This window comes from Phymastichus coffea, unplaced genomic scaffold, assembly GCF_024137745.1.
Source record: "Phymastichus coffea isolate CEN01 unplaced genomic scaffold, Cenicafe_Pcof_1.1 PCOF00044, whole genome shotgun sequence".
NCBI lineage: Eukaryota > Metazoa > Arthropoda > Insecta > Hymenoptera > Eulophidae > Phymastichus > Phymastichus coffea.
The window spans coordinates 1637033-1704068 of record NW_026706855.1 but is presented as its reverse complement, the minus strand read 5'-3'; the positions used below and the strand labels follow the sequence as shown (position 1 = coordinate 1704068).

The following is a 67036-nucleotide window of genomic DNA, read 5'->3' as shown; positions in this document are numbered from 1 at the left end:
ACTCTTGCTACTCCAACCCAACTCCCGAGCTCTTGCTCTCTCTATCCCAACACCCGAACTCTATCTCTATCGACCCTAACTCTCGAAATCTTACTCCCACAAACCTAACTCTTGAACTCTTGCTCTTTACATCCCCTCTCCTGAACTCTTTCTCTCTCATTCTCAACTCTCGAAATCTTTCCCCCTCAATTCCAACGTCCGAACTCTGTATCTCTCAATCCCAACTCTCGATCCTTTGACCTCCCAATCCCAACCTAAGAACTCTGTCAATTTCAATCCTAACTCTCGAACTCTTGCTTCTCCAACACTACTCCCGAGATCTTGCCCCCTCAATCCTAACGTCCGAACTCTTTATCTCTCATACCCAACTCTCGAATTATTGACCTCTCAATCCCAACCTAAGAACTCAAGCTCTCTCCACACCAACTCTTGACCTCTTGCCCACCCAATCCCAACCTAAGAACTCTGTCGATTTCAATCCTATCTCTCGAACTCTTGATACTCCAAGTCAACTCCCGAGCTCTTGCTCTCTCTATCCCAACACCCGAACTCTATCTCTCTCGACTCTAACTCTCGAACTCTTACTCTCACAATACTAACTCTCGAACTCTTGACCTATAAAACCCAACTTTCGATCTCTTGACCTCTAAATCCCAACTCTCGAACTCTTACTCTCTCAATCCTAACTCTTGAACTCTTGCTCTTTCCATCCCATCTCCTGAACTCTTGCTCTCTCATTCTCAACTCTCGAAATCTTGCCCCCGCAAACCAAACGTCCAAACTCTTTCAATCCTAACTCTTGAACTCTCTCAATTTCAATCCTAACTCTCGAACTCTTGCTCCTCCAACACTACTTCCGAGATCTTGCCCCTCAATCCCAACGTCCGAACTCTTTATCTCTCATACCCAACTCTCTAATAATTGACCTCTCAATCCCAACCTAAGAACTCAAGCTCTCTCAATACCAACTCTCGACCTCTTGCCCACCCAATCCCAACCTAAGAACTCTGTCAATTTCAATCCTAACTCTCGAACTCTTGCTACTCCAACCCAACTGCCGAGCTCTTGCTCTCTCTATCCCAATACCCGAACTCTATCTCTCTCGACTCCAACTCTCGAACTCTTACTCCCACAATACTAACTCTCGAACACTTGACCTATAAAACCCAACTTTCGATCTCTTGACCTCTAAATAGCAACTCTCGAACTCTTACTCTCTCAATCCTAACTCTTGAACTCTTGCTCTTTCCATCCCATCTCCTGAACTCTTGCTCTCTCATTCTCAACTCTCGAAATCTAGCCCCCGCAATCCCAACTTCCAAACTCTTTATCTCTCAATCCCAACTCTCGATCCTTTGACCTCCCAATCCCAACCTAAGGACTCTGTCAATTTCAATCCTAACTCTCGAACTCTTGCTTCTCCAACACTACTCCCGAGATCTTGCCCCCTCAATCCCAACGTCCGAACTCTTTATCTCTCAATCCCAACTCTCGAATTATTGACCTCTCAATCCCAACCTAAGAACTCTAGCTCTCTCAATACCAACTCTCGACCTCTTGCCCACCCAATCCCAACCTAAGAACTCTGTCAATTTCAATCCTAACTCTCGAACTCTTGCTACTCCAACCCAACTCCCGAGCTCTTGCTCTCTCTATCCCAACACCCGAACTCTATCTCTCTCGACTCTAACTCTCGAAATCTTACTCCCACAATACTAACTCGCAAACTCTTGACCTATAAAACCCAACTTTCGATCTCTTGACCTCTAAATCCCAACTCTCGAACTCTTACTCTCTCAATCCTAACTCTTGAACTCTTGCTCTTTCCATCCCATCTCCTGAACTCTTGCTCTCTCATTCTCAACTCTCGAAATCTTGCCCCCGCAAACCAAACGTCCAAACTCTTTATCTCTCAATCCCAACTCTCGATCCTTTGACCTCCCAATCCCAACCTAAGAACTCTGTCAATTTCAATCCTGACTCTCGAACTCTTGTTCCTCCAACACTACTCCCGAGATCTTGCCCCCTCAATCCCAACGTCCGAACTCTTTATCTCTCATACCCAACTCTCTAATTATTGACCTCTCAATCCCAACCTAAGAACTCAAGCTCTCTCAATACCAACTCTCGACCTCTTGCCCACCTAATCCGAACCTAAGAACTCTGTCGATTTCAATCCTATCTCTCGAACTCTTGCTACTCCAACCCAACTCCCGAGCTTTTGCTCTCTCTATCCCAACACCCGAACTCTATCTCTCTCGACTCTAACTCTCGAACTCTTATTCCCACAATACTAACTTTCGAACTCTTGCTCCTCCAACACTAATCCCGAGATCTTGCCCCCTTAATCCCAACGTCCGAAATCTTTATCTCTCATACCCAGCTCTCGAATTATTGACCTCTCAATCCCAAACTAAGAACTCAAGCTCTCTCAATACCAACTCTCGACCTCTTGCCCACCTAATCCGAACCTAAGAACTCTGTCAATTTCAATCCTAACTCTCGAACTCTTGCTTCTCCAACACTACTCCCGAGATCTTGCCCCCTCAATCCCAACGTCCGAACTCTTTATCTCTCAATCCCAACTCTCGAATTATTGACCTCTCAATCCCAACCTAAGAACTCAAGCTCTCTCCACACCAACTCTTGACCTCTTGCCCACCCAATCCCAACCTAAGAACTCTGTCGATTTCAATCCTATCTCTCGAACTCTTGATACTCCAAGTCAACTCCCGAGCTCTTGCTCTCTCTATCCCAACACCCGAACTCTATCTCTCTCGACTCTAACTCTCGAACTCTTACTCTCACAATACTAACTCTCGAACTCTTGACCTATAAAACCCAACTTTCGATCTCTTGACCTCTAAATCCCAACTCTCGAACTCTTACTCTCTCAATCCTAACTCTTGAACTCTTGCTCTTTCCATCCCATCTCCTGAACTCTTGCTCTCTCATTCTCAACTCTCGAAATCTTGCCCCCGCAAACCAAACGTCCAAACTCTTTCAATCCTAACTCTTGAACTCTCTCAATTTCAATCCTAACTCTCGAACTCTTGCTCCTCCAACACTACTTCCGAGATCTTGCCCCTCAATCCCAACGTCCGAACTCTTTATCTCTCATACCCAACTCTCTAATAATTGACCTCTCAATCCCAACCTAAGAACTCAAGCTCTCTCAATACCAACTCTCGACCTCTTGCCCACCCAATCCCAACCTAAGAACTCTGTCAATTTCAATCCTAACTCTCGAACTCTTGCTACTCCAACCCAACTGCCGAGCTCTTGCTCTCTCTATCCCAATACCCGAACTCTATCTCTCTCGACTCCAACTCTCGAACTCTTACTCCCACAATACTAACTCTCGAACACTTGACCTATAAAACCCAACTTTCGATCTCTTGACCTCTAAATAGCAACTCTCGAACTCTTACTCTCTCAATCCTAACTCTTGAACTCTTGCTCTTTCCATCCCATCTCCTGAACTCTTGCTCTCTCATTCTCAACTCTCGAAATCTAGCCCCCGCAATCCCAACTTCCAAACTCTTTATCTCTCAATCCCAACTCTCGATCCTTTGACCTCCCAATCCCAACCTAAGGACTCTGTCAATTTCAATCCTAACTCTCGAACTCTTGCTTCTCCAACACTACTCCCGAGATCTTGCCCCCTCAATCCCAACGTCCGAACTCTTTATCTCTCAATCCCAACTCTCGAATTATTGACCTCTCAATCCCAACCTAAGAACTCTAGCTCTCTCAATACCAACTCTCGACCTCTTGCCCACCCAATCCCAACCTAAGAACTCTGTCAATTTCAATCCTAACTCTCGAACTCTTGCTACTCCAACCCAACTCCCGAGCTCTTGCTCTCTCTATCCCAACACCCGAACTCTATCTCTCTCGACTCTAACTCTCGAAATCTTACTCCCACAATACTAACTCGCAAACTCTTGACCTATAAAACCCAACTTTCGATCTCTTGACCTCTAAATCCCAACTCTCGAACTCTTACTCTCTCAATCCTAACTCTTGAACTCTTGCTCTTTCCATCCCATCTCCTGAACTCTTGCTCTCTCATTCTCAACTCTCGAAATCTTGCCCCCGCAAACCAAACGTCCAAACTCTTTATCTCTCAATCCCAACTCTCGATCCTTTGACCTCCCAATCCCAACCTAAGAACTCTGTCAATTTCAATCCTGACTCTCGAACTCTTGTTCCTCCAACACTACTCCCGAGATCTTGCCCCCTCAATCCCAACGTCCGAACTCTTTATCTCTCATACCCAACTCTCTAATTATTGACCTCTCAATCCCAACCTAAGAACTCAAGCTCTCTCAATACCAACTCTCGACCTCTTGCCCACCTAATCCGAACCTAAGAACTCTGTCGATTTCAATCCTATCTCTCGAACTCTTGCTACTCCAACCCAACTCCCGAGATTTTGCTCTCTCTATCCCAACACCCGAACTCTATCTCTCTCGACTCTAACTCTCGAACTCTTATTCCCACAATACTAACTTTCGAACTCTTGCTCCTCCAACACTAATCCCGAGATCTTGCCCCCTCAATCCCAACGTCCGAAATCTTTATCTCTCATACCCAGCTCTCGAATTATTGACCTCTCAATCCCAAACTAAGAACTCTAGCTCTCTCAATACCAACTCTCGACCTCTTGCCCACCTAATCCGAACCTAAGAACTCTGTCAATTTCAATCCTAACTCTCGAACTCTTGCTTCTCCAACACTACTCCCGAGATCTTGCCCCCTCAATCCCAACGTCCGAACTCTTTATCTCTCAATCCCAACTCTCGAATTATTGACCTCTCAATCCCAACCTAAGAACTCTAGCTCTCTCAATACCAACTCTCGACCTCTTGCCCACCTAATCCGAACCTAAGAACTCTGTCGATTTCAATCCTATCTCTCGAACTCTTGTTATTCCAACCCAACTCCCGAGCTTTTGCTCTCTCTATCCCAACACCCGAACTCTATCTCTCTCGACTCCAACTCTCGAACTCTTACTCCCACAATACTAACTCTCGAACACTTGACCTATAAAACCCAACTTTCGATCTCTTGACCTCTAAATAGCAACTCTCGAACTCTTACTCTCTCAATCCTAACTCTTGAACTCTTGCTCTTTCCATCCCATCTCCTGAACTCTTGCTCTCTCATTCTCAACTCTCGAAATCTAGCCCCCGCAATCCCAACTTCCAAACTCTTTATCTCTCAATCCCAACTCTCGATCCTTTGACCTCCCAATCCCAACCTAAGGACTCTGTCAATTTCAATCCTAACTCTCGAACTCTTGCTTCTCCAACACTACTCCCGAGATCTTGCCCCCTCAATCCCAACGTCCGAACTCTTTATCTCTCAATCCCATCTCTCGAATTATTGACCTCTCAATCCCAACCTAAGAACTCAAGCTCTCCCAATGCCAACTCTCGACCTCTTGCCTACCCAATCCCAACCTAAGAACTCTGTCGATTTCAATCCTATATCTCGAACTTTTGCTCCTCCAACACAACTACCGAGATCTTGCCCCCTCAATCCCAACGTCCGAACTCTTGATCTCTCATACCCAACTCTCGAATTATTGATCTCTAAATCCCAACTCTCGATCTCTTGAAATCTAAATGCCAATTCTCGAACTCTTTCTATCGCAATGCAACACTAAGAATTCTCGATTTCTCAATCTTAACTCTCGAACTCTTTCTCTCTCAATCCCAACTCCTGAACTCTTCACCTCTCCATCCGAATTACTGAACTCTATCTCTCCCAATCCCAACTATCGAGCTCATTCTCTCTCATTCCCAACTCTCGAAATCTTAACCTCTAAATCCCAACTCTCGATCTCTTGAAATCTAAATGCCAATTCTCGAACTCTTTCTATCTCAATGCAAACCTAAGAATACTTGCTTTTTCAATCCCAACTCTCGAAATCTTGCCCCCTCAATCCCAACTCTCGAACTCTTACTCTCAATCCTAACTCTTGAACTCTTGCTCTTTACATCCCATCTGCTGAACTCTTCTTCTCTCATTCTCAACTCTCGAAATCTTTCCCCCGCAATCCCAACGTCCAAACTCTTTATCTCTCAATCCCAACTCTCGAATTATTGACCTCTCAATCCCAACCTAAGAACTCTAGCTCTCTCAATACCAACTCTCGACCTCTTGCCCACCTAATCCGAACCTAAGAACTCTGTCGATTTCAATCCTATCTCTCGAACTCTTGTTATTCCAACCCAACTCCCGAGCTTTTGCTCTCTCTATCCCAACACCCGAACTCTATCTCTCTCGACCCTAACTCACGAACTCTTACTCCCACAATACTAACACTCGAACTCTTGACCTCTAAAACCCAACTTTCGATCTCTTGACCTCTAAATCCCAACTCTGGAACTCCTACTCTCTCAATCCTAACTCTTGAACTCTTGCTCTTTCCATCCCATCTCCTGAACTCTTTCTCTCTCATTCCCAATTCTAGAACTCTTGCCCTCAGATCCCAGCCTAAAAAACTCTGTCAATTTCAATCCTAACTCTCGAACTGTTGCTCGTCCAACCCAACTCCCGAGATCTTAATCTCTCTATCCCAACATCCGAACTCTATCTCTCTCGAACTCTTACTCCCACGATCCTAACTCTCGATCTCTTGACCTCTAAAACCCAACTCTCGATCTCTTTACCTCTAAATCACAACTCTCGAACTCTTAGTATTTCAATCCCAACATACGAACTCTTTTGCTGTCAATCATAACTTCAAAACTCTTTCTCATTCAATCCCAACTATCAAACTCTTTCTCTCTCAATCCCAACTCTCGAACTCTTTCTCCATCAATCCCAACTCTCGAACTCTTTCTCTCTCAATCCCGACTCTCGAACTCTAGACTTATCGATCCTAACTATCGAACTCTTTTGACAGCAAAAGAATTCGTAGTTTGGGATTGAAATACTAAGAGTTCGAGTGTTGGGATTGAGAGAGAAAGAGTTCGAGAGTTGGGATTGAGAGAGAAAGAGTTTGATAGTTGGGATTGATAGCAAAAGAGTTCGATAGTTAGGATTTATAAGTTTAGAGTTCGGGAGTTGGGATTGAGACAGAAAGAGTTCGGGAGTTGGGATTGTAATACAAAGAGTTCGAGAGTTGGGATTGATGGAGAAAGAGTTCGAGAGTTGGGATTGAGAGAGAAAGAGTTTGATAGTTGGGATTGAATGAGAAAGAGTTTTGAAGTTATGATTGACAGCAAAAGAGTTCGGGAGTTGGGATTGAAATAAAAAGAGTTTGATAGTTGGGATTGAATGAGAAAGAGTTTGGAAGTTGGGATTGATAGCAAAAGAGTTCGATAGTTAGGATTGATAAGTCTAGAGTTCGGGAGTTGGGATTGAAATAAAAAGAGTTCGGGAGTTGGGATTGAGACAGAAAGAGTTCGGGAGTTGGGATTGAAATACAAAGAGTTCGAGAGTTGGGATTGAGACAGAAAGAGTTCGGGTGTCGGGATTGAAATAAAAAGAGTTTGATAGTTGGGATTGAAATAAAAAGAGTTCGGGAGTTGGGATTGAAATAAAAAGAGTTCGGGAGTTGGGATTGAGAGAGAAAGAGTTCGAGAGTTGGGATTGATGGAGAAAGAGTTCGAGAGTTGGGATTGATGGAGAAAGAGTTCGAGAGTTGGGATTGAGAGAGAAAGAGTTTGATAATTGGGATTGGATGAGAAAGAGTTTAGAAGTTGGGATTGACAGCAAAAGAGTTCGATAGTTAGGATTGATAAGTCTAGAGTTCGGGAGTTGGGATTGAAATAAAGAGTTCGGGAGTTGGGATTAAGACAGAAAGAGTTCGGGAGTTGGGATTGAAATACAAAGAGTTCGAGAGTTGGGATTGAGAGAGAAAGAGTTTGATAGTTGGGATTGAATGAGAAAGAGTTTTGAAGTTGGGATTGACAGCAAAAGAGTTCGTAGGTTGGGATTGTAATATAAGAGTTACTTGTACGTATAATACACTCGTACGTATAATACAAATGCAGGTATAATACACATTCATGTATAATACGCTTAAACGTATATTACTTAAATTATAGTATATTACTTGTACGTATAATACACTCTTACGTATAATACACATTCAGGTCTAATACACATCCATGTATAATACGCTTATACGTATATTACTTATATTATAGTATATTACTTGTACGTACAATACACTCTTACGTATAATACACATTCAGGTCTAATACACAACCATGTATAATACGCTTATACGTATATTACTTATATTATAGTATATTACTTGTACGTATAATACAATCGTACGTATAATACACATGTAGGTATAATACACTCTTACGTATAATACACATGCAGGTATAATACACTTTCATGTATAATACGCTTATACGTATATTACTTATAGTTTATTACTTGTACGTATAATACACTCGTACATATAATACACTTATACATATCATACATTTGTACGTATAATATACATGCATCTATAATACACTTGTACGTATAATACACATGTACCTATAAAACATATATATGTATAACACATATTTATGTATAATACAATTGTACGTATAATACCGAGAGCAGTATAATACTTTTGAATGTATAATACACATGTACGTATATTACAAGTGTACGTATAATATACTTGTATGTATAATACATATGTACGTATAATACCCTCGTACGTATAATACACATGCAGGTATAATACACTTTCATGTATAATACGCTTATACGTATATTACTTATAGTTTATTACTTGTACGTATAATACACTCGTACGTATAATACACTTATACATATCATACATTTGTACGTATAATATACATGCATCTATAATACACTTGTACGTATAATACACATGTACCTATAAAACATATATATGTATAACACATATTTATGTATAATACAATTGTACGTATAATACCGAGAGCAGTATAATACTTTTGAATGTATAATACACATGTACGTATATTACATATGTACGTATAATATACTTGTATGTATAATACATATGTACGTATAATACACATATTTATGTATAATACTTATGTATGTATGTAATGTATGTATGTAGTTATCACATACATATTTATTTATTTATTTAGTTATTTACTTAGTACAATTATTACAATAGTTATTTAGTATTACAAATGCTAACGTGCATAAGCGGAGATTTCAAAAAGCCGTTTATAACAATGATACTTATATATTAACTTTCTCCCGTGTATCATACGTGTTTATCCGTTTGAAGCTAGTAAGACTTTTTACAGCAGCTGATCTGTAAGCAGCTTATCTCAAAATACGCGCCAGAAGCGCGAACTTATGAACTAACGAATAGTGTACAATTCTCGTCTGCTAAAGATGGTGGGAAATCAGGAAATCAAATTACCTCATGGTAGAAATGGCCGAACCAGTAGGTGAAAAATTGTCAAAAAAGTGAGTAATCATCGTGGTGCTTTCACGTTAGAACTTGACTATCTAAAGATAACCTACAGCACACTGTATGTTCAAGAATATTTCCTTTCTGTACTACAGTATTTTTCGATCTTTGTTTAACACTTAACTGCTATGTGGGGTAGATTTACCCCAGACAATTTTTAACAATAAATAAAATTTTTTTTTTTTTTTTTCAACAATTTTTTTCAGTATGTGTAACATTAAAAATTGTTAACCTGAATATTTTTTTTTTGTAGTAAAAGGTTTGAAATATACTATAAAAACTTTTCATAGCAAAATATCTAAAATTCTCTGATTTATTCGATGTTTTTCGAGCTGGGGTAGATTTACCCCACCGAGCAGTTACGTGGTTAAAATGAGATGTGCAAGTTAATAAGTGTTAATAAATTAACGGTTTTTGTATCACCTTGTCGGTGGTGCTATAATTGCGATAATTGTGCTGTAAGCAACGAACGATGTTGGGCATTATCGAAAGAAGCTTGCTAAGAAGTCAAGCTGCTCTGCCGGCTAGCCTACTATACTTATGTGATGAAACACGTTACAACTTGCGTCATATTTCCATCTGCCAACCTTTGTGTAAACCGTGCGTAAATTTGTTTTTTAAAAACGGCACATTCATATCGATCGCTTACAACCAAGGAGAAGATGTAAAAGTTCAAGTGATGGCCGATGCAAAATTTTATTATGATGAAAGCAAATTTGAGCCAGATAACTCTAAAATTGGTAGAGGTGATATTATTGGTATTGATGATTTTCCTTGTAAAAGTAAGAAAGGAGAATTGTCAATTATGTCTAAAAGTATAAAACTTCTGAACCCTTGTTTGCACATGCTTCCTCATTTACATTGTGGATTGAAAGATAAAGTAAAATTTTAGTAAAAGATTATTAATAATTAATGTAGACAAAAAAAGGTTAAACAAGGTTCCGTCAACGTTATTTAGATCTGATCATTAACAATCACGTCAGATAAAAGTTTTACATTAGAGCGCAAATAATTTCTTACATACGTAAATTTTTGGATGAACTGGGTTTCTTGGAAATTGAAACACCAATGATTAACATGATTGCTGGTGGGACAACAGCAAAACCTTTTATCACACATCACAACGATCTTAAACTGGATGTATACATGAGGATTACACCAGAACTTTACAACAAAGTAAACATAATAGTTTCAAAACTATATACATTTTCTAATATAACTAAAGATAGTTATATTAATTTAATCTTTAATTATCTTAATTTTAAATTTATTTTATTTAAACTCAACTTTTTTTACAGAAGTTAGTGCTAGGAGGAATTGACAGAGTTTACGAAATCGGAAGATAGTTCAGGAATGAAGGTATCGACATGACTCACAATCCTGAATTCAACACTTGTGAATTTTACATGGTCTATGCGGATTACAATGATTTGATAGCTATGATTTCGGGCATGGTTAAGTTAACACATAGTACTTATAAAGTAATCTATCATCCAAACGGCTAAGAAGGTGAAGCGGTAGAAATAGATTTTATTCCGCCATTTAAGCGAATATCAATGTTGAAAAGTCTTGAGGAACTTCTGAACGTTAATTTTCCTAAGGCTTCCGAATTAAATACTCCAAAGGCTAATAAATTCCTCAGCGATCTTTGTATAAAGCACGAGGTTGAATGTCCAGCACCAAGGACCACTGCTAGATTACTAGATAAAGTATGTGAATATTAATAGCTTAAAAATTGAATTTATAAACAGATAGTTATTAATTAGTTACTAATAATAATTTATAACTTTAGCTGGTCGGCGAGTTCATTGAAGAAAAGTGTATAAATCCAACATTCATTTTAGATCATCCACAAATTATGTCTCCGCTTGTAAAATACCACCGTTCTGCGGAGGGTCTCACGGAACGATTTGAACTTTTTGTCATGAAGAAAGAAATTTGTAATGCATATACGGAGTTGAATGATCCGTTTGTACAAAGGGAAAGGTACGTAATATTTTTGCGAATTGCACAATTGAGTAATTCTCATTTTTTGAAAAAGAAAATTTTTATTTTACTAAAAATGTATATTTCTAGATTTGAGCAACGAGTTGACGATAATTTCTGTACATCTTTAGAATATGGTTTGCCGCCTACCGCAGGTTGGGGTCTTGGAATTGATCGTCTAACTATGTTCCTCACTGACTCTAATAATATTAAAGTTAGTTTAAATTATAATGATATTTATAATTCATAAATATCTGTAAACTAAAACTTATTTAAATTTACTCACAGGAGGTACTGTTCTTCCCGGCTATAAAGCCTGATGATCCAAACAGAAATACGAGAAGAGATTATAGAAGCTGTTAATAATACAGCCAAATAAATTTTGGAAAAAGAATTTTCGTTAAACGTTTATTATTAAACATAATTTATCGTAACATTGTTTTATATTCTTCTACCTAGATAAACATAGACTTGAATGTATTTATAATTTAATTACATATATAAATTAAAATATATCTTATATAAATTATTTTCCATGATTCATGTACATTTGACATTTTATAAAATTTTTTAACGTTGTTGATGTATAATAAATCTTTAACACGACAAAATTTACTCTAAAATGATCTTCTTATAACATAAAGCATAATAAAACACAATCCTTTACAACTTTAGCAATCACAAAAAAATTTGAACAATTTCAACTGTGTAATAAGCTAACTATAATTTATTTTAATTTGAATCAATTTAACAGTTAGATCAGCTGTCTTCTAAATTTGCTATATATTTTGTTACAGAATTATAATGTGCTCCAAGTTGGTACATATGCCGATGATATGTTAGAATAAGTTTTCTTGTCTGTTCATATTCTTCACCTACTATGTAAGGAACACCACTAGCTTGAATAACTTCAATAGGACATTTGAGAATATTTGCTAGTACCTGCAGCTGTAACAAGAAAATTTTATTAAACATAAAATACTAATATACCGTTGCATGTTGAATAAATATTCTCACTTCAACTGTTCCACCCCAAGCACTCGTTTCTCCAACTGAATCACAGTATTTTTCATACTGTTCAATTGACATAAGATCATCAGAATCTGGATTATCTATAAATGACAGAAAATTATCACTATGCTCTCTTAGATATTTGGCAGTTTGTTTCCTAAGATCAATAAAGTTCAGGGAAGGTATGTTTCCTATTAATTTCAATTGATGTGCAACAGCATTGTATAGGTTAAAAAAAAAATATTCATTAACATTGATGCTTAATTAAATATTCTTTGATATGGATATGGATATGGATATGAAAATGGATATGGATATGGATATGGATATGGATATGGAAATGGATATGAATATGGATATAGTATGGATATGGATAAAGTATAGATATGAATATGGATATGGATCAAGTACGGATATTGATATGGATATAGGATATGGGATACGGGATATGGAATATGGATAAAGCATGGATATGGATATGGATATGGATGTGGATATGGCTGTGGTATGGATATGAATATGGATATGATTATGGATAAAGTATAGATATGATTTGGATATGGATATGGGATATGGATAACGTATTGATATGGGATATGGCTATAGCATGTATATGTAGTATGGATATGGATAGGGATATGGATTAAAGTATGGAAATGGATATGAATATCATATATAGATAAAGTATGAATATCATATATAGATAAAGTATGTATATGGATATTGGATATATATATATATATATATATATATATATATATATATATATGTATATATATATATCCATATATATATATATATATATATATGGATATCACAATCCAACCTAAGAACTCTTGCTCTCTAAAACCACACTCTCGAACTCTTACTGTCACAATCCCAACTCTCGAACTCTTGCTCTCACAATCCTAACCCCAACCTACGAACTCTTGCTCTCTCAATCCTAACTCTCGAACTCTTAATCTCTCAATTCCAACCTACGAACTCTTGATCTCTCAATCCCAACCACCGAACTCTTGCTCTCTGAATCACAACTCTCGAACTCTTGCTCTCACAATCCCAACTATCAAACTCTTGGTCTCACAATTCCAACTATCGAACTCTTGCTCTCTCAAACTCAACTCTCGAACTCTTAATGTCACAATCCCAACTCTCGAACTCTTGCTCTCACATTCCTAAACTACGAACTATGCTCTCACAATCCCAACCTACGAACTCTTGCTCTCTCAATCCCAACCATCGAACTCTTGATCTCTCAATCACAACTCTCGAACTCTTGCTATCACATTCCCAAACTACGAACTATGCTCTCACAATTCCAACCTACGAACTCTTGATCTCTCAATCCTAACTCTCGAACTCTTGACCTCTCAATCATAACCTAAGAACTCTTGAAAAATTTCATGTTTTTTCACTATTTTTGTGATTTTATCGATATAGTTAATTTTAGATAAATACGTCAAGGTTATCTTCTTTTTGGAAAAAGATTTTAATATCTTCTATAATAAATGATTTAATATTTTTTTCTTCCGAGCACTTTCTACTGCATCAAGAACTCATAAAATACGAACTTAAGATGTACATAACTCCAACACTGGGAGATCTTTGAAATGTAAACACATAATATAATCCTCCATCATAGACAATTAATATATATATTTACAAATTACTACCTGCAGACTGAGTTTTCCATGAAACAAACAAAGCTTTACTGTTGTTCACTCCTGCAGTTATCACATTAGGAGTGCCTTTTTGTACTCATCCTTGATGAACGTCTCTTACAGAACACCTTTTGTCATGAAAAACTTATTTAATATAAATATAGATCTATCTTGATGATGAACTAATGTCTTACCTGATTAATTGAAATAAATTTCTTCAAATATATACTGATCTTAGAAAACAGTAGGCATCAGTTTTTATCATTTTTATTTCAGTCTACCTGTAAAATAAAATTCTAAACAAAGTATCTGATCAACCATCTGATGTGATTAAATAAAATTGAATAAAAAAAGATACATATCTGATTGTAAAAGAGGTTATAGTTACTAAACCAACTACAGCTTTTCCATTTTCCAATGATTTAATAAATAATCTTACTACTTTCAACTACACTTTGATAATTTAAAAAATTGTTCAAAATTTATTTAAGCTTCAAGCAAAGTATTCAGTGCGTAGCGAAGGCTTGGCTTGAAAATGTAAACACTAAGGGGGACGTAGAATTAAGCGTGGAACTAAATCAAACGACGGTCACGGATACAAAAAAAAAATCCAAATCAAATCCAATACAAAGAAAAAGAAACGCCACGACTATCCTTTTATAAGTTTGCCTTTGCGAGAAAATGATAGGATTCTCAGCACTGGCTCGGTCCCAAGTTCCTAACTCACGATCTGATTCGAGCTCTAGAATTTTCCAAGCTTTCGGCGAGCTTTCAAGCATTAGTCCTATATTTGCACCCACCAGTCTATGAACTTCTATTACTTGTACTCGATTTGTTAACCTTGTTAATTACTCAAGTATTCCAATTATCGTCGGTACGGAAATGAAAGATTTTTAAATTTGTTATTATACTTCAATACGTAGCATTGAATATAAGAAATTTTGATTATGTTTGTTCCATTTAAATGTGGCGCTAGCGTCGTGTTTACGCGCCATTTTCTATTGCTATATTATTGCTGTTGACAGTGTATAATGTCACCGTTGTACCTGAGTTTACTATGCGTGTTATGTTTACATGCTCATGACACAATTTTTAAGATATAATTTGAATCTTTGTAAAACTTTAACGATAATGAAGTTGACAGCACGAGCTCGACAGCAAAATGAGAGTGGCGAACAACAAGAAATAAGCGATTCCATTTTATGCGAAAGAGAAGAACTTGATTTAGGAATAACATTGAAAGGGGGTCAAAGTTTCCGGTAAGAAATTATTATTTTTGATAATTTTTTATTTGACTTCTCAATTTCTAAATCATAAATGCATATTTTTTATGATTGCTAAAATTCTCTGTTAATATTTAATTTGATAATTTTTAACAGCATTGTTTTTGAATTGCAGATGGACAGCTTGTGATAGTGATGGAAAATTTAGAGGAGTTTTTGGAAGTACTGTTTGGACATTGTCACAAAATGATAATAAAATAATTTACACAATGCATCAATCACTCCAGAAGGGTTTTAAATGTGAAGAAGTTTTATCTAATTATTTTCGATTAGATGTTTCATTGAAAGAAAATATAAAAACATGGGCCAATTCTGATTCTCATTTTAAGAGTGTTTATGATAAGATAGGAGCTGTTAGAATATTAGATCAAGATGTTGTTGAAAATATTTTCTCATTTATTTGTAGTTCAAACAATAACATACAAAGGTAAAAAGAAACAACATAATTACCATTGCAATATTTTTCAATATATTAATTTTCAGAATATCAGGCATGGTAGAAAAATTGAGTAGAATATTTGGTGAAAAGATTGGTATTATAGATGGTAAAGAGTATTATGATTTCCCTACGATAGAAGCACTTTCTAAACCAAATGTCGAGTTGATTCTCAGACAAGAAGGTTTTGGATACAGAGCTGGCTATATAGCAAAAAGTGCTCAGAAACTTTTAACTCTTGGAGGCAGACAGTGGCTGCAAGATTTGAAAAAGGAGAGTGGTACAACTTATGAACATGCAAGAGAAAGTCTCATGTCTCTTCCAGGTATTGGTCCTAAAGTTGCAGATTGTGTTTGTCTTATGTCACTTGGGCATTTAGAAGCTATTCCAGTGGATACTCATATATTTCAAATAGCATGTGCAAATTACATTCCACATCTAAGCAAACAAAAATCTGTAACTCCAAAAATTCACCAAGAAGTTAATAATTACTTGCGTGAACTTTGGGGACCTCTTGCTGGTTGGGCACAAGCTATTGTGTTCTGTGTAAAAATTAATTCCACAGATAGATATAAAAGTAAAAGCAACAAACGCACTAATAGTGATGAAAAACAAAAATCTGTTAAAGTGAATAAATCTAAGAAAAGTAAGTAAGTGTAATTAAATTGGGACTATGAAATAGTTCATGTTTGCAGTTTGTAATCAAACGTTTTATTTTTTTAAAATACATAAAGTATTTTTTAAATGCATATATTGAGCTTTTAATTAGTTCAGACAATAATCTGCAATTTTTACAATTTAATATTTTAATAGAACTGATAATAATTACAGTTGTAAAATATTCTAATACAACCAATACTACAATTATTAATAAATCTTGTATAGTTCATATTAAAAGTTTATAAATTAAAAACTTTCGTTCATAATTTACTTTGAAATTCTTATTAAATAAATAATTATGTACATTAAATCCTGAAATTAGGATAGTCTCAAAAGTTTGACACATTGCTTTTCTAAAAAGTTTATCTATGCACGTAATACTAAATATTGTTTAAAGATGTAAATATTTTACCATTAAATTTTGGTGAAAAAATGTCGAGTCTGTACCTTATGATCTATGTTTTAAAATTACAGAAAAGGTCCTTACATGCAAATTATCAAAAAATTAAATTTTACAATAATTATTGTAAATTGAGTGCTGATAGGTAGAATGTTACCTTCATAAAACGCATTAAAAAGTCGGAACTTTTCACAGCTGTAGACCAATCATGCAAAGAGTAGAAGTCTTTAGATCATCTTGGCACAGACATTTAACTTTTGTTTGACTCTAAAATTTTTCAACACTGATCAGACTCACTGGAAAATAGTTTCATTCGATTTAAACACTATAGCTTTTACACTTTGATGTGGAAGTTCAGGTATATAATTTGAGTTAAGACATCGCTTTTTTTTTAGTTTTTTACAACCAACCAGAGCAAAGTCAAAGTCATCTAATATCAAACTTTCACCAAGATTTTCATAATCATCCTCAAGATTATCTTCATCTGAAGTAATTAAAAAAATATTTCAGCTTAATAATTTTTAGCAAGTTATTGTATTTACAAAAAATTGTAAAAATTACCTTTATATTTTTGAAGTATTTCTGCAAATACACTTTGGAATAGATAATTGAGTCCAGGGAATGCTGCATTCAAATAAGCTTTATGTAAAGGCCTTAATAATGATAAACATTCCATTTGTAGAGAAGCTGGTGTTGAACAACTGTATGTTATTCTCATTTTACTTTTTGCTGCTGTTGAACAAACCATGGGATAGAGTTCTAATCCTCTAAGACCAGAGAAAGCAATACCTAAAATATACCATTTTATTTTATATATCGCTTACTTAATTAATGTATATTTCAGACTAGGAACATATTTCTGATGTTGTAAGTTACCTAATGGTTTCCTATTTAAGAAAAATTGAAGGGTTCCTTTCCATGTGTCCAAATGAACTCCAACTAAACTACCTTGTTTGAAACATGCTGTATATTCTTTAAATTCACCACTGTGTTGTATAAATCCTCTATACGAATAACCCCAAGACTCACTGTCTCTACCCAAAAGAGAGCAAAAAGAATCCATTGTACTAGTTAGATCTGCTTTTATCGTGCCCACTCCAACCATCTAGAGAAGAACATAAGCCAATGGATTGAACATATTGTTTAGAAATTAAGCCACAGATAAAATAAAATGTTGCGATACTTACCACATCTGTTCCATAAACTGGTGTAATCATTTTGACCTCCCAATAGTGATGTCTCCCCTTTGACATCATTTTGTTACCTCTGATAGCTGCTGTACCTACACTATATCCAGGATGGAACTTGACTTCTAAATTTGAGTCGTCCAGTTGCAGTCTCGGTGTTTCAAAAGATGCGTCCCATGACCACTCGTACGCTGAAATCACAACAAGCAATAAGTTTTCTCAAACTGTTTACAAATACAAACAATAAACAAACAACGCGGTATGGTTGATTGTTGTCAACAATTGTAAGCCGTTTATCAGGTACGTGATAGTGAAAGTGAAAAAAAATGAGAGAAATGACCAAAATGAGAGGATCGATCTGTTAAAAAGGTTAACGATCAGTGTAATATTCTCGACAATAGTAACCGTAAAAAAACTTACTTCCACTCTCCACAGGTTGACTGCAGTTTGTTTCAGAGTATTGGCAAAGATTGGCTAATTCATGAAGAAATCTTGCGGGATGGTACTCGAGACTCATGATGATAAAATTAAAAAATTCAATGTCTTCTCTTCTTTAATCTCTATGAAGCGATAAGGTACTTCTGCACATCTATATATTTAAACAAAACACTAGCGCCAGTGTGCATGATCTCCCTTATATAACTTCGGTGTTGCCGTTCGAGAAAGCTCTCGAAATTTTCATACCGACGGAGCATAGTTTCAATATATTTCCTGATGACATATATATAACATATAGATATATAAAACGAGGTTTTCCGTTCATTAAGCTTCAGTGAAGACTATCGATGAGCAATAAAAAAATCTTATTTTCCAAAATTATGACGGATTTATGTTTATTTTACAACCATGGCCTTCGTTTGTAAGCTGTTACTTGAATTTCATATTCGACTTGAATGTTTTTATTTGGAAGTAAGGTTAAAATTCACTGCCATGGAGATTGTTTACTACTACATTTTCACTACTTTAACATGTTAAAGTTTATTTGACGGTCAGTTCTTATAATTACTGCAATGAAATTGGAAAATATATTTGACAAATGAAAAATTTGAAGTCTTGGAAATGGAGCAAAATAAATTTAGATAAGTATCATGAACAAATTCAATGAAAATTGTTGTAACCAACCATTTCTCTCTATGAAACTGCTACTTTGTGCAAATATTTTGTCATTTCAGGTAAAAATAAGTATCTTTCATTGTTATTCTCATTCAGCTAGCTTTTCTAATAAATTATTTGAAAACTAATTGAGATACAATTACGCTAAGGGCTTGATAACCAGAATTAATTTGGTAAGGCATTTTATTTATTTATTATTATTTCAATGGTTGTTGTTTAATTGATTTTGTTAACTTGTTAGCTAAATCAACATTTTTTTCATTTCTTGATTGTTCTTGTTATTTCTGGTTCTTATACTGCATTATTACAGGTATTTTAGCTGGGTGTTTTATGAAAATTTTCCTTGTGAAACGTCTCAACTTTTAAAATACTTCTAAAGAGAATACTGATGTTTATGATAAGTTTTATTCTCAAGTGTTTTTAGATTGCAACAAATATAAATTTGTTTGTAATAGCTATGGATTGATAATTAATTTTTCATTATGATAGTTAACATGACTCCAGATCAACTCTATATAGAACCAGTGTTGTATAAATAATAAATATATTATTGTAGTAAAATAATAATATATAATTTGTATATAACAAATATTCTATTGATTATTGTAGAATAACTGATTAGATCCATACCAAAAATAACAAATCATCCATAACAAATCATTAAAGAAAGAACTCATTTGCGATTAGTGTTTTATTAAAGTATTTTCTTGCCTATACTTACTCAATTAGATGAATCTAAATCAATGAAATAAATAAATAAATAAATCAATGAAAAATTGATACTAGAACTACTAAAGATATTTACAAAATTGTTTCCATCTACATTGTTCCATGTGCTTGGTCTATGGTTCATTTGAATGAAAAACCGAGGTATAATAACATTATATATACTTATATGGATGTGGTTACATTTGTTCTCGATATACCTGCTTATTACATATGTTCACTTTGCAAATAAAAAAATATTCACCAAATCATTCCTACAAACTTACGTAAGTTCTTATGGTATTTCTTGTGCAAATTCTTGCACAAGTTCTTTCATAAGAACTTGCCATCCATTTACAGGAGGGCTTATTTCTGTTTTAATTGTTCGAGTCATATATTGCAAAGTCTTCGTAATACCCTTCAGACATTTTACAGGTAAAAATATTCTTTAATCTTATATTAATTCCAATAACTCTTCTTGATTACTAATAGTACATGGAAACTTTTATTACCAATGCACAAAAGAGCTGATTCAAGGTTTATTTAGAATTCATATATTTACTTCAAGATCTTGTAGAAAGACCCAACCACTTTACAAACTCAGTCTTCACATTATTTAGGAATATATTCCTAATAATAATTTAATAATAAATAATCATTTTTTCTAAAAAATTACTTATATGTTTATTTATGAACAAACAGGTTTTTCATAATTCAAGTCAGTGAAAAATATAATGTACTCCATATCAAAGGAACAGTTGTGATTTTACTGAAAATAATTATAATAAATTTCAACAAGATTTCACACATGCAAAATCAATGATCAAAACTCTCAATACTATTATTTTGGCAATAAAATTTTCATTAAAAAAACAAATCCAAGTTGCAGCTTATTTCAATTTGTAAAACATTTGATATAGTACACGTGTATGATCTTTGAGAGTCTATTATGAAAAACAAATATTAGTCAATTTAGTAAAAATCAAGAAAACTTAATAGTAAAATAGTAAAATCCTCTTTCATCATAGAGCAACTCGCTTTACTACACTCGTTTTTTCTCATTGATACGTCACGTATCGACGTGACAATCGAATAAATATAAAACTGCATTATAATTCATCCAGTCATCTACGACTATTCATTTTAATAATTATAGTTAGTTAATTTATCCAAATTACAATATAATGAATAGTTTTTATATACGAGAGATGACAAACGGACCTTAGTTATTCATCGGTCACAAATATATAGTCTGAAGTGAATCGCACGCCACTCTTATTTAGCTGCAAATGTGTCGAGAAACTGAAATACGCCGCTGGCCACTTTATCTTAGTTCGGTTCAGCCCCAGGTTCAACCATGCAGATCTAGCATTTTTTGGGTTAGAAAATAATGAGTAATAAATATAAGTGTTTATAGATTAATAAACTACATTAAAAGATTCATAAAATTTTTAAATATTTTACGCAATCACCGTGAAGCAATAAAATTGTTTTCCCTCAAAAACCCAATTAATTCCATAGGTAAGTACATGAACTTCAAGTATTTAATTTTTAACTTAAATGCATTGTACAACTAACGTAATATTAAAATTATTTTACTCATTTATTTTAGATAATGACAATTATTTGCAAAATCTACAATCGGTTAAGTCCACTCAAAACTTTTCTCCAACCAAAGTATGTACTTTATTATTACATTATTTTTACTGATTAATTTATTCATTTAGATTTTGATTTTACAGAATAGAAAATATTATCGTGTCAGCTAGAGGGTCTCAGATCAAATCAAAGTTAACATGGCCAAGAAAACGATTTCCTCCATGGTTTATTAAACAAACACGAGTAGTAAGTATATCATTTAGTAAAACAAGTTTTAAGTAACTTCAAAGAGTACATAATCAACGTTGCCACTTCTATGTCTATAGCAACATAGAGAAGACTTAACAAAAGAAAATAGAGAATTCATCCAGCAAGTCATAAAAGACAAATATCCTGCACCGGATATAGGATTTGGTAGTTTTTCTCCACTAAAATTACCAACAATTGAACCAAATACAGAATGGAATCCAGCATACAGACGAGTTGGAGTTATTGCTAAAAAATTAGGTGTTGTACCTATGTATATGAAGGATGGTACCAAAGTTTCCTCTACTTTGTTTCAAGTATAACACAATTTGAAAGTAACTTTATCTCCAATAAATGAATTGCTACTTTAAGATAAATCTCCTCAATTCCAGGTTGTTGATAATCATGTAATTAAATATACACCACCAGAAGAATATGAGGCTAAAATAACCAAAAAGAAAAATCCTTTTCCTGCAAAGACAGGATGTATTCTTGTTGGAGCTGAAAGTAAAGACCCACAATTGGTATATTATTATAAATTTTTTCATATACAAATATTAGAGTAACCTTTATTCATTGTTTGTCAAATAATACTTATACTTCTTTCAGTTTACAAAAGAATATTGTGGGTTATTCGCTGAAGCAGGGGTTATGCCTAAGCGTTTAATAGCAAGGTTTTTTGTATCTCCAGAAGCAGCTTTACAACCTGGTATTCCATTGTTTGCAACTCATTTTAAAGTTGGTCAATATGTCGATGTTCGAGGCAAAACGTAAGTATTTTTTTGATGAAATTAGAGCATCATTGCACATGTCTAATGTTATTGAATTTATTGCTCAAGCATTAATGCTTGATGGAAAGAAGAATAAATGTTATAAATTTTTTGTAGTTTAATCAAAAATAAATTTCAACATTTTATATAATAAGTATATATTTATTGAGAATATAAAAAAATATTAATCAAAGTATAGAAAAATAATTATATTATAATGACATTCTTGCTTAGCTAAAATTGCATTTTTTATTAATTGTTACAATGTTATAATGCAAATACATTTTTTAATGGACTCTTTCAGTATAACTATTGAACGAAATAAAAACTTGGTTTTGTAATAAAATGAAAACCATTCAAAAGATGAAAATTAAAACATTTTTTTAAATTATATTACGTATTCATTGTTCGAAGTACTCAATTACTTATATTTTTTTTTTTATTTATTATTTGTATATTTAAAATATTTATTGCAATTTATTTTTTTATTAATAATGTAGCAAAATATTATATTTGAAAATCAATTAATTACTGAAATAATTTATTTTGTGGAAATAAATTATTTCATTAATGAATGCTTAGTACTTTATTCACTTTTTTATCTAGGAATAATTGATTTTTGTTTAAACGTGTAAGCGGTGATATATTATGTTGAAGACAATTTATCAATCGAGGGACTGATAACTTGCGATAATTATTAATAAAGTTTAAATTCATTTATAATGTTACGCGTAAAGTTCCTTGTAAACATAATTTTTAACAAAATTTACTGTGTAATAATCAAAGTCTGATCTTGGGCCTTATTGATGATCATTTTCAATGCCAATGTGATTGGAAATTACTTAAATTTGAAAGGATGTTCATTTTCGTAATACAATGACACACGATTTTTAAATATTATTTCACTTAATTTATCGCCTGTTAATATTTTGCATTTTAATGGTTGAAATTCAATATAAGTTTCCATTATACAGTACTTCATAAACACTTATATATTTGACCAACATTACAATGCAATTTTTGTTCAAACGTAATTCATATGGATAGAAATTTGGTCGGCAAATTGAATTTAGATATTTATTTTAATCTACATTTTCGGATCTATCTGTATTATCAATTCCATAATATATTTGTTCTGTATTTTGATCTAATAACTTTTTTTCTAATATAATCGAAAATCTAATCTAAGACCTAATCTAAAATCTAATAAATAATTTTTTTTTTTTAATCGACGATATCTCGAAATTAGATTATTTTTAATTTTCGTATCATCGTATTCCTTGTCGTTTTTTACATAAAAAACCTACGTGGAAATAGAGTGCCCGCAATTAGGATTACCACAGCATTGAAATATAGCGAACCGCGCGCTAATCCCTCGGCCGCCCTCTACTCGTACGTTTCCAACGCTACATACGCAAATACCTTTACAAATAAATAATTTCTTATTCTATCACTCTACATATATTTCTTTAAATAAATTAAATAAGTAATATAAATGAACTAATTTTTTGTACGATCTGATATAATATTGAATAAACATTTGGTCGGATTTGCGGGCAACGCAATTTCAAAAATTATTAAATGGCTTCTAAAGTTCTTTAAAAATCTTTAATATTTCCTAAGAAACAGAATTTGTACTAAAAGCGAGGCTTATAGTTTGTTAATAAATTTGGTGTGCATGATTACGTATCGAAATGTCAAAGTGATTTCGTAAAAACAATTATGAATTTACAGGATAATGAACTTGTAATGATGAATTTTGCTGAAAATTACGTATTCTAATTTCAAGATGAAATTCAATTCGTGTATTATACTAAAGATCAAAGAATTATACATCTTTTTTCAGTTTACAAATAATTAACAGTAAAATCGATCAAAAGAGTAGATGTTATATCTGAAAGTATAAAACATAATCAATATACAGTTTTATTGTATCAAAGAAAATTGATTGAATTGATCAAAAATAACTTTCATAACACTGTAAAAAAATTATTTATGTTAGCGATGGTGCCGGAAGTCAATACAAAAATAGAATAACTTTTCTAAATTTATCTCGTCAATACAAAATTTATTCTATTAGCGCAGAGTGGCATTTTTTTTACGAATTGTTATAGGAAAAGTCCATATGATGGTATCGGCGAAAGTATAACAAGATTTGCCTTTATGTTTTAAAATTATCATCACGATTCGTTAATTCTATAGCCACCTGTGGTACTGAAATGAATATTGTCGTATGAAAATTTGATAGAAAAAAAAAGAAAAGCAATAGAATAAAATAGAAGAGAATATATTTTTATCTTTTGTACATTGTAAATTAAAACATATGCGAGCTAAGGAAACTAATTATCAGAATATTATACCCGTTAAATTTGAACAATATTCATTGGTATTTTCATAGAGGCAACAAAAAGCACATGTTAAATGTTTTACTCATATTAATATACGATTGGAGCCATAATTACTACTATTGAGTATGTAAAGTTTAGCTTTATATAATAGTACAATAGCTTTATCGATCGTAGGTTTAATAAATCTTTTGGGTAATTTATCTTGAAATAAGTAAAAGTTCATCGGTTTTTGTGAAATGGGTGAAAGTTCTATTTTTATTCATTAATAAATATTGATGTATGTAATCTATTTTAAGAACGTGTGAAGCACGTTAAAATAACACTAACCTACAGTAAAAAATTTTGGATCAAGCAATGAGAATTCATAGATAACTGATGATGTCTTTTTTATATGATATATATAAAAAATGAAATTAGCACTATTGAAATTTATAAAACTTCATTACTTTTAATTTATAATTAGATTACTTACATTGTTTGAAAACCAGGTTTTAATTTATGAATTATATCATTCTTAGTTAACATATTCATCATGCATAACAATATTTCTGTATAATTGAAGAAAATATTTTGAAAAATTCACTAAGAGCTCCTTTTATTATTTTTATAAACCGCAACACTATTAGTAAACAAAAGCCATAGCACGCTACCAGCAATTGCGTAACGCAAATACTTCAGACACATTTCTTTAAGGGGGAATTGATAGGGGAAAAACTTGAATTAAAATTGTTAGCTTTGTGCAACTAAAAATTAACATTTTTTAATTATAGCATCGATAGAGGATTCCAAGGTGTAATGAAAAGATGGGGCTTTCATGGTATGCCTGCTACTCACGGTGTTACGAAAACACACAGAAGACCTGGTAATATTGGTTCTGGTGGTAAAAAAGCTCGTGTAATGCCAGGAACGAAATTGCCTGGACACATGGGAAATAGATATCGTACATTAAGAGGACAGAGGGTCAGTTTCTTTTCTATGTAATCGTTTAGAGGTTCGTAAAAATAACTACATTAACTTGTTTGCTTACTTTCAGATTCTTCGGATAAACACAAAGTATAATGTTATATGGCTTTTGGGACAAAATACAGCTGGCGAGGTTGGTGCATTAGTGACAATGTTTGACACATTACTACCTCTAAAAAGTTTAAAAGCTACACAAGTAACGCCATATTTTCCAACATATTTCCCAAATATTCATGAAGAATTACCAGAGGAACTTTTTGTAGATGATTTACATAATTACGAAGATCCAACGATCATGTTCAAAGAAGAATAATGTTTATTAGTTTGTTACCGATGTTCTTTAATAAAATTTCATTAAAAAAATCGTTTCTGAAAACATTTTGGATTCTAATTGGTGAATGGTTAATCATGAAATGACGTCAACAGGTGTAAATTTGATGTCAATGTATTTGAAGAAAAAATATACATTGTTAATTTCAGATAGAATAAGAAATTTGATCGTGACAGCTACGGTATCTAATGTAAGCTACATTTTAATGTTGCTGCTCATGCACTTTTTTACAGAACGCCCGTAGTTATTAGTTACGCTAATAAAAAGTAATTGTACAATACTCTTATAAATCGATGCCTATTGCAAATTTATCATGCCTAAAATATACACAAATGGATCATAAACATTATGAACCAAGATTCGGTGGCCTTTACAAAATAAAAAAATTAACGTTACGAGAAAAAACAACTGCAGATTCTTCGTTGTTTTCTATTAAACAAAATTTAATAATCACGCGTGTTCTGTATACGTTACAATGATTAATTTCTTCATTAAAAAAGCTCGGAAGAGAAGCATTGCTAATAATTCTCCAAACCAAATCAGCATCTTAATTAGACTTGTTTAACGATGTAAATGTTACAAATAATAAGACAATTATTGTAAAAAGAATGAAGAACGAAAAAACACAGTCGATTTATAGTTGTCGTTGACTTATTCCCCAGGTCTTTTCGCTCGCACGTATAATCGAAATTCAAATAGCCAACTTTTTTCGTTTCTATAACAGCCTGTGAAAAAGGCCTGTATTTCAATTTTCTGTTTGGGCCCATCATTTCTTTTTTTTTCTCTTATTTTTTTTTATTTGAATAAAATTTTATGAATCAGTACCAGCGCATTATTCGTCGCGTTTAGGTGCGTGCCGACCGGAGCAATAAGATGGCGTAGAAAAAAGATAGAAGGGAAAGCAGAATAGCTCCAGGAGGGAGTTTGTCGGGGGACGGCACAATCGGGTAGGGAACATGTAGGACCACTCAGAATTTAAATCCTTCATTCGGGATGCTTGCCGATTGATCGAATTCGAAGCTTGTATCATTAATCGGCGGTGCTAAGTTTACATCTTCAGCCTGAAGAAAAAAATGTTTAATTAGTGATGTACCTACAAGTGTTGCGTAAACGGCGATGAGCAATTACAGAATTGCGCAAACTTACCTCATCTGAGAAGTATTGCTCAATGATATCATAAGCTAATTTATAAATATCTACATTCTCGTGACCCTGAAGTGATTCAATTTTATCCAAGCCACTACATTCTTCGATCATGCTGGCGACAACGTCTACTTGCTGTCCAGCCAATTTGAGCATATTCTGGATTCCGTCAAGGACAACTTGCACGACTTGAGTATCTTTGCACAGCAGCAAGTCGCAGAAAGGTGGAATCACTCCCTCTTGTATCAGTTGTGCAACTTGTTCCTTGTTTCCGCTTATTGTTAAATTACTAATAGCCCATGCGGCTTCTTTCTGAGTTTGGAATTCTCCCTGAAAACGAAAGTTTATACATGTTTTTGTTATCAGATAAAAGCCATGTGCAAAACAGATTTTATATAAATATATAAATAAGTACCTTAGCTAAATTACGAATAATTAGAGGTAATAGTTTCGCATCAATGACTGCTTGAACTTGTTGTTGATTGCCAGCTGTGATATTCGAAAGAAACCATACTGCTTCTTTACAGATTTTCTCTTTCGGATGTGTCAATAAATTAGAGAAATGCGATAACGCGTCACAGTTTAAGACAGTCTGTGTCTGTTCATCTGTGCCGGTAACAATATTACCAACAGCTCGGAGAGCAGCGGTTTGAACTTTCACCTCTTTGTGTGAGAGAAGTGGGATTAAACGCGGCACCACACCACTGTCGATTACCATTTGAATCTGATCATTACCACCATCTGTTAAATAACTTAATGCCCATACCGTATCCACTAAGATCTGAAAAATATAAGAAAAACAATTGACTTTTCGTTCAACAATTATAAATTCTTGAGCATTTATTGAAACTTACATTAATATCAGTGTGATGGATGAGAATATTAAGCGCGGGTAACATTTCCTGAATGGTTTGGATTGGTGGTGGTGGATCCTTGTTTCGGCACAAGTTTACAATCACCCACGTTACGTTACGCAGAAATGTAAGAGGTATATCTGGTTTAATAAACTGTAGTAGAGGTTGCACCACTCCAAGTTGAATAACGTAATCTCTGAGTGTTGGTCCATCACCAATTATATTTCCTGAAAACAAATCATCACGTTGAATGCACATTCTTACTGTAGTGGTAGTAAGGAAGATGATTTAAATGACTTTACCTAACGCCCAGACAGCCTGTTCACAAACACGCTGCTCGCTTGAAAGCAGCAAGTGGAGGAAAAGTGGCACAGCTCCTGCTTGAACAACTGCATTAGTCTGAGCTGATGTACCACTGGCAATGTTCGTTAATGCCCATGCTGCTTCAAATTGTAGAGATGGACTAAAAGTACGATTTTTTTAGCACAAGTTACAGAAAGATGAATGAATCATAATAAGAAAATATAAAAATGATAACATACTTATCATGCTGTTCCAAACACTTGACCAAAATAGGAAGGATACCACTCTCAATCAGAGGATCAATGGGTGGGTTACGATCTGAAGAAAGCAACTTTCTAGCAGACTGGACAGCTTGCAATTGTTCTGCTGGATCCTGACTTGCAGCTTTTAAGACCAACTCCTGCAAATTAGTTTTTGCCAACTGTCTGTCAATATCATCCTCATCTGAAATAGAAACATATATGTTAGATAAAAATTTGACAGTGCTATAGTAAAAAAGATCAACCTCAATGTTATTACCAGGAGAGTCAGTAATAGGTACATTTCTTTTCTTCTGAAGAGTTTCTTCCCTCTTGTTTTTCCTCAATTCCACCGTCACTTCATTTCTTCTCCTTCTCATTTCCTAAAATGTAAAAACATTTTGTAAATATTATTGTATTTATTTCATTTTACAACCATAAATTATTTTTATCGTGTTAAGTAATAAATTTCATATGCTTTTAATATTAAGAAAAGAAATAAATAAAAGTGTATAGTCGAATAAATTCTTTAAAAATAAGTAAATTAGTTTTAGTATGTGCATTGGAACCACAAAATTAAAAGTAATATTAGAATGAGTCATTTTTCAATGATCAGGGGACTTTTTTTCACATTTAACTACCATAATATTTGGTAATTCATTGGTTCACTAAATGAAAAGAAGTCTATGAAAAACCTATTAAGAGAAATATTAAATAATTTTGGATTATCTTCTCAGAAAAACTAATTTTACAAATTTACAATAATATTTTCCTTATTATTGATAATTTTGTATTGGATTGTCAATAGTGAAAAAGTCCTCTGGATATATTAGAAGATTTAGATATAGTATGTATAATATAATAGAATAAAAATCTTACACATGGTTGAAGGTTTCATGAATCATAACATTTTGTATCAAGTTAACCCATTAAACTCAGTACACGTCTTAAACCCCTTGGGTGTGTGGGAGCAAAATTAGCTAAGTTGGCTGAAAATGAGTAGAAAATACTGTTCAATGGAGGCTTGTTGTCAAGGCATTTATGCATATCCACATGTTCAAGCTCACTTGCTCATGACGATGCACGCCAACCACACGCAAGGAGTTAAAGACACTCAACCATAATTCATAAAAGATTCAACCCGTATACAGAAATACACTCAGCAAGAAGAGAAAAAAAACAAAAAAAAAATTGGTATCAGATACAGGCCTATCATGTGTAACAAAAAGAATCATCCCCTCAAATATAGTGCGTCCACAGCTCACACTTCAGGTACAATCGTCAATAAAAATAAGAATCAGTCTCGCATGACTCTCAGCACACTGCAAGAAATATACGTTAAAGAAAGGTGCATCATTGCCTCGAAAACCCAGAATCCATAGGATTAGCATTTATTACAGAGCAAAAAAGATGGAATAGAAATTAAGTACAAATAGTAGCAGCTTTTAGTGGCGGAAAATGCGTGTTGTAACGAATATTCGTGCTCAAATCTTCCTTCTCTCTTTCTCTTATGCTCTCATACAAGACTTCCACCTGCTCGCTCTCTTTCTCTTTTTCTCTCTCTCGCACTACACCATCTGCTCCCTTGCGCGTGCTCACGCGTTCGTTCTCTCTTTCTCTCGCTCTCGCTCGCTCGCTCTCTCTCTCTCTCTCTCTCTCTCTCTCTCTCTCTTTCGTGCAGTACGCCTTGGAAACTGTCGCCCATGCCCCTTTGCCAACGACCAAGCATCACAGCATATATATCATATATCACGAGTCAATCTATACGGTCTTCAAAAAATATGCATTCTTGCGATACTTACATCCTGGTCTTTGCCCTTATTCTTGAAAACCATCATGCGGTTCTTGTTGTTCATCTCCGGTGCCATTTTCGTCGCGTGTGCGTATATCTGTGTCGGGGACCGCGCTCTCAACGTATTTTATAGAACAAGAGAAATTGCGATAGATCGTGTAAGTCCTTGAACGAGAAAGGTCGACTGCGTAATTATTAACGCGATCAATCAGGACGAAAATAGCTTTCTTTCGTGTATGCTGTTATTGAACTGTGCCCTTTTTAATTCTTCGCCAGCAGCAGCAGCATTCCTGACGTATATGCGTGTGTCCGTTTGTCACTCACGCGCGCTCAAGGCTCGATATGCAATTTTATATGTGCAATACGTTCACTCGCTAGTCGGGCGTCTGGATTGATTATTTTTTTCGCCAGCACTCGTACACGACAAAAAGAAACTTATTCTTAAATAACTGGACGCGAGAGACGAGAGGATATACGTTTCTGACTGCCTGCTTGCACACGGGCACTTGGTTTTCAGGGCTCCGCTCTGCTGCTCAGTTACGCCCGTAGGTGTCTCTGATTACTCTCCAATTTTGACTCATGCACACATGGCTTATTTTTTTGCAACTCTACTATTCAGACTTTGACACATGTGACAGTTAAGCACGATGAAAAAGCTGACGACAAATTTTCGAGCTCGGCAACTGTTGTTTTATAGGAGTTTGGAGTCAAGGAAACTGTTTAGAAATAAGGTTAATTTCGTCAAGGGCGCCTGGAGAGTTCGAGCGCGAGAGAGATGTAAGATATCGTGGTTCTTAACAGCGTCACGTGCGCATGCGTCATGTAAATTATTAGCATCTGCAATTTTTCCGCTGAACATTATCCTATTTCGTTGTTAAAGCTCAACAAATTTAGCAATTAGTTGTAAAATATCATATAAGAGAAGATTTATAAATCCACATAAATGCTATTCTCAATTTAATAAGAGCGTATTTTCGGAAAATATTATTACACGTAGATGTCGCTACCGTCCAATAATAGCAGAGGTTGCGAGTGATGATTGTTGAAACGCGGAATATATAAATGTTAATTGGTAATCTACAACTTTTATTTTCGAGTGCAATAAATTTTGAGCATTGAAAAATTTTAAAACTATTCGTTTTATGAAATATCGTGCAAAATTTTTTGCTTTTTAATAATTGTAAAAAGATTTCTCAACACAATAAATATAATCAAATTTATAGTTTGGCGCTTGTGAAAAAAATTTCAAATTTGTTGTGTGCGAGTTTTCGAATATTTATCGAAAATGAAGATTTCTTAACGTATTATTTCAGTTGTAATATTTTTGAGTAAACTAAGAACTATTTTAGTATTTAAATAACATGCACATTTTTAATACCTGTTTAATGAATATATAATAGTATTAATATTATAACAGTATTAATTGACAAAACGTAAGTATATTATAACAAAACAATTTGATCTGCTTCTTCTCCCAGTATGTGAAATTTAAATAACACTGTACTCGATATTTTCCAGAATATAAATAAAAAAATATTGTTTTTATAAAAACAAAGTAAATAGAGTATCATGGATAGCTCTGTAGTTAACAAGCGTATAAATACAAATCCCATAAATTCTGAGACTCCATGCAAAGTTAAAAAAATTGATGATCAGAATGTGCAAACACCAGATTTACAACAAATGCAACAATCTCATCACGGTCTTTCTTCATTAAGTTTATCACAATCAATAGATAACAAAATGAGTAATATAGCTAAATTGAGACAACAATTTGTAGAAGAAGTAAAAAGTATTGAATTATCCCAAAAGGTTTGTTTATCACCTTGACAAATTTTATACTATTAATAATTTTTTTTAAAATAATATTCTGTTTTTAGGAGTCAATCAAGAGTTTGAAACAAAAAATTATTGATGCCAATCAAAAAGTAAAAATTTTTACTACAAAACTCAAAGAAGCAAATGAATATCTATGTAATCAAAGTGAGATTATTTACAAGAAAGAAGAAGAAAATAAAGTCTTAAGAGACAAGTAAACAAATTCAAATATTTATTTCAATTACTATAGTTTTCAATGAAAATACATATTTGTTAGAGTGGCAGAATTATTTGGATATCAAAAAATACTTTATGAGAACATGGAAGCTATTACAAACATCCTTTCTACCCATGAAGGTCTTTCCAATGACTTAGCAAACGAATATGATCATGTCATGATAATACAAGACAATGATACTACAACTTTAGAAGAAAATCTCAGAAAATTAATTCCTGATGAAAAACGTAACTTATTTTCTTATATAATGTTACTTACTTCAGTGTTGTAGTTGTAAAATCATGCAACATCTACTTTTTTTAGTTTTAACAGAATTAGATGAATTAAACTTAAAAATTAATGAATTGGAAAGAGAAATTATTGAATATGAAACTAAAGGTTCTCAATTAGAATCTATACTACAAGAAATTAGAATTGAAAAAGAAAATGAACAAAAGCATATTGACGAACTTGATAGAAAGTAAAAGTTGTTTTTAATATTGTTCCGATTATTGCTATGAAGAGTATTTAATTTTTTACTTTTCTATTACAGAATCAGTGAACTTGAAGCAAAAAATAATACCATCAAAGAAAATGCTTCTCATGAGAAAAGTAAACTACTCAATGATGTACAGAAGCTAGATCAAGTAAACTTGTGTAAATTATTATAAATTATAAATCTCTAAAATATTTAAAAATTATATCACATGTGTTTCATTAGGAAATCAATGAACAGGTGTTAAAAAAACAAGAATTCCAAACACAAAACAGCGAACTAAAACAAAAAATTGAAATAAATAAGTAAATTGCTTTATAATATAACTTAGTTTTTACAAAATTAATAATTTTTGTTTATTGTGAATCAACAATTTTAGATGCAAAGAACAAAAAATTATGAAACAAATAGCAGAAGCAAATACAGAACTGAATGTACTTGTATTAGAGGTACTTGAAATATTTTTGTGCATAACATTTTTGAAAACAATGTACTGTACAATTTTTATTATTCCCTTATAGACTGCAAATTTGAATATAGCCAAGAGCAAAAATGAACAAAAAAATAAAGACAAAGTAGATAAATTAAAAAAAGAATTGAATGCTAAACAAACTGATTTGGTAATAACTAAAAATAGTCATATGCAAGCTATTAATATTTTACAGAAGAAAATTTCTGAATTACAACAAAAATGTAAATGTTACGATGGCGTCGAATTTAAATTACAAAAAGTCGAGACGGAAATTTCTAAGGAAGAAGAGTTACATTTAAATACAATAAAATCCCATGATGAGCATAAAAAACAGCTTGCAGATAAAATTAAATGTGTAACTGAGAAAATGAATGATAGTAAATTGAAGTTAAGTAGAACAGAACGAGATATTTCTGAAGCTGAGGGAAAAATACGTTTATTAGAGAAGGAAATAAGAGAAATTAATGAAAAATATGAAACTAGATTAAAATTATCTGAAGCAAGTACAGAAAAATTATTGTTATCTCAGAGTTTTAAACAATATGAATTGCCAAACCTTTTTATGTCAGAGGTATAAAGTATTAATACAATTATTTGAGTTTGGAATTTTTATATTTTTTAATACGGTTTTAGGCATTAGGTCAAACAGACAAACAAAAGTACAGGAAAAAACTTTTTACTCCTACTTTGGCAGACAATGATTTAGTATGTATTTCTAATGATGGATTAATTTATATTTACAATATCAAAAAGATTTCATTTTTATTATAGGACATTGACTCATTAACACTTGAAGAACAAGTTACACATTTGACTCAGGTACCCGCTTCTTCTCCAGTAAGAATTGCTTGATCAATTGCTTTTTTATCATGCTAATCAACTTTTTTTATTAAAGTAATCTGTTTTTCATATTTGTAGGAGAAAACTCGAAAATTTTTTAAACATGTAGCTTCTTCCCAACCAAAAGCTAAAAAAGAAAATACTCCAAAAGGCAGAGGAAGAGGTAAGAAGCTCTAAAAGTATTCCATATTTAACATTATACAGATCATTATACGCAAACAAAATTTATGGAATATCTAAGACAAGTTTTATTTTTGGTTTATGAAGGGTTTAGTCAGTAAACGTGTAACTCATTATTTTATTGTTATCTTTGACAAAATCTTGCTATGCTAAAGTTTCCACTACTTTATGTATCAATGCCAGTAATACTAATTGAAGATACAATAAATTTCCTTGCAAAATATAACTCATAATTTAATTATCCAAAATACCTATTTAGTTTGAAAAATATAAATTTATTTACAGTTGGATCCAAAAATGTAAACATTTATAAAGATATGTATATTTTTTAATAGCTTACATATTTTGTGTGCCTAAAAATACAGAAAAGATAGAACAATAATTTTTTGTATTTAATAAACATAAAGCAATTTTTCTATAACAATTTATATAAATTTATAAGTGTCATAGTCACAGTATTAATCTTTGATTTCTTACAGGTATTATGATTTTTATTGTTTTGTGTAATTATAGCCATACTTTTTGATCAAAACTTTTCTTGCTACATTCTGTTTTGCATCTTTTTTATTTCCTGCAGCTGTGAAATAAAAAAATGATTCATAAGAATCAAAGATATATTGAAAAAATAACTTCAGCTTGACAGTTAAACTTACATTCACCCACATACTCTATATCATCCAGAGTTATAGAAAAAGTAAAAGGAGGTTTATTGCTATTTACTTTCATGTCAACAAATTTTAAATCTGTTCCTAATAATGCATTCAATATAACACAGGGATTAGAGTCTGCAGGTGGTATTTTCTTCTCTATTTTCAAATCACGAGTAATTTTTATTTTAGAAATTTCATTTTTAAGGGAACTCTGACTAGGTGGTTTTTTAGGTGGACAATTTGGAATATCCTTTTTATGAGTCTTTTCAGACATATAAAACAGAAGCCATTCCTCTAAAAGTTTGAACATGGCTAAACTTCCTAATAGTTTCCAAGAATTGGTATTGTACTAAAAAATTATTAGATATACAAATTATTTCTTCAACTTTTATCAATAAAATTACTATTTGTTATATTACCACAGAATCAGTGTCATCACTATCAGTCATAGTAGCAAATATCATATCAAAGAACAAATCTCTCAAAGCAGCTTCTGCTGCAGACTGCTTTGCTGTAAGATCTGATTTCCCATTTCCATAATAAATTTTGCTATCAACCTGTCCATGAATCATTCATTTATAATATTTTGAAGGACATTTTTTTCAATAAAATTATAATTCATCCATGATATTCTTACCTCAACAGATCCAATTATATCATTCACAGAATGTACAAGTGTATAGGTGAGCCCAGGCTTTAATTCATTCAATATATTTACAGCATCTCTTGGAATATAGGTATCAAGATCATTGATATCATTTTTATTATTCATTATATTGTTTTTATCATCTTGATCTGAGAATGAGAGGTAACAAAGATAACAATTATCATGAAGGTATGAATGAAGATGTAGCATTCTACTGATTTTGAATACAATTTACGAATGATGGATGAAGTATATATATTTCAGAGTAATTATAGCAAGAGAAATGGCTGAATATCGTTGATGAGAACAAACCATGTTTTCAAAACAAATATACTAACTTGCGCTTTGTTTACTAGACGAAGTTGCAAATTTTGGATAGAACGCCATTTTTCCTTGCCTGTAGTATTCCAGATTCATTGAGGCGATATGCAATATTTATTTTTATCAACGATGGATGTAACTGGACAGGAGAAAAATTAAACTGCAACTTGTATGTAAACAAACACTTCTCTGGAACTCAATGCGCGCACTCGATCCGCTTAGTAGTCTATTCTAAAATGTGTTTTTATATTATACATATATATGTGATAAGAAATTTTATATTTTACATGTTGACATTTGGCACAGTAATAAAAAGAAAATTATACTTTAAATTGTCTTACTGTGGTTATGTGAAATGCACAATGAAAGTTTTCAGAAAAACAGTCGAATGAATGAACACATAACTGTAAACAAAGAAGTGAATCATACCTTATATATGTATAGTACTATGTATGTATATGTAAGTATAGTACATTTCGATACTAGTGCGAGATTAATACATTATGATACAAGTGCGGGAAGTACTAAATCTCCCATCAGTATCGTAATATACGTGGATACCTTACACAACTCACAACCACTATAAATGTCGATACAAAATGCTTACCTATGCAGATATTTTCATAAAATTCATATAATTTTGCATAAAAAAATGCTTATTTTGTAAAATTACTTATATTTATATAAAATTATATTTAAAAACTATAGTTTAGTTTCAAATATATTTGGATGTGGTAGATTTAACAAAACAAACAATAATATTAAAACGATGTTAAATGTATTCCAAAGAATAACAATATACAGAAAAATGCCTTTAACTTAAATACAACTGTTTCGTAAAATTTTGTACAATTGCAATAGAATTCATCTGAAAGCTTTGTTTTTTTTTTTCAATTCTGGTTCTTCTTTGATAGGAACTGCTATTTTTAACCTTATAGTTGTGCGAAATGTTGCACATAGTAATTGTTCAGCTTGAGCTGCAACATTCTTGATGCGCTCTCCAGATTGGCCAATAACTAATCTAGCGATTCTCGCCGAAGGACAATCAACATTTGTTACAACATTTATACTACCATCTTCACAGGATTCTATGTGTTCAACACAAACATTTATTTGGTATGGCATTTCTTGAGGAAGATTGTCTAATAATTTTGCTTTAACTATTTGCCTGACAATGGTGTCAGGTGATTGGTCCGAAAATGTTTTCTTATTATAATCCCAATCTCTTTGCAATGCAGAATCAACAAAGTAATTCTAAAAACAACATTTTAATTATTTTATGTTTTAAGTAATGTAGTTTATTTTTAGATAAAATATTAAGATAACTCACCTTTAAATCATCAACTCCATCTCCAGTCAGAGCAGAAATCATAAATACATCTGAAAAATAAGGCCAAACATCCTTGTGAGTCAGATTTCTTACAATCTCCAGTAACAATTTTTTATTTCTTAATGTATCAATTTTATTTAAAATGAGTATTGATTTGGTATTGGTTTTAGAAAGTAATTTGATCAATTTTTCATTAATCGATTCTCTAGCCGTGACACGGGTCATATCCTGTATAACACCAATAACATCTACTTGTTGTATAGATTTTTCAGCATCTTTCTTAAAACTTTCTTCCAATTTGTATTTTTTCAAATCACCTCTACCAACTAAACCAGGTGTGTCGATAAATATCAGTTGTGTGTTATCTACGTAACATACTGCTGCAGCCTTGTTCCTTGTTGTATGTATTTTTGATGACGTTGCACATACCTAACAAATAAATTACAAATTTAAGCAAGTATAACACAGTTTTTTAACATTATCCATTACATACAAATATGTATTTTTGATGATGTATATATCTAACAAATGAATTACAAACTTAGGCAAGTGTTACAGTTATCTAACATTATCCGTATCAAGTAGTATTACTCACCGGCCTGCCAACAAGATGATTAATAAGAGTACTTTTGCCTGCATTAGGTAGGCCTAATATAGCGATTTTCAAAGACCGTACATTATTTTTGTTGTCCTGATCATTGATGAATCTTTTCTTAGCCTCGATGAGACTTTCCCCAAGATCGTCGGCAAAGTTTGAGGCTTGTCTGATTATTTGAGCGCCTGCTCGCGCCGCTTTCTTACTAATGCAAATCCACATAGTGGTAATCTAATAATGATCACTCGCACTACCGTAAAAATTGCAAGATTCTCGATGTCAACGCAAAATCATACTGTCCTCGGCGGGTTAACCACTGAAGGTTATAATCTGTCAGCATGCACTCCTTACGTAACGACTACGCCTGATGCTTATAGAAATGAAAAATGAGATGTACTTTTATAAAATTCAATTCTGCAACAGTGTCAATAAGAAATATGTGAAAATGACCAACGTGATAGTCACAACGCACGACTTTATCGCGTGACGATGCGTTCCAAAGGTCCAGAGTGCCTGCAGATTTCGTCTGCAGCTATAGCTAGAGTGCGCGCGTGTCATATCGTCCACAGCGATTGCGTGAATCCGAACGTGTATGCGTGAAACTGTGTTTACAATAAACACATGCACAGCTACTGCTCTGTTCTATCTGCATTTGCGAATAATCACAGATGTGGTGATGTGCGCGCGCAAGAGCAAACCCTGGACCTAGGCCACGGCACTGGACCAAATAGGTAGCTCAAGTGCACTGCTAACACATCGCACGAACGACACGATATCGTATTATCTCTAGCGCGTGTGATGTACGTACATACGTACTTTTTCTCGTGATCGCGCTTGCATTTGGCCGTGTAAATACTTCAACCGTGATTTTGCTCATGCACTTTCTCTCGCTCACGTGCGCCGGAAAATAAATAAATAGTAAACGCTGCATTACGGAACCCAAAGATACAATTGCAATTGTAAGCTTTTTCATTATTATCGACTTCTCTCTCTCTCTCTCTCTTCTCTCTCTCTGTCTCTGTCTCTCCCTCTCTCTCCCTCTTTCTCTTTCTCGCGACGTAGCAATAACAAACTAGCTATATAAAAAAGTTTCACTTTTTTCCCCCTTATTTTCCGTACGATTTGCTTGCTTGTAATTTCTTTTTCACACTCGTACAAATCATCGACACGGTTTTTAGTGCGGTAATATATTTGCAATACAGTACGTTCATTTACAAAATGGAAACAATTACAACAGTGCTTTCATTTCAAGCACCAAATCATTATGTCAATATGCAAGGTATTACTTTCGTTATCTTTCTCGACACGGCTTTTTGCCTTTTATAAGCTTCGATGCCTTCTTTTTTGACGATAAAACACGACGTAATATTTTTTCCGCTTTCCAGATAGTTCTTCTATGTTAATTCCTCTTCATTAAGCAAACGACAAATGTCACCACATCAGCAACTTATCTGCATTAGACTACGGTCAATGAAATAGTTTATTTTGGAGAGTTCAAATCAATTATTGACTCACAACTACTGGAACAATGCATTTCTGGATCGATAAACCTGCAGGAAGATACTATGGATTTAGTGGTCGACGTTACCCTGCTATGTCTTTTCCAAAGACGCATTTTAGTAAGTAAATGAATTATCCAATCATCTAGTGTATAGTAAGAGAAAACACAATTATTCTCTTTGTGTAGCAGGCAACCATCGAAGATGTGGTAATGCATTAGATGCACACAGACTGCACATGGTTACTCCAGTTCATCGATTTCAGACTGTCAACAGTAGTGCAAACTCTGCTGGACCTAGTGCTTCCAACTCCAGCAGATGCTCTAGACAAGGTACAAATAATAGCAATAGAAACCTTTCCAATAATTCTGGATTATCACCTGGACAAGAGAATAGCAAGTAAGCATACCAGAGCTCTTGAATTCTTCTTATCAATGTTGTAATATCAATCAGAGATTTAATTCTTTAATAAACACTGATAATTAATCATTTTTCTTCCAGTAATAATGTAAATAACTCAAATAACAATCAGCAAGCACTGCCTCAGTCAACAAGTGCTACAAACAGAGGTCTTCTTAATTTTTCTGAGTTTAGTGATGCTGAAATGGCAGGTTATCGTTTACGTTGCAGTGTGTGGATTATTTTTATATTAGCTACTGGTTTTGTAGCTGCAGCTAGATTTTATTTTGATCACCAGGTAATGTCATGGTTTCTTTTCAATAATTGCTCTTTACAGATGAGTAAAACATTAGGCAAATGAATTGTACATAAACAAATAACTTAATTATAAAAGTAATTTTTAGCTTAAAAAAACAAACATAAAATTTCTCATGTATCATTGTAAAAAGTCATTAATTTTTTTACTTAATGCGCAAAATTTAATATTAAGTTATCAACACAGGTAAAGTTGTAATTTGATACATGTCAAGTACATAATTTTCTTGGAAATTCAAATTATTTTCAGTTTTTTTTTCTTTGAAAGCTTAAATATAGATATGGAAAGTTATGCTTAATTGTTTTCTCAAAATTTGCCTCTAGAAAATATTTTATGCTATTCGTTTAAAGTGAAAGAATAAATATTTTTATTTCTCTTTTTATAAGTTTTCAGTCGTAAATAGATCCACTTTAAGAAAGTTAGTGCTTCACATGGTGTTCTTATATTCCCATTAAACCTCATCAATGTATATTTCTTGTAAAACTCTTTCGAGAAATACATTTCCTTTTAGCTAGATTTAATTAAAAATAAATTTGTTTTGCATAATTAGCAGGGTGCTGGTTTGGAAGTACTTGTGTTCTGTGGACTTTTAGCAACTCTTCTGATGTCTGGATGCTTCTACTCGGTGACATGCCGACGCGCCCAAAACAGCCATCATCAAGAAGTCCAAGCTGAACCTATCGCGACTGTTACCGTTGCCAACCCAAACTCTAATGAAAGTAATAGGCAAGTCCTAATGCCTATCAGACAAAACCCACCCCCTCCATATCATATAGCAATTCTCATTCCTCCTCCAATATCACCAGAAGAAACACCCCCGCCTGCATACGACAAAATCATGCAATAAAATCACCTTTCGTTCTAGTCATTTGTATACACTGTTCATATGTAAACACACATGAATTATTAGATTATCAAAGTCTTCGATATAGTTACACTAATTTTTAGTATAGTCATGCAAACATGAAACTGATTGCATTTATATATAGATTTTTGTAATGTGATATTATATTGGCCAAAGAGAGAAAAAAAGAAATTTCAACAAAGAAACATTTTATTGATAATAACTGATGAAAAAGTGCAGCGTAATTTTGTATCTTCTAATAACTATAGAAGGAAAAAGGATATTAAGACGAATTAAAAAGTTATAAGTTTTGAACTTTTGATTTTCTATGGCGAAATATATACTTTATTACGTTAATTATCATTCATTATACGATGAAAAAGCTGACAAGTTTTAGGCATGTGCACAAATATCAAGTATTTGACTTATTTTTTCAGTAATCCATACATTTAAAAATGTTTCGGTGATCACTCAAAGCATAATTGAGGCCAAATTTTCAAAACTCTCATGTACTCGAGTTTTATTTTATCATTTACAATACTATACAACACTTAATTAAGAATATTTTAAGACCAATAGGTTGATAAACAAAACCTAATTTTGTTATAATTGCATTGAATATGTATTAGTTATTTAAACTTGACAAAAAGATATGAATATTATATTGAATACATAGTTACTAAAAGTTTTTCTTCAATAAACTGTTAGCCTTATTATATAAATTAATATATAATTTGCAGTACTGCCAACATATATTATGTATTTTAATAAGTTTCATATGTGTGCCTAATAGTAAATATAAAAGTATTTTTTTTTATTAAATTTTGGATAAATGAATGTATTTTTAAACTTAATATCTTTTGAACAGTTTGTACTTGTCATGCTGAACATTTTAATCTTGTACATAGTTATCTTTGTGAAATGAAACATTTTTTGTTATAAATGTTTATTCATTATGAGCTAGAGTACTATGAACTCTCTGTGTACGTTTCTCCAGAAGATTTAATTTACCATATAAGTCAATCTATATGACGCTATTAATAAATTTTATATAAAAAAATTCTTTAAATATACATAGTTAATCATTTTCTCAATTCTTGATTTTGCCAAATCTTTCATGTGTAATATGTATTATCGCGTGAGCTGTGACAATGAATTGAAAATAAAGACTTTTTCTAAGTATAGTACTTTTTCGTTTTCTTTAACTGTTATATAAAGAGTATTTACATGTAAATATAAGTATAAACTTGTAATGATGGTAATGAGTTAATGAAACTAAGTAAATTCATAAATATATTTCAAATAGTTGTGGAATTTTTTGTTAAATTTTATTTTCTCAGTGTTCCAGTCGTTGATTGATAAAAATTATTAATTACTACATGAGAGCTTTTCTAAATTTATATTGTTGAACAGCATACATTTCTCATTATTTAAAAAAAGTCCCCTTTATTCAAGGACTCAGTATTTAATTGATGAAAACAGGGTCCGAAATTCATTCATTGTACAACAGCTCAAATATTTAAAATATTAGCTTAGTAAATGTTTTACATAGAATAAACACCTTTTTACACGCATACAACGTTCATAAACTAAAAAGTAAATCGTTATACTAAAACAAATATACAAACTTTAAACTCTTTGAATTTCAAAGAGTTTTACATCTGTATCGTACCAAATAGGAGGTTCAATATTACGTAAATAGATAACACCCCACATGTATGTTCTGAACCACGCAGTTGTACCAGCATTCGCTTGGTATCGGCGTATAAGAATCGGATGTGGTACAGGTAATAATCCAACAAGTGTTCCATGTTGTAGAAACTTTAAAATTTCACTTTCGTCTGTTAAGCCTCTGTAAAAAGATTATTTCATTTAAAACATTACGGTGATTTTCGAGATATAATTATAAATGTTTTACATACTTATCAATACAGATTTTCTCAACTTGAGGTACTAAAACTTGTAATAATCGCATAATCGTTTGTAACGGCAGTTTACTTTTCCATTGATAGACCCATTCAGCTGTTGGTATCCATTGATTCACACTGTTTATAGAATTGGATTGTTCGGTAACGCGTATTCCTCCTTTCTAAATTCAGTAAAGAATAGTAAAATATGATAAGTTTGTCAATTGTCAATGTGTACCGAAATCATAAGACTGATACTAACAGTCACAATAGATTCATTTTTTGCTCCTATAGCTTGATTACTTGGTGCATCTGCACTTGCAGTACTTGGTTTATTAACATCTACATCAGACGTGGGACTTAGTGGATGAGCTGATTCTTTTTCGGTCATTTTTTCAATTCCAGGTGTTTCTAATAAAGTTGCTTTGAGGGTTCCAGGCTCGGCAGGTTGCGCGGGATGTGAACCCTCCATGGCAGCTTCATTTACATTTTCTGTAGATGTGGTTGATGGCATATGCTTTCTTTGCCTTTTACTAAGAGATTTTGCAATTGTGTTGCAGTCACTTGGCAAATTAGCTAATGCATGAAAAACTTGCCTTTTTCTTATTATTGTATAAACTAAATTACTGTTTCCATCAAATTGATACTGAAATTGATATACAAAAATTGTAATAAAAGGTGTTAAAAAATTCCATAGTTTTTAAAAACATAAAAACTTACCTGAATAATGTTATTAAATATTTCCAGTAAAAAAAATACCAAATGATGATTAGTTGGAGCAGAAAATAAAAACCATGGAGTACTAAAAGCTTCCAATAAATGCAGAAGTTTTGTACTAGCAACCATTGATAATGTTTTTAGATAAGGTGAAACATTGACTAAAATAGTTAACAGACAATCAAACAAAGGCTGCAGTCTTTGATGGCCTGTTGTGATTATTTTGTGAAATACTGTAACCAGTAGATCAGCATGAGTCCCTGTAAAAATGTCCGATAAATGTTGTATCTAGATAATTATCTATGTGATTCTTAGCAATATAAGTACCTGTAAAGACTGGAATATCCATAGGGACAGTGGCAGTATATGGTTTATTTAATCGTACACCAAAATTACGTTCTCCACTCAATAAAAGTAGAATAAATACGCCAATATGCATTAAACCCACCCTTGCTATCAGTTCAATAAAAAATTAAATTAATACCTTTACCATACATTTTATTACACAAATATATATTCTTTTACTTACATTGATCAGCTCTGGAGTCGTTTAGATGATAAAGTATGGGGACCAATACTTCAAGTACATCTGAACTTTTCAGTACATAATATAAAAACTTTTTATTATAATCGCATAATTTCCAAAAGAATACAAGTTGTTCTTGATGAAAATGTACTTTCTTGGTAGAATTGGGCAAGTAAGTCTGTGTTAATGGATTATTTAACAATCTTGTGATGCCTTTCAAGACAAACTGAAAATCTTCATCTCTATGTATTCGGCTTAAATAATTAATGAATAAGTTATCCACAACAGCACCCTCCTCAACAGTTGCTCCACAACTTGTGTCATGGTCAAGAGTAACTATCAGAATTTGTAGTGCAACTTCTACTAAAGGTTCTAATGAGTCAGTGAACAATAAGTGATTGTAAGGGACTCCAAAACCCACTGGGTCATAAGCACATACTGTATTTAGTAGAGATGTGAACATTGGTAGAGCATGTCTGCAAAAATTTGATTTATTATTGAAAAACTATTTGCATATCTGTAAATAAAATAATTGTTAAACTTATAGTCTACCTATTTTCAGAGCTAGTTAAATATTGTATCCATTTATTTGGAGCTACTGATATATCGATCGGAGGATTATACATTGTCTCACTGAAGCATGTTAACAATACTTTCAATAATTCAGTCCTATTAGAATCTAACACTGGGTTCCTTGGTTGAGATTGAGCGAAACCAACACCAGCTTCCCATATATATTCACAACTATCAATTGATTGTAATTCTTCTGCTTTCTCCTTAAAGCATACATTTGTTTGGATAAATTTATTAAAACATCGAATATAACTATCTTAAAATACAATACTTACTGGTCCAGATTTTCTATTTGCAACAACAGTGAAGTCAGGACAAAATAGCAAATCCTAAAATATAAAATAAATAAATTAATAAAATTTTATATTCATCAATGTACTATAAATATTAAATTACATACACATATTGCATTAAGTAAGGAATGTGCTAATGGTACACTTTCATCATTTTCTTTTCCAGGCAAACTGGACCAGAAAAATCCTTTCCACTCAGAATCTTCAAAAATATAAGGCAATAACCTTGTCAACAGTCGACAACAATTTAAAACAGTTTGTTGTTCACTTTGAGTCCTACAACTACTATCAACAGCCTTCACTAATTTCTCTACAGCTTTGTAGCATAGCATTGCTAAATTCGAGGGACAATCTTGTCGAAGAGTACGAATTTCTAAAGCTGGTATCAAAGTAAATACATCCTGCACACTAGATACGTTCTCTGACCAAAATTGATCCCAAAATACATCATCAGATGCATCAATTACCTGAAAAATAAAAATCAAATAATAAGTTGTTGCAGCAAAAGCGTTGACCTACTTTTAAAATATTTTTTCTATATGAACCATAATAATAACGATTTATTAACATTTATTAATGTGACTGTATCACATTTTCCACATTAAGTTGAACAAATAAACTAGATGTTAGTATGACATATTGATTGAAATTAATATATGAGAAGGAAGGTTACTTGTAAACAATAAGTCGTCACAACTCACTTGTGTTTTAGACATCAGCTGTACAACAGCTTTCCGAAAGTTCATCTTTGTATCTGCATTTCCCATCTTTTTCTCGAGTAATGCACGAAGCTCGCTGATTCAACTAAAAACTATAAAATCGTGCCGTTTGGCATTCTCACAACGTGTTAATACACAATACGTCTTAATACATAATAGACAGTACGTCTAGAACATCGAGACGACCCTGGCAGAAAAATGATTGATTTAAAAAAAAAAAAAATATACCATTAGCTTCGTCTTAATTTGTACCACTCGAAAATTGCTTTTTTGGAATTTGTACCCCCCAAAATGTTAAAAAAAAGCGAAAAAAACGATATTTCGGAAAACTCATACTCCTGGCAGAAAAATGATAAATATCTTAAAAGAAAAAAATACCACTAGTTTCCTTTTAATTTGTACCATCAAAAAAATGCTTTTTTGGAATTTGTACCCTCTCTAAAAATAGAGAAAAAAAAGATTTTCGTACGGTAGATTAGCAATTCAAATTAACGTATTACTGCGCATGCGCGGCGGAAAATCTATCTTCCTGCAGAAAAATATGCGATTTTGAAACAAAAAAATATGAATGCCTTCTTCTTAATTTGTACCGTCTAAAAAATACATAAAACTAATTTGTACCCCTGTAGAATTTGAATTATACAGCGTTTTCATAGAAACACAGTAAAATGCAAAAGTTAACGAAAATGGATAAAAAAAATTATAGAAAAACTGCGCGTGGTTAACAAAGATAGCAAAAGTTATTTATAACTCCCCATAATTTCATTTTCATTGATAAAAAAATTATCAAAGTTGATCACTCACAGATCATCTGCGTGGAGTTTTAATAAAGTTTTTAGAGAAATAAATCTGTTCAATTGTTAGCAAAAATCTCGCGCAGTTTTTCTATCCAATCAAAATATTATTATAACCATCCGTTAAAGAATATAAATATTATTTATCACTAAAGTCATGCACCTGAGAGTTCAGTCGGTAACATAGATCTGTACACTTTTAATATGCATTATGACGGCACGCCGTGACGAGCACGCGCGTGCCAGGGGGCCTATTCTGAAAAAAAATTTTAGCACATGTCATAAGCATTTATCACATCTAAAGTGATTAATTCTGTGGTAAACTGAAATGATAAACTGATTTACCACAAAATTTTTTTTCAGAATAGGCCCCCAGACCGTACCGGCACGCTGTGTTATCTGTGAATGTATCCCGACCTTAGGACTTTGTATATTAACATGTCTAATTAAAATTTAGAGTGTAAAAATTACTATAAAACTATTTTCAGTTGGTAAAATTTAAGGAAAAGCAAGAAATTTATTTGTTTCTTAAGAAATAAAAGATTTTTTCTGTAAAATTTATCAGTATTACAATTGTACAAAAAACATTGTATTATTCAAATTCTACAGGGGTACAAATATTAGTTTTATGTATTTTTTAGATGGTATAAATTAAGAAGAAGGCATTCATATTTTTTTTTCAAAATCGCATATTTTTCTGCAGGAAGATAGTTTGACTACAGGCGCGTCGTTGGCGCATGCGTAAATTGCTACGAGGAGTCTTGAGAAAAGGTTTGGTCGCAGTGTAAGCTAAGCCAGGCTCACGCTCGGGCGGTCGGTAAAGAAGGAAGCGTTTCGTCCCGATGTTACCGACTGAACTCGTCAGTGAGGCTCGACGGCCGGTAACATCTGCCTCATACGCTCGAAGTGCACAAGTCGCTATGCGGACTTATTATATATATTTAGGGAGCGTATTTCTTGCCGCTCGTGGCTGGCCGATGCCATTTCGATGTGGATGAGCGAATCATGAGACCGCCACAATAGATTTTCCGCCGCGCATGCGCAGTAATACGTTAACTTGAATTGCTAATCTACCGTACGAAAATCTTTTTTTTCTCTATTTTTAGAGGTTACAAATTCCAAAAAAGCATTTCTCTGATGGTACAAATTAAAATGAAACTAGTGGTATTTTTTTTAAGATATCAATCATTTTTCCGCCAGGAGTATGAGTTTTCCAAAATATCGTTCTTTTCGTTTTATTTTAAAATTGGGGGGGGGGGGGGTGTTTACAAATTCCAAAATAGCAATTTTCGGGTGGTACAAATTAAGACGAAGCTAATGGTATATATTTTTTTTAATCAATCATTTTATAAAGCCATTTTAAGTTAAAAATAAAGATATTAGATAAATTATATACTAGGAAAAATACTTAATTAATTAATAAATTATTTTTGCTTTACTTGAGTCAACAATCTGTCAGTATAAAATCGCAGGTAACACTACTTTCATTGACTTATAACGTCATTCTCATGTTTCTAAAGTCGTGAAAGTTTTTTTATCAATTAAACCAAACGCTATATATTGTTAATCTTAAAATAATACTCTTTTTTGTATGAAATGATTATTCACAACCATTATTATTATTATTATTGATTGTCATAGAACCAACTATCTCTAAAACATATTTTTAATAATACCAATTATAATTTAAAAACTTACAAATAATATTGATGATAGAAATATTATAACACTATCAGGTTTTCTTATTACGACTTGTAGTAAAATAACTAATTTTAGTATTGTTAAGATTCTAAAATAAATTAATAAATTATAATAAAACAAATGGAAACAAAAAAATATAAAATGAAGCCAATGTTTTTTACAGAGTTTATTTTGCTCTTATTGAGAATAACGTAATGTATATATGAAATTATTTACTGAATATTATATACATATATAGTACATTATATAAATGTTTAAAATTCACAATTTGTTTTTAAATTCTTCATTCACAAATTTATGTGCAAGTTACTTTTCACCTAAGTAATATATAAAAATAAAAATCATCTCTATAAAATATAATTGTATCACATTGAAAAATATTGATTATTAACAAAATATTGCTGAAGCGATGCTATATTAATTTCATTGCAAAACAAAAAAAAATTCAGCTTAATAATAAATTACATATCCAGCATGTGTAACAATCATAAAAGTAACTCAAACTAAAAAAATCTAATAGGATTTTTCTGAAAAATATTTAAGATTCTAAACACTAATCATATATTAATGATCATTTCTATCTCAAAATGTTTGATTTTCTTTTTGTACAAAATTTCAAACTCTAATGACTAATTACTTTTGGCTTATGAGCACCTTGTGTGATCTGATCAATTTCTGTTCAAATTTGATGAACAATAACTTTATTTTTTTTTTATCAAGATGCTCAATATATTAACAAATTTTCAATAATTTGAGCTAATTACAGTTGAAAGTTGACGTGAGATCTGAATTAGCAATTCATTTTCATTTATCGCATATTGTAAAAAGAAAATTCAAAGAATAACTGGTACACAACATTTAAAAATGAGCTCTTATGTAAACCCATTCATGAAATAATTTATAAATAATTAATGTTCTTGAATGATTATGTAATCGAATATCACACGTGTAGTACCGGAGTTTCAGAAAGAGAATGTGTGCGATTGAATCTGCGATTTCTTAGTGAGCTTATTGATTCTATGAGGTTCGCTCTTTTGCTAAAAAAGTTCACAATTGGTTCGCCATTCAAAGCTGACGCTAGAAACTGCTCCACAGTAATCGACCAGTTAGGTTCTGAAGCTGAAGGTGTTGTAGGATTACCATTACTATCAGGCGTCTGAAAAAATATTGTATTGAATTTTCAATAAACGCTAACATAAAAAAAGACATTTTTAAAACGTATAAGCAATGACCATGATGGAAACAACTTTAGCTGCCGATGCTGCAGCTAAACTATCTTCGGATTCTTCTCTATCCACGTAAAATCTTTTGCTGACATCACCTAATTGTAGTAGTAACGTCCCTAAAAAGGAAAATTGGAAAATGTGTTACTTCAATAAAAGCATACATTGATTAACATGGTTTTTAAAACTTACCTATTTCAGCTATACAATGATATGTCTCTTGATCCTCGGGTTGAGCAGAAAACATGTCGTACAAAGTTTTCCATAAAGCTATAAAATGAGGTTGGGACATTTTTGGCACAGTTTTTAAATCTAACGGACTATCCCTGGACGCAATCATGGAGCGTAAGCTACCCATGCTTTGTTCCTCCCAAGACTGATCACCTGCGTGGCTGTTTGTGCTCGTTGACCGAGATAGGGTATTGATAGGTTCTTCCGCGAGACTAACTGGTACTTCTAAAGAATTTTGTTCCATACTATCAAAGAAATCCGTTGCTTCGGCGGCTACTTCAGCACCGTCTGCAAAATGATGTATACTTGATTCTCCTAATTTATAAGCTTGGCAATTTTCGAAATAAGATGAAAGTTTCCTACCTGATTGAGATGGAGATTCGAAATCGACTGGAGTCAAAAGAGGTGGTAAATGAAGCGTATACAACAGTTTTAATCTTTGAGAAGAGTCGACAGTAGCCGTCATTGCAATTGCTTGCACAAGTTCCTTAAAATTCAACAGACTATCATGATTGCGATCCATTAACTGTGAAATTAAAAAACCTATTAATATCAACACAGTGATCCTTAAGATTTCTTGTGAAAAGAAAAGTGTTACTCGAAATAGTCTTGCAGCAAGTGATTCAGCTTGCGTACATTTGCCCCACGGTGACAAACCAGCGAATAATATTCTAAAAAGCTCGTAATCAACCTTATACACTTCGTAAGGAGGTTGCGTTGGATCATATCGATCAGTTTCGGGTTTTCTTTGACTCATCAATTCTTCTCTTACTAAATTTATTAATTCCTAACAAATAAAATATTTATACAAATGCAAACTCACTAAAAGTTTTTATTATACAAAAATATATCAAACCTGTAATTCTTCTGTTGTCATCAACTTTTCATTGATGACACTTCTTATGATATTCTTCTCTATACCTTCTTCCAGACTTTGAACTACTCTAAGACGATGTTTTAAACGAAGTCTTTCAATTCCGCCTATTGTGAGAGATCCATATCGAGAATATGATTCGTAGATCAACGTTTGAATAGAAATACTCTAAAAACAAATACATAAGAAAATTCGGTTATTAAAAATAAATTTTCGCATAAATGACTTCCTATAATAAAATTATTGAAACATACCTTGTTGGGCAGCACACTATCTACCGGCCTTGGTAATACTGGACCTTCATCATTAAATACTCCTCCAAGATAATCAGTTAATAGCTGCATAGCTTCACCATCGTCGTGACACTTTAATAATTTTTCTTGATTCCATTCTAGTACTGTTAAAGCCACCTAATCAAAGTCAATTTTAGTATAGTAAGTTACAAATAAATAATTTGAGATATAATCAAATTTTATTTCACAAACCTGGAAAATAACTTTTGCTCCATCATAAAAGAAGCAATCCATAATGTCAACAGCACTACTAGTTGGCATGACGCTTAAGAATATTGTCAAAAACCAAGACAGAGAAATGACTCTGATCAAGCCAAGATCTTTCAACTTATTGTACAAGGTAGGTAAATGCTCAGCAGCTAGTTCTTCTAAAAGACCTTGATCTACAAGTGCACCAACTACTCGACGATCGTAGTAGTCTGGTAATAGTAATTCGCAAACATTGCACAATTGCCAAAATGCCGCCTCTTCTGAGCAATATATAAGTAGAACTGATGCTACAATATTCATTGCTTGACAGTAACCTTCAAAGTATTTTGTAATTAATTACAACTTATTTTTTTAAATCTGTAAAAAATGTATTCAGAGCCTACCTATTTGGGGATTTCTAAAAGCATATGCTGAAAGAACACGTCTCAAAGCACTGATTCCGGTTTCTGATTGGAAAGCAGGATGCTCTGGTAAAGATCTATGTAGATCTCTTTCGATTTCTTCATTGGCTTGACACGATTTTCCTATCGATTGATCGACAAGTGATTTATATAATCCAGGATTCATTGCCATTTCATTTAAGGCACCTAAAAATAGAAAATTTGAATTTTTCTTTCTTCTATAATAAATAAATTTAAAAAATATTTCGCAATATTCTTTCGGAAAAATTGAATATTAACCGGAAAATGTCAGCCAAACTTCTCCACGAAGATTTTGCGGTATTCCAGCAATGACGAGTTTTGCAGTTTCAACAGTTCTGTAAATCGTCATTCCTCTTCCGTATTCAGCAAAGTGCGTTTCCCATTGTTTTTCTTTTGCAATTTGTTTAGCAGCAGCTTCATCGCTTAGTGGCGCCTTGAACATTTTCATCAGTGGAGGCTGAGACTTCCAAAGTTCTGCAGCTTTTCCGTCTTTTGATTGATTCCCTACGCTTTCTACCGGAGTACTACAATTTGATAGTTAAGTTTAAAATTATAAAAGCAGTGGTAATAAGCTTTTTAAATGTAAAAGTCTTACACTAAAGCAATATTTGTTTTCGCAAGTAATTCCGATATTTTTTTAACTACAAAATCTCTATCGTGTATTTGTGCAAAAAGAAACGAGGCTCTCGCAGTTGTCACTAATATCGCTTTATCAACAGAACTATTTGATGCTTGATTATCTGGTGTTTCAATAAGCCTTACCTCTCTGAACGGTATAACTAAACTAACTAAATTCCTTACCTAAAAAGTAAAAAACTTATAGAATCAAGTGTGACAAATACATAAATAACTAATTCAACTAACTCTACTCTCAAAACACAAATAATTTTGTGACAGATATATTTTTCCCCAATTATGTCTCTTATTGTACGGTGTCCATAATGTTGCATCAACGCAACCATCTAATTTCTCACTTCCTGGCAACCTGAATTGAAGCCTGTATGCTTCAGAGTGTGCACGTGCATCAAGATCTCGTTTCAAAAACGAAGGTTTTTTAGGCACATTCTTACTGTAAATAACATAATTATGCACATTAATTAAATAAATCTACATTTAATGCAAATTATTTTGATAACTTTTACCTTAATTTATTAAGAAGATCTCTATCTTCATTGAAACCACTTTTTTCGTCTATGAGTCTAAAACAAATTTTATCTATTTTAGTAACACAATATAATTAAGATTTACTAATGTAACAAATGTACCGTTTCATCGCGAGATTCGTCAACTGCTCCATTAATGAGTACGTTTCAGATTTGTGAAGAAACATTGAAAAGTAATGCTAAAAATTAAAAAAATATGTTAATTTTGCGTGACAATTTAAAACTTTCATAAAATAATATGCAGTATACAGACCTCTTTATTATCACGCGTCACTATACGAATACTGTCAGGGAATACAAGGGAATTTGTTTTTTCCAGCTCTAAAATATCTGCCCATCTGATAACCAATTTTGTTTCCTTTGACAGAATATAAGCATAAAAACGCATATGATTTACAGATAAATACAACCATCCTTGCCTTGGTATTTTTGTCTTCCAATAACTGAAATAAATACAACATTTATATAAAATAAATCTATTTCAATAATAAGCCTTCCACAAATTAAAAGGATAAATATTATGTTACCTGCAAGAATAATAATTTACAAGTTTATCATCCTTGGGCACATTGAAAAGCTGATGGAATTTGAATGAAACTCTTTTAAAAGACTGTGAATCTTCATCTATAAAGAAAAAAAGATGCATAAAACGTGAAATTCAAATTAAATTATTTCAGCGTGATTTACACTTTTGAGAAAACATACCATCAACAAGCTTGTTCTCTGATACATTATTTGCTATAATCGACTGTATTTTGCAACACACAAAATCTGTAATTTCTTCTTCAGTATCAAAAGATTGTAGGGTGGTTGTCAAATTTATGTGAAGCCATTCCCAATCTCTCACTATATCTGAATGTGTCAAGGAACATGCCACCACTGTAAAAATAAAAATTTATAAAAATCCAATAAAAACTATGATATTCTTAAAAAGATGAAAATAAGCAATGGTTTATAAGTAAAGATAGAAAACAGACGCCGTTGTACATATCTGCAAATGTATACACAGCTGCTATTTCTTTCTTCCAGAGGGAATAGTTATCAGTATTGTTTGTTATCAGTGATAAATTTCTGTGGTTTATTAATGGTAATTGTATGCTAGATGAAAGCAATGAACTTTCTTTTAAACTGTTATTGATAAAAACAAATTCACTTACTCCAATATACTTCGGATGATGGTGTTTGATGTAGTATTCTGAAAGGTGGTGGTTTTGTGTCAAATACACTGTCGAGTGTTCCAACAAGAATGGAAGTGAGGCCTTTAATTTTTCCATGACCTTTTCTACGTTGCCTTACAAAGTAGGTAGTAGCTTCTTCTGTAATCCTGTGAATCACAAGATAATTGCACGTAAAAAAATTTTCATTTATAGATAGTAATACTCATTTCATCTATGGATAACGATTTAGGTATTTACTTATAAAAAGAATGGAAGTTCGATGAGCACAAAAACTCTACTATCATTCAAAGTTAAACTTTACAAAAGTAACAGTGGTAACACTTGTGCAAATGACCAGGTTAAGGTAAGTAAGATACTGCACAAGAGCAAGAACAATGAAAGTGTTCTCTTATGTTACGGGAAAGTGAGCGTTTAATAAAAATATGGCACTAAGAAGCTAGTAAAGCTAAGTAGATATTGTAAACTCAGTAAATATTGCATTGATTAATTGAAAAAGCTATAGACGATAAGCGAATAGTAGAGTATTATTATCTATTGAATTGAATCAGAAGCACAAGAAACCGTGGGGATCATAGTGATCTATATGTGCTCCTTCTGCCATGATCAACGCAAAAAATTACGAGATAAAACCGACAGTTAGCCATTATGGCAACAACACTATTAACCAACTCTAAATTTCCTGTTGTTTTGCATGTAATACGTAAAACACTCGCACTGCAAGCACGGAGAATCCAATAAACTCAAGAATAAAAGGAAACAGCTGATCGGTAAATTGCGCAGCGGCGTACAGGCCAATATAAACAAACGCAAAGGATTCAGAACTAAACGTCGGCCAAAAGGTACTAATCAGTATTAATTCCGTTTTACCAGAAAGTATTGGCCAACAAGACCTCCTCCGGCTTAACCCACATGATATTCCAGCCTTGTTCAGGGCATATGGCGAGCTAAGAGCGCCACAGCCACCTAAGCCTCGCCCTCTTGTGTGCTCGGGAAGAAATTTATACTTTAGCAAAACTTTTGCTGTGCTCCTGAGCGCGAGTGCGTGTAGAAACAATAAAAGAAGTGAACGAAGCGAGCAAGCGAGTGTAAGCTCGAATAAGTGACGGATAGTACACGGAGAGCGACGCGCGCTCTCTCCGCCGACTGAGTGACTGAGTGAGTAGGCGACGAGATCTGTTTCACAAACGGCTGCTGCTGCCCCGTCGCGTCAACTGAACGTATCTGTTGTGTCTGTGAATTACGCGACTGTGTAGGAAGATGAATGTTTATTTTCATGATAAGAGCAGTAAATGGCTCTGTTGATGGAAAAATCAGCCGACCAGCCGGAGCGTTGACAGAGTGACAGAGATTAGGTGAACCCCTAATAATCTTTGGCGTCAGATATAACTAGCCTCTAAGATTCATTACTATATTCATACAAGGATTTGCCCCCTATCATTTACGTTGAAATAAATTTAGAAGCAACTGGCTAGTTCACTTCTGTTTTTGAGACTTTTGAAGAATTATTAAATTGCTAAAAAAAGATATTTTAACTCTTCCTTCTAGATTTTCAGCTTTAATCAGTTTTATATTCAAATCTTAAAATAAATAAAAAGAAATTATGTAATCAAAAGGCATAATTTTTAGTCAATGCGTAAATTGCGTCAAACCATTTTTGAATAATGGACAGAAAAATTCATTGACATGATGAGAAAAACGATGATTCTGTGAAGTTATAAGACAAGGTCAAATAAAACATCAAAAAGTTAATGTAATGATTTTATTGAAATATAAGGAATCTGTACCAGACAGAACTAAAATTACTGTTGGATTTGGTACTACCGGGGTTCACATATCGTATATGCCTGTGTTCATCTTTTTTATGCGATTATGGTATAGATAAATCGATCGTCTATAAGTACAGAAAACAATATCGAAGGTACGCGTACAGTCTATCATCAAATATTTTAAACCTAAGAAAGATCATCCTCCTATATCTCCTCCCTTCCACTTTTCTTTCATTTCATTAGCGTGCTTTGTTACCCTTTTCGTTTTTAATCGTTTGCGTCGTGTAACATTTATAACACAAGGGATTCAAGTATCTATGTACATTACATAATGCAATAATCTATAACACACGCAAATTTTTCTTTCACACTTTTCGCACTCATCAGTCGACTAAGTTTTTTGTTGTGTTATTTACAATTTAATTTCTTTTATACAAGACACGCATTGTTTGAATTCGCTCCTTGTTTTTCTTCACACTTCAATTCTTTTAATTTTTTTTAGCTGTACACTTATTACATTTTGCATGTATGAGTCTTATACATTGGGATCTCCAAAGGAGCAAATTCTATTTAAAGATACAAGTTGTCCCATTGTAAAAAGCACTTATTTGTCTGTTTCTTTTTGTAAATAAACTTGTTGTCCCTTTAATTTTACGTCAGTACTCTTCAGAATTATTTAAATTCGTAATTTCATCATCACATGTTTGCTTCTTTGACAAGAAACCTTCATATTATGTATATATAGTGTATTTTTTATAAAATAAAATCAATATATAATTGATTCAATGGGACATCCTGCATACATACATTTTAATACTATAATACTAAGAATTCAAAATTCTAAAATTATTAAAACTGATGTCAATAAATAAGCAACATGTATGATTAGTACTTTTTTTCCAAGGGGGTATGTATATTAATTACCTACATATCACGGATTTACTGGTTCTGAAAGTGCATATAAAGAAATGCACAGAATGTAAGTAGTTACAAAACAATTACGTCTGAAGATATAGTTGTCTACGCTTGGTAAGACAAAAAATTTGGTCAGCAAGTTTCATTAATCTTAATCTCGTTTACAAATTTCAATAACAATATAGGTAAAGTGAACTCAAGAGACATACAATCGAAACGCTGAGATATGCTCGAAGACTTATCCACAACTACCAAAGATCGATCGATCAGTTTATCGCGCCAACCTAGTATTGTAAGAAATGCATGTATCTTTTACTTTTTTCTTTTTCAACTGTATGCGTTTTGAAAAAAGAGCCCGTGTAGTCATTCTATTGCGTATTTTCAATAGAAAAAAGGAACTAACTGTGCTTTTCAGTATAATTTTGCTCATTTCATTGCACTATAAAGCAGGAAAATGGTTATGTCCGATCTTGATACTATGATACCAAGATAAAAGTTTTTCATTAAAAATTATTAATTTTTAGGAACTCGCGCAAATAATAAGAACCTATCGTCAACTTGTATTAAGCGATAAAAATACCCATTCAAGCTTCTAAACCACCCCCTACTGACTTTCTGTACTTTAATAACTGTTATTATCCGGTCCACTCTCTCTCTTTCTCTCTCTCTTTCTCTCTCTCTGTCTGTCTCTCTTTCTAAACCTGCAATAATATTGCTCAACCTCCATACTTTTCTACCGTATATCGTACTCTTTTTTTTTCATCTTTATTTTTCAGCAAATCTATTAACTACCAAGCGTTCTATACGTTTGTTTTGAGGTCTCGATCAATTTGAAAATTTTGCATGACCTCAAAGTTACCTTACTTCGTACGTTATATCTTCGCTATACCCAATAATTTTTCTCTCGAATAAGTGCATCCTTAACCCGAGCATCGCTGCAACAAAAATACAAAAAGAAACGATGCAAAAAAGATTACGTATAATTTTTTTGTCCTTTTTTATTTATATATATATATTTTTTTTTTGAAAAAAACGAAAGTGCGCGTGTTTGGATCACTTCAAAAATGTATCGCTCGCTGTCAATCAATCAATAACACACTCATTCCTTCTATGTCACTGACACAATCAGCCAGTGCTTTAGTGCGAAAATAATTTATATATACAAGCTTTGAGACATCGAAACATTAACACGTGGCTCTGCAGCGTGAGCACTTCACTGATAGACGTCGGTCTTGGGATCACGCTCGCGGAAGAAACCCTTCTCAGTCTTGCACTCGCGGATGGTGACGGTCTTCAGGTTGACAGTTACGTCTGTGATGAAGACCTGATCGGCCACGGGGTTGCGCGCTCGCCAGTAATCGGTGCCGGGACTCATCAACGGTACGTACACTGTATCCGCTTTGATATCAGCTTTCATTGGCGTCTTATTGCTGATATTGTTGTTGTTATTGTTGTTATTGGTGATGTTATTATTGATGTTATTATTATTGTTGTTGTTGTTAGTAGGGCTGTGATGTCCATTAAGGGTTGGGGCGTTTAACCTGTTATTATTGGTATAGGCATCTGTAGGAATGGGGGATTTGTGACCGTTGGCATCGACACTCACTGGGCCGTTTACAACCGGCTTGTCCTTTTCCGAACTCTTGTGCTCGTGGTGTTTCTTTTTGGTGAATGCCGCTTGAGGTTCGAGGGGAGTATCGATTTGAGGAGATAGTGGCGCACGAGGAAGTGAAGGTGGCGGTCCGCGAGGCACGTCTGCCTCGGGTCGCTTCTTGTCCTGGACAGCTGGAGCCGGTGTGGTCGGAACTGCGGGAAGCGGCTCCTCGGGAGTCGATTTGACGTTCGAAGATGACGGCCGTCTGCCGTTAACCTTGTGATTCTAGAAATCAAGAGGAACTCGGTCAATTATTTTATTGGCAAACTGTTAGCGTACTAGCAGCGTTATACAGTAGTATTACGCCTAAATAGCAAAGGCGAGTACGATACAGGTATTCAGAGCTTAACTACTAATTGTAATACAGATAAATAAAGCTTTACAACAACGTAAAACAATGATAATTGTCAAAACAAGACCAAAAACATAAAACTAATAATTTTTCGTTGCAGATATTTCCATTTAATGATCTAACCAAATTATTTAATTGAAAGACTTAGTCAATCAAATGATTTAAAAGATACAAGTATCGAACTAGTGATGAAAGTTGTACACGGTGCAAATAGACAGAATTAGTGAATAGTCACAAGAAAATGAACAAATTACATAAAAATACGATAAATGAACCGACAGGCTTTAAGAAAAATAAGAGAGAAGACAAAGAAAATGAAAAGCAACAAAAATTTGGCGAGGAAAAAGATATAAATGACAAAAAATAAAGCAGAGAAGCCATAGCAAGCCATGGTATTATAAAAATCACGATTACTTACATGATAGGTCGGGGTATTTCCTTTGAGAGGAAGTAGCCGTGGAACCTTGTTGGGTGGGCTACTCGTGGTGATGGTAACGCCAATTTTGCCTGATTCCTTGCTAAGCACTTCGGCTTTGCGTTTGGTACCGGCAGGTTCGCGCCTGGGCAACGGTATATCGACACTACTGCTGGAGTCGTCCGAGTCGCCACCGAACGCCGAGTCGTTGGCATTCTCGTGGCCATCGAGCGAGCTTGCCAAAGTGTCCTCGTCTACGTCAGCAGGCGCTCGACTATTTGCGTGCCTCGACGCTGTTATAGTTTCGTCAATTGTGGTATGACCCTCATCTTGACTGTCATCACCCGCGGGTTCATCCCCACCAGGCTCTTCCTCTACTACTAGGTTGGCGAGTACTTGCTCCTGTAAGAAATTCATCGTATCAATGTATGCTTCTTCTTAAATCTTACACGTCTTTGCTATTGTAGTTTGCTCTTTCGAAAAAGTCCCGACTTATAATTTTCTACTCGTCAATGTCAATCAGCAGTAGTTGAAGAAAAAAAATTGACGGAAGAGTAATGACGGCATTTCCGAGTAAAATCGTTTATTAGTTCCTCTTAAATAATTTCCACCATCGATTCAGCGATCGTGCGCTAGAAGAGCTACGATAAAACAATGAAATAGGCGACTCGAAGTTTCACAGGAGTGTATAATCGTTTTCTTTGATACAGGTAATTGGCAATAAAAGTACAAGACTTACGCTGTATCTGGTGTCCCTTCGCCTGGGCCTTCTGCTAGGGAAGTCGCCGCCCTTTTGACTCGCCTCGTAGAGCTCGATCAGCCTCGCATCCAGAATATTTTCCTCTGGCTCCCACGTATTATATCTGAAAGGAATTGAATTTGACGTTACGAGCACTGGATGCAAAGCAGAGGCATAGCCACTATTGCAATTGGGTGTAACTCACTTTTTACTCCAGCCTTTCCATTTCACGTAATACTCGACCTTGCCCTGCAACAGGAAAAGACAAGAGAATCCCATTACAAGCGGAAACAGAGTCACAAAACACCGCTCCACTCTCTCGCTCTTTCGCATCGCGCAAGAACAATCGTCCTCCCCGCACAGGAAGCAGCCCGCGAGTGGAAGAAAGAGATAAAAAGAAGTCGGACAGGACCTCGTCAGTTTTACGACCTAGTCAGCCAAGGCATTAGTCGTCAGTGATTTGAACGCCGCGGCGGAGAAACAGAAGAAAAAAAAAACAGGCAAGAAGGACCCCTTGAGGAAGAGTCGATTTCGAGGATCATCGGAGTCAGCGCGTACAGCGCGACCGACACGCACAATGGCCTTGGCAAATCGTAAACCGATTCTTTTTCGGGCTTTATTGCCACTTGCGAACGCGCGGTGGCGGAGACACGTCGCGCCGGCGTAATTATGAAGAGCGACCAGTTTTATGGAGTGATTATGGAGTGGCGCGCGTTCCGCGTAGTTTGCATTTTTACGAGGGAGCGCCGACGCCGCCGCCGCCAGCGCTTCCTCTTTATTTATTACGTCGACTGATTTATTCGCCGGCGCGCGACTTTACGGCCAGAGAAATGCCGACGTCCGTTCGTGTCCAGAGAGACACCTGTACGATTCGTCATTATTTTACATTGGCATCGCGCAAGTACCTCGCTCAATTCTCGCCTTCGGGATGCTCTTACGATCCATCCTATGCAAGTGATTTTATGGGCTTCCCCCCCTTTGTACAAGTGCTGCGGACGAGCAAAACTTTTCGGAACGATGGACTCTTCCGAATCATTCAATTGTGCGTCAACGCAGAACTTTCATTTACCCTTGAGTTTTTTTTCTCCAAAAGTTCATGAGTCATTCCGCGTACAACTCAGCACAACAATCTCATATCCAAGCGAAACAAACTGTCACGGTAATGAATTTGTGGCACGGGAGCTCATTAAAAAATTAATTCCCAATGAGGGAGAGCACGTTCATTTCAAGAAAGCTATATCATCGATAATGCTCTCCACTAGATACTTCCTCGTTACTAGTCTAATTCGAACTGAAACGTTGCTAATAAAAGTACGCAACGCGATTACGTTCGATTTACGTTAAGAGACTAACAGCCAGCGACATGCACGCAGCGGAACGACAAAAACACGCATATCAACGAATCGAGTACGCGTCGGTTTTGGATTGTTGTCATCAGCTGTTGGGGGGGGGGGGGGGGGGGGGCACGCACGAACAGTAGCCGGCACCCGGTCGCAATTGTGCACGCTCACGCGTACTCTCGTAAGATATGTGGGTCGCTCTCGGTGAAATCCGCGTCGAACTGTCGACTTTTCCCGGCTGCGTTTTCCAGCGAGCATCAAGCGCAGAGAACAACGAAAAGAAGAAAGTTGCATTCGCGGAGCTGTCTCTCTCTCTCACGTCGGGCGAGGGAGCCCCGCGGGAAAAATCCGCTGGCTTTCCTTTCTCTCTCTCTTTCTCTGTTGCACATGCCAGTGCTGAGGCGGTTTTCCGATCCCCCGGATTTCGTCGAGCTGCCGCCGCGCGTGAAAAGACAGGGGAGAGGCGCGCACGCGGAAACCCAACTCTCCATCCGCTCTTCTTCCTTGTTTTTTTTCCTCAAGCCGGCGCGCGCAGCTAACTACGCGCGCTCTTTTCTCTCTCCTCTCTCTTTCCACGGCTGTCCTCGTAGCAGGTACGCGCTGCGTTTTATGCTTTTTCAGTGCTCGCTCTCTCACTCGAGACCCGTGTTCGCGCTGGTGACGATTGTTTACGGAGCCGGGATGCCGTCGACATCACGGGCAGCACCGCGGCAGCTTGGCTTGAGCTGCAAACTGGTCGAGTGGGTTGGGTTAGGAACCGATTAAGGTTGGCATTTGGAAGAGCGAGGTCCGCTACTTTTTATGATAACACGAGAGCTGCGCTACAGATTTTCATCGCCAGGTGAGAGCTCACGATCGGAGTTTGTCGCGCTGCCGGAGAGAAAATTCACTTTGCCGATGTCGCCCGGAACCCCCGAATCCAACCGGATCAGATTATTCCGCGGAATCGTTTGCACAGGCGACGACGACTTGCTGTCGCACTCGGGCTGATGAGTGCTCGCGATTCAGCCGAGAAAGCGGCGGCACTTGGGAAACGCGCATGCGTCTCGATTAATAATGCCTAATTGAAATAGGCGGACGACGGTCATCGTGTTCGTCGGGGAGCTGCATTCGGCCGGGCCGCTTCGATCGAGCGGCGTGAATAGCTTTGCACAAACGACGAGCTGATTGCATAAAGGTATTCAAATGAAGGAGCCTCGCGAATCTGTCGGGCTGAAGTCGAAGCGAGTTTCGTCGCCGCATCCACTCGTAGGTCATCATGCGTTTCTCAGCATCGCCCGAGCGCCACTGGCTCGAGAGTGGCTACGACGAAAAGACTCGTCGGGACACGTATTGGCAACCCTCCCCGCGAACAAAGTTGCGGCTCGAAGCGAAAAGAAGCCGCTGGCAGCAGTTCAACTAGAGGCGTGCGAATGAGAAACAAGTTGGCGGCGAGTAACAGTATCTCGTCCGTTGATACACTTTTCTATAAAAGAAAGGAAGGAAGCGAGCGGGGCACAGCTTGGGTTCGCTCGCGAACGAGAGCGTGCAATAGAAAGGTTCGGGGCGATACGCGCCGCCGCGAGCCGGGAGGAGGGGCAACGAAGGAAGGGGGCGTTGGTCAACGGAAAAAGCGAGGGAAGGAGAGGGGGCTGGGGCACGGAGCCGCGGGCGAATTAGTGTGAGTTGCAATCACTGACAGGGCGGTCTCGGCTGTGTGGGTGTGGCGCATGCGCACGAATCGCAGAGAGCTCCTGTGCGGTGTCGCCATCGCGCGGCGGCTCGCGCAAGCTGCCAAAACATCATCATTCCTTCGTTGGCAGCGTCTGCACACGGAGCTCTCTGTGGCTCGCTCTGCGCGCAGCACGGGCCTTTAACTTACTCGCTTCTCGCGCTTCTTCGTGATCCTCTCGGCCGCGTAGATCCGGTCGCTCGGGTCCATGATACCGTTGCCAGCTGTGTCGCCGCTGTCCTTGCTCAGTGCCTTATTGGCCGAGAACAGCTTGGCTATGATCTTTCGCTTGATACGATTAATCTGGCTGTTGTTGTTGTTAGCGGTAGTATTGTTGTTATTGTTGATATTGGCGGTAGACTGCTGGAGCAGTTGCACCGACTCTTCGCAAGCTCTCTTGACCTTGATCCTTTCGGACGAACGGTGCGTGACGTCGTAGTCGTCCAAGATCGAGGACGACGACGACGCGAGCAGCTGCGACCCAGTTGCTGCGCAAACAGCAGCACCACCACCACCTCCTCCCCCTCGGTGCTTGTCGGCGGGGCGCCTTTGCGAAATCGTCGTTGCTGGCTGGGCGACTGTGCCGGAACTCACTGCCGCCTCGCGAAGAGCGGCAGCTATGGTTTCCAGCACGGACCAAGGCCTCGTCGCAGAGGGGATGGGAAAACGACAACTATGTCACACTTAACTTAAAACTTAACTGACAACTTGCACTCGCTGTCACACACGTGTCGTTGTTGTTATTGTTGTCGTCGAATGCAGCGCACACGCACGCACTCGCACACACTAGCACTCGCGTGTCGTCGTCTATTTACGCGACGAGAAAAACAACTTCTTGCGATCGAGAGAGAGAGAGAGAGAGAGAGAGAGAGAGAGAGCACGAGGTCGTGGTCGACGTTTTCCGGCAAGTTAGTAGCGCTCTCACCGGCTACGCCGGCTGCTGCTGTTGTCGATTTCACTATGTGTGCTCTGCGCGTGTGACGTCAGCACTCACTCACAAACCAATTTTACTCTTGTTTCTCAGTGGAGCCGTGCGCGTTCGCGACGTGCCCCTGAGTAAACACCAAACATGGCCGTCCTCGCCGTCGCTGTCGCACACCACGATCCTTCCGTCTCGGAACGACAACTCACTGGCGATGCACTTTTTCACACTGCGACAACACTTTGCCCGTTTGAGGTTAGGGACCGCTGCCGCCGTCTGCTGCGACTGGATTTCGGAGCAGTAAGCCGCTGCTCTCTCCCTTCTCTCACGATTGGCACAACGTGACACTTGACTCACGTTAACATCAGTCACATTCTCCGGTTCGAGGCCGACTGAAGACGCGCGCGCATTCTCGCTACACTGCTGCTGCTGCGCCTCTCTACCCCCTCCGCGAGTCTTTCCGTCTCGCTCGCACTCGTGGCCTCAGATGCGAGCGCCCCTCGCTCGCGCTCCCCTTGGACTCGTCCGACCCATACGTGGGCTCGGTCTGGTGGGGATTGTGGAGGGGAGCACGGCACAGCACAGCACACAGCTCGAGGAAACACGCTCCGTGCGCTGCTAGCGAGTCCGTGTTTTTAATGCGTACGTACAGCAGCGCCGTCCTCGGCACACCGTCGAGTTTCTTGCTTAGCACTGTGTTGGTAGTTGAGGAAGCACGTATGTGTGCGCCTGTGTAGCGTCGCTGAAAGCAGCGCGCGCACAGCACGGCCGTTTTCGCTCTCTGCGCCGCCGCCGCCGCTCGCTATCCGATCCGTGTGTACGTGTCTGTATACAGATATATTGGTGCGCGAGCGCGAGAAAGACAGAGCGAGCGACGGAGATGGATGCACGAGATATAGCGCAGCGTTGCCAAGTCTCAGGTGCCCTGTTCTTCTCGATTCCGCCTCAATGCTAATCCGCGTAATCTCGCCGCTTCGCACACCAACTGCCGGCGCACTGGCGCGCTCACACACTCGCGCGTTCTCGCTCGAACCGCCACAAAGACACGTAGCCTCGCGGACCTGGCACTTGGCTAGGGTGAACGTGAAAAGCGTGTCGATCGACTGTGCACTCGGACGTGGCAACGTCGCCCGTTCGCTATATAGCGAAGCAGCCAGCAGCACAGCAGTCGACTTGGGTTCTGTGTTTAGTTCCCGCGATTACTACAGCTGACAGCAACCGGGCTCTGGCAAAACACACCGTTATCAGCGATGTCCACAGCTGCACTGGAGCGATCAGCACTCGACGAATCCACAACTGGACGCACAGTCCAGGGAGCGCCTTGACGGAGACTACGAAGCAGTCGAGAGCAAGATAGCACTCAACTGGTGCGGCGTCCTCTGCTCTCGCGGCACTGAGCCGCGTAGCGTCGTCGAGAACTTGCTGGCATCGGCGAGAAGCGTATGCCCAAGTACCAAGCCGCCTGCTGATTGGCTGCTCGCCAGCCACGGCATCGCCATTTGCCGGGGCGCCGGTACGCGAGCCAATGCCGAGGCTGTAACGTCCCACGCCGCTACCCTCACTACCGGCGCTATAGGCGTGTCGCCGCGGGTTCCCCTTGCACCGCCGCCGCGCTCGACGCCACCACAAGCAAGAACACCACCATTGTACGTGTGAGCCAGCATGCTACCGCGGACGCCGAGCGAGAAATTGCCGCCGCTCTTTGTGCACCAGCGCGAACGCTGCTTGCTGGCACACTGTCGCACGCCAGGATAGCAGCGGCTCACGCGAACAGAGGAATAGGAGAGGCCGAGCGGAGAGAAAGGAAGGCCTCGTGAGACAGGATCAACAGATTACGAGTGCACTGAGAATCGCGGCGGCGGCGGCGGCGGCGTCTGTCGCGAGATTGCCGCGGCTTAGCGTTCGATCGTGGCCGATGCGTTAGCTTCGCTGCGCCCAGCGCCAAGCAAGTTTCTCGCGTGCAGCTTGCACCGGCGGCCGGAACGCGGGCCAAATTTAAAGTACAACTGCGCCGCTGGTCGGCCGGCTCTTGCCAGGCTTATTTCGCTTGTTTGTCAACAAGCCGCGGTCGACGTACCGCGCTGCACGATTCATCTTGCTATTTTATTGTTACAAGTTTGAAGACGAGCTTGGCGGCTCTTTCGTTGACTCTGCGATTCCGAGAATGGAACCATTGGCACCGCGCAACTGTTCGCTGATACCGACTCGCCTTTGAGCGTTTACAAGCGTCGGCGGCGATGCGCTTCTTTGGGCGAACAGTTTCTACAAATTTGATGACTCGGCATCGCGCGCGATCACATGCTGACGATGCTGGAGTTAAACCAAGTATTATAAGAAAAATGTAGCCCCGCGCGAATTGGAAGTCGGCACTGGAATGCGATCGCCGAGTTATAAACAGACCGGGATAGCATACAGGTTTCTTCGAGAATTCAACCTAACCGCGCAGACTTTATGAATGTTTGATCGATCGAAAGTGTACGTTAACGAACGCACCAGCACCACTTGAACTGAACAAGTAAAAATATACGCGTTTCTGTATGATGGACCTACCATCCAGAAAGGGTGATTTTAGCAACTTATATGGTTTAGTTTCTAGATGATGGATATAACAACAAAGATTTTCCCCGTGCGCTCATAGCGAATGCCGGCTAATAATTTTTTTATATGTCAGAGACCGCAAAAGTATTTTCATGGAAAAGTCTAAAACTTTCAATGTTTTGACCTTGTATATTTCGACATGAGTGAATAGCATGGATTGAACCAAACTACCTCCAATTTTAGCACAAAGATGGATCGTTAATTTCTCATCTCGCGCTAGTTAAACAGTCTTCCTTTGGAGCTGCTCAAAATTATTAAAAAGTAATATACGACAATTCGTGATCCAAACAATTCGGTGCGTACGACAGATCGTCATTTTATCGAAATAGTCCTTATCAACGTTATAACTATCACGAATACAGGAATTGAACTTCCCTGTTCGTAGAATTAGAATTTTCATAGATATTATATTTGCCAACATGTTAAGGTGTATTAAAAATATCGTCAACGGTTTTCTATGCCGAATAACCAACTGCACGAAGCGAAGGTAAACTTCAGATGGGATGGGCTGTGAAATTTTCGGATTTCCGCGATGGCTTTTATATATGTCTGTGAAATTCGTCCAGAAAAGCCTTATATGTTTTCTATTTTGCTTTTCAGAAAACATGTGTTTTAACATTTAAAATTTTCATACTTGTTATTTCCATCGTCAGAACTGTTATTTTCTGTGCAATGCGTGATGACGAATGAGAAGTACAATAA

The 67036-nt window shown here is 35.4% G+C and overlaps 12 protein-coding genes and 1 pseudogene across 27 annotated transcripts; 5 read left to right on the top strand and 8 right to left on the bottom strand.

The window, feature by feature from the left end:
- The first annotated feature begins 9366 nt into the window (after nt 1–9366).
- On the top strand, nt 9367–11794 carry LOC131664691 (lysine--tRNA ligase-like; annotated as a pseudogene).
- A 91-nt stretch (nt 11795–11885) lies between these two features.
- Nucleotides 11886–13820, bottom strand: LOC131664690 (deubiquitinase OTUD6B-like). Its single transcript, XM_058935989.1, has 3 exons — nt 13757–13820; nt 12449–12543; nt 11886–12379 (listed from the first exon to the last, which is right to left on the bottom strand). Exons 1-3 carry the CDS (start codon nt 13818–13820, stop codon nt 12191–12193), a joined length of 348 nt encoding a protein of 115 aa, XP_058791972.1. The 3' UTR covers nt 11886–12190.
- Nucleotides 13821–15167: 1347 nt separating this feature from the next.
- Nucleotides 15168–16584, top strand: LOC131664482 (N-glycosylase/DNA lyase). The gene is made up of 3 exons (XM_058935618.1): nt 15168–15362; nt 15502–15813; nt 15870–16584. Exons 1-3 carry the CDS (start codon nt 15178–15180, stop codon nt 16474–16476), a joined length of 1104 nt encoding a protein of 367 aa, XP_058791601.1. The 5' UTR covers nt 15168–15177; the 3' UTR covers nt 16477–16584.
- Nucleotides 16585–16786: 202 nt separating this feature from the next.
- On the bottom strand, nt 16787–18675 carry LOC131664483 (SPRY domain-containing SOCS box protein 3-like). Its single transcript, XM_058935619.1, has 5 exons — nt 18490–18675; nt 18070–18260; nt 17759–17987; nt 17444–17671; nt 16787–17366 (listed from the first exon to the last, which is right to left on the bottom strand). Exons 1-5 carry the CDS (start codon nt 18584–18586, stop codon nt 17176–17178), a joined length of 936 nt encoding a protein of 311 aa, XP_058791602.1. The 5' UTR covers nt 18587–18675; the 3' UTR covers nt 16787–17175.
- A 2100-nt stretch (nt 18676–20775) lies between these two features.
- LOC131664481 (large ribosomal subunit protein uL3m) lies at nt 20776–26791 on the top strand. Its single transcript, XM_058935616.1, has 8 exons — nt 20776–21408; nt 21500–21564; nt 21630–21732; nt 21813–22049; nt 22125–22256; nt 22342–22502; nt 25621–25810; nt 25884–26791. Exons 2-8 carry the CDS (start codon nt 21503–21505, stop codon nt 26124–26126), a joined length of 1128 nt encoding a protein of 375 aa, XP_058791599.1. The 5' UTR covers nt 20776–21408; nt 21500–21502; the 3' UTR covers nt 26127–26791.
- On the bottom strand, nt 26269–31218 carry LOC131664480 (importin subunit alpha-3). Of its 2 annotated transcripts, XM_058935615.1 has the most exons (9): nt 30486–31217; nt 29563–29672; nt 28964–29066; nt 28684–28888; nt 28444–28604; nt 28142–28368; nt 27703–28068; nt 27291–27617; nt 26269–27205 (listed from the first exon to the last, which is right to left on the bottom strand). In XM_058935615.1, exons 3-9 carry the CDS (start codon nt 29061–29063, stop codon nt 27113–27115), a joined length of 1479 nt encoding a protein of 492 aa, XP_058791598.1. In that variant the 5' UTR covers nt 29064–29066; nt 29563–29672; nt 30486–31217; the 3' UTR covers nt 26269–27112. The 2 variants fall into 2 exon arrangements, with proteins under 2 accessions (XP_058791598.1, XP_058791597.1); XM_058935614.1 differs by lacking the exon at nt 29563–29672 and having other exon boundaries at nt 30486–31218.
- An 826-nt stretch (nt 31219–32044) lies between these two features.
- Nucleotides 32045–34591, top strand: LOC131664689 (uncharacterized). Its single transcript, XM_058935988.1, has 11 exons — nt 32045–32287; nt 32356–32507; nt 32571–32758; nt 32835–32991; nt 33064–33157; nt 33232–33311; nt 33386–33455; nt 33528–34049; nt 34112–34183; nt 34250–34315; nt 34397–34591. Exons 1-11 carry the CDS (start codon nt 32045–32047, stop codon nt 34493–34495), a joined length of 1743 nt encoding a protein of 580 aa, XP_058791971.1. The 3' UTR covers nt 34496–34591.
- A 175-nt stretch (nt 34592–34766) lies between these two features.
- Nucleotides 34767–36707, bottom strand: LOC131664527 (double-stranded RNA-specific editase 1-like). 4 transcript variants are annotated; one of them, XM_058935710.1, is made up of 6 exons: nt 36457–36707; nt 36133–36346; nt 35786–35943; nt 35571–35705; nt 35152–35497; nt 34767–35075 (listed from the first exon to the last, which is right to left on the bottom strand). In XM_058935710.1, the coding sequence occupies exons 2-6, from the start codon at nt 36209–36211 to the stop codon at nt 34990–34992; spliced, it is 804 nt and encodes a 267-aa protein (XP_058791693.1). In that variant the 5' UTR covers nt 36212–36346; nt 36457–36707; the 3' UTR covers nt 34767–34989. The 4 variants fall into 4 exon arrangements, with proteins under 4 accessions (XP_058791693.1, XP_058791690.1, XP_058791691.1 ...); XM_058935707.1 differs by having other exon boundaries at nt 34771–35075; nt 35568–35705; XM_058935708.1 differs by having other exon boundaries at nt 34771–35075; nt 35568–35705; nt 36442–36472.
- Nucleotides 36708–36882: 175 nt separating this feature from the next.
- Nucleotides 36883–38621, bottom strand: LOC131664513 (GTPase Era, mitochondrial). Of its 2 annotated transcripts, XM_058935674.1 has the most exons (4): nt 38495–38621; nt 38041–38410; nt 37446–37874; nt 36883–37369 (listed from the first exon to the last, which is right to left on the bottom strand). In XM_058935674.1, the coding sequence occupies exons 2-4, from the start codon at nt 38260–38262 to the stop codon at nt 36980–36982; spliced, it is 1041 nt and encodes a 346-aa protein (XP_058791657.1). In that variant the 5' UTR covers nt 38263–38410; nt 38495–38621; the 3' UTR covers nt 36883–36979. The 2 variants fall into 2 exon arrangements, with proteins under 2 accessions (XP_058791657.1, XP_058791656.1); XM_058935673.1 differs by having other exon boundaries at nt 38041–38526.
- A 54-nt stretch (nt 38622–38675) lies between these two features.
- On the top strand, nt 38676–41109 carry LOC131664514 (anaphase-promoting complex subunit 5). Of its 8 annotated transcripts, none has more exons than XM_058935680.1 (6): nt 38782–38999; nt 39293–39319; nt 39426–39659; nt 39728–39938; nt 40041–40236; nt 40805–41109. In XM_058935680.1, exons 3-6 carry the CDS (start codon nt 39569–39571, stop codon nt 41099–41101), a joined length of 795 nt encoding a protein of 264 aa, XP_058791663.1. In that variant the 5' UTR covers nt 38782–38999; nt 39293–39319; nt 39426–39568; the 3' UTR covers nt 41102–41109. The 8 variants fall into 8 exon arrangements, with proteins under 8 accessions (XP_058791664.1, XP_058791663.1, XP_058791661.1 ...); XM_058935678.1 differs by having other exon boundaries at nt 39243–39319; XM_058935676.1 differs by having other exon boundaries at nt 39219–39319.
- Nucleotides 41110–42727: 1618 nt separating this feature from the next.
- LOC131664511 (protein HID1) lies at nt 42728–45958 on the bottom strand. Of its 2 annotated transcripts, none has more exons than XM_058935671.1 (10): nt 45816–45958; nt 45222–45581; nt 45097–45150; nt 44801–45024; nt 44252–44724; nt 44050–44175; nt 43726–43982; nt 43268–43651; nt 43021–43187; nt 42728–42950 (listed from the first exon to the last, which is right to left on the bottom strand). In XM_058935671.1, exons 1-10 carry the CDS (start codon nt 45879–45881, stop codon nt 42728–42730), a joined length of 2334 nt encoding a protein of 777 aa, XP_058791654.1. In that variant the 5' UTR covers nt 45882–45958. The 2 variants fall into 2 exon arrangements, with proteins under 2 accessions (XP_058791654.1, XP_058791655.1); XM_058935672.1 differs by having other exon boundaries at nt 44801–45021.
- A 2640-nt stretch (nt 45959–48598) lies between these two features.
- On the bottom strand, nt 48599–55049 carry LOC131664439 (TBC1 domain family member 9). Of its 3 annotated transcripts, none has more exons than XM_058935522.1 (19): nt 54790–55049; nt 53902–54068; nt 53450–53623; nt 53272–53368; nt 52998–53187; nt 52847–52923; nt 52724–52780; nt 52446–52650; nt 52177–52382; nt 51840–52105; nt 51543–51746; nt 51142–51473; nt 50911–51066; nt 50639–50824; nt 50381–50569; nt 50146–50308; nt 49744–50058; nt 49561–49670; nt 48599–49484 (listed from the first exon to the last, which is right to left on the bottom strand). In XM_058935522.1, the coding sequence occupies exons 1-19, from the start codon at nt 54831–54833 to the stop codon at nt 49269–49271; spliced, it is 3354 nt and encodes a 1117-aa protein (XP_058791505.1). In that variant the 5' UTR covers nt 54834–55049; the 3' UTR covers nt 48599–49268. The 3 variants fall into 3 exon arrangements, with proteins under 3 accessions (XP_058791505.1, XP_058791506.1, XP_058791504.1); XM_058935523.1 differs by having other exon boundaries at nt 49744–50055; XM_058935521.1 differs by having other exon boundaries at nt 48600–49484; nt 49744–50070.
- Nucleotides 55050–57129: 2080 nt separating this feature from the next.
- LOC131664510 (polycomb group protein Pc-like) lies at nt 57130–65118 on the bottom strand. The gene is made up of 5 exons (XM_058935670.1): nt 62965–65118; nt 59969–60012; nt 59764–59887; nt 59028–59426; nt 57130–58482 (listed from the first exon to the last, which is right to left on the bottom strand). Exons 1-5 carry the CDS (start codon nt 63022–63024, stop codon nt 57817–57819), a joined length of 1293 nt encoding a protein of 430 aa, XP_058791653.1. The 5' UTR covers nt 63025–65118; the 3' UTR covers nt 57130–57816.
- Nucleotides 65119–67036: the final 1918 nt, after the last annotated feature.

Excerpts from the sequence above, each read along its gene's own strand:
- LOC131664690 (XM_058935989.1), bottom strand. The coding sequence starts at position 13,820 with ATGATTGAGAGGTCAAGAGTTCGAGAGTTAGGATTGAGAGATCAAGAG. Across the intron at positions 12,544-13,756 it reads AGAGTTCGTAGGTTGGAATT|ATAATCCAGATTCTGATGAT; the intron begins GTGAGAGCATAG and ends TGTCATTTATAG. Across the intron at positions 12,380-12,448 it reads CTTGGGGTGGAACAGTTGAA|CTGCAGGTACTAGCAAATAT; the intron begins GTGAGAATATTT and ends TTCTTGTTACAG.
- LOC131664482 (XM_058935618.1), top strand. The coding sequence starts at position 15,178 with ATGCTCATGACACAATTTTTAAGATATAATTTGAATCTTTGTAAAACT. Across the intron at positions 15,363-15,501 it reads AAAGGGGGTCAAAGTTTCCG|ATGGACAGCTTGTGATAGTG; the intron begins GTAAGAAATTAT and ends TTTGAATTGCAG. Across the intron at positions 15,814-15,869 it reads TCAAACAATAACATACAAAG|AATATCAGGCATGGTAGAAA; the intron begins GTAAAAAGAAAC and ends ATTAATTTTCAG.
- LOC131664483 (XM_058935619.1), bottom strand. The coding sequence starts at position 18,586 with ATGAGTCTCGAGTACCATCCCGCAAGATTTCTTCATGAATTAGCCAAT. Across the intron at positions 17,988-18,069 it reads CAGTTTATGGAACAGATGTG|ATGGTTGGAGTGGGCACGAT; the intron begins GTAAGTATCGCA and ends GTTCTTCTCTAG. Across the intron at positions 17,367-17,443 it reads AATACTTCAAAAATATAAAG|ATGAAGATAATCTTGAGGAT; the intron begins GTAATTTTTACA and ends TAATTACTTCAG.
- LOC131664481 (XM_058935616.1), top strand. The coding sequence starts at position 21,503 with ATGACAATTATTTGCAAAATCTACAATCGGTTAAGTCCACTCAAAACT. Across the intron at positions 21,565-21,629 it reads AAAACTTTTCTCCAACCAAA|AATAGAAAATATTATCGTGT; the intron begins GTATGTACTTTA and ends TTGATTTTACAG. Across the intron at positions 25,811-25,883 it reads GTACATTAAGAGGACAGAGG|ATTCTTCGGATAAACACAAA; the intron begins GTCAGTTTCTTT and ends GCTTACTTTCAG.
- LOC131664480 (XM_058935614.1), bottom strand. The coding sequence starts at position 30,551 with ATGGCACCGGAGATGAACAACAAGAACCGCATGATGGTTTTCAAGAAT. Across the intron at positions 28,889-28,963 it reads ACCTATTACTGACTCTCCTG|ATGAGGATGATATTGACAGA; the intron begins GTAATAACATTG and ends TTTCTATTTCAG. Across the intron at positions 28,069-28,141 it reads TCCATCACACTGATATTAAT|ATCTTAGTGGATACGGTATG; the intron begins GTAAGTTTCAAT and ends TATATTTTTCAG.
- LOC131664689 (XM_058935988.1), top strand. The coding sequence starts at position 32,045 with ATGGATAGCTCTGTAGTTAACAAGCGTATAAATACAAATCCCATAAAT. Across the intron at positions 32,288-32,355 it reads GTATTGAATTATCCCAAAAG|GAGTCAATCAAGAGTTTGAA; the intron begins GTTTGTTTATCA and ends TTCTGTTTTTAG. Across the intron at positions 34,316-34,396 it reads AGGTACCCGCTTCTTCTCCA|GAGAAAACTCGAAAATTTTT; the intron begins GTAAGAATTGCT and ends TCATATTTGTAG.
- LOC131664527 (XM_058935707.1), bottom strand. The coding sequence starts at position 36,211 with ATGAATCTGGAATACTACAGGCAAGGAAAAATGGCGTTCTATCCAAAA. Across the intron at positions 35,944-36,132 it reads GTCTAGTAAACAAAGCGCAA|ATCAAGATGATAAAAACAAT; the intron begins GTTAGTATATTT and ends TCTCATTCTCAG. Across the intron at positions 35,498-35,567 it reads GTGATGACACTGATTCTGTG|TACAATACCAATTCTTGGAA; the intron begins GTAATATAACAA and ends ATAATTTTTTAG.
- LOC131664513 (XM_058935674.1), bottom strand. The coding sequence starts at position 38,262 with ATGTGGATTTGCATTAGTAAGAAAGCGGCGCGAGCAGGCGCTCAAATA. Across the intron at positions 37,875-38,040 it reads ATCATCTTGTTGGCAGGCCG|GTATGTGCAACGTCATCAAA; the intron begins GTGAGTAATACT and ends TTTATTTGTTAG. Across the intron at positions 37,370-37,445 it reads ATGGAGTTGATGATTTAAAG|AATTACTTTGTTGATTCTGC; the intron begins GTGAGTTATCTT and ends TGTTGTTTTTAG.
- LOC131664514 (XM_058935681.1), top strand. The coding sequence starts at position 39,569 with ATGCATTTCTGGATCGATAAACCTGCAGGAAGATACTATGGATTTAGT. Across the intron at positions 39,660-39,727 it reads TTTTCCAAAGACGCATTTTA|CAGGCAACCATCGAAGATGT; the intron begins GTAAGTAAATGA and ends CTCTTTGTGTAG. Across the intron at positions 39,939-40,040 it reads CCTGGACAAGAGAATAGCAA|TAATAATGTAAATAACTCAA; the intron begins GTAAGCATACCA and ends TTTTTCTTCCAG.
- LOC131664511 (XM_058935671.1), bottom strand. The coding sequence starts at position 45,881 with ATGGGAAATGCAGATACAAAGATGAACTTTCGGAAAGCTGTTGTACAG. Across the intron at positions 45,025-45,096 it reads CAAATAGAAAATCTGGACCA|GAGAAAGCAGAAGAATTACA; the intron begins GTAAGTATTGTA and ends GTATGCTTTAAG. Across the intron at positions 43,983-44,049 it reads GGATATTCCAGTCTTTACAG|GGACTCATGCTGATCTACTG; the intron begins GTACTTATATTG and ends ACATTTTTACAG.
- LOC131664439 (XM_058935521.1), bottom strand. The coding sequence starts at position 54,833 with ATGTGGGTTAAGCCGGAGGAGGTCTTGTTGGCCAATACTTTCTG. Across the intron at positions 52,383-52,445 it reads ATTTGTGTTTTGAGAGTAGA|GTAAGGAATTTAGTTAGTTT; the intron begins GTTAGTTGAATT and ends TTTACTTTTTAG. Across the intron at positions 50,309-50,380 it reads TTGCTGCAAGACTATTTCGA|TTAATGGATCGCAATCATGA; the intron begins GTAACACTTTTC and ends TTAATTTCACAG.
- LOC131664510 (XM_058935670.1), bottom strand. The coding sequence starts at position 63,024 with ATGGACCCGAGCGACCGGATCTACGCGGCCGAGAGGATCACGAAGAAG. Across the intron at positions 60,013-62,964 it reads CGAAGAAGCGCGAGAAGCGA|GGCAAGGTCGAGTATTACGT; the intron begins GTAAGTTAAAGG and ends TTCCTGTTGCAG. Across the intron at positions 58,483-59,027 it reads GAAATACCCCGACCTATCAT|AATCACAAGGTTAACGGCAG; the intron begins GTAAGTAATCGT and ends CTTGATTTCTAG.